Source organism: Monodon monoceros, unplaced genomic scaffold (assembly GCF_005190385.1).
Source record: "Monodon monoceros isolate NGI ecotype Baffin Bay Population unplaced genomic scaffold, NGI_Narwhal_1 Super_Scaffold_4, whole genome shotgun sequence".
Lineage (NCBI taxonomy): Eukaryota > Metazoa > Chordata > Mammalia > Artiodactyla > Monodontidae > Monodon > Monodon monoceros.
In genome coordinates this window covers 63,128,381-63,200,469 of record NW_021703781.1, presented here as the reverse complement: position 1 = coordinate 63,200,469, position 72,089 = coordinate 63,128,381, and the positions used below count along the sequence as shown (strand labels likewise).

General features: G+C 39.5%; 1 protein-coding gene and 1 pseudogene across 1 annotated transcript; both read right to left on the bottom strand.

Annotated features, from left to right (window-relative positions):
- Positions 1-29,188: 29,188 nt before the first annotated feature.
- Positions 29,189-61,423, bottom strand: SMC3 (structural maintenance of chromosomes 3). Its single transcript, XM_029201012.1, has 29 exons — positions 61,304-61,423; positions 60,242-60,317; positions 54,954-54,992; positions 53,387-53,454; positions 51,433-51,504; positions 50,977-51,056; positions 50,627-50,705; positions 49,105-49,222; positions 47,956-48,131; positions 47,302-47,382; positions 46,909-47,073; positions 46,462-46,583; positions 44,770-44,983; positions 42,334-42,437; positions 42,056-42,155; positions 41,277-41,437; positions 40,809-40,950; positions 38,696-38,846; positions 37,079-37,231; positions 35,572-35,723; positions 34,652-34,810; positions 33,902-34,009; positions 33,293-33,401; positions 32,393-32,640; positions 32,094-32,306; positions 31,580-31,771; positions 31,277-31,454; positions 30,120-30,226; positions 29,189-29,563 (listed from the first exon to the last, which is right to left on the bottom strand). The coding sequence occupies exons 1-29, from the start codon at positions 61,316-61,318 to the stop codon at positions 29,492-29,494; spliced, it is 3,654 nt and encodes a 1,217-aa protein (XP_029056845.1). The 5' UTR covers positions 61,319-61,423; the 3' UTR covers positions 29,189-29,491.
- Positions 61,424-66,154: 4,731 nt separating this feature from the next.
- LOC114908570 overlaps positions 66,155-72,089 on the bottom strand; it is a 20,446-nt pseudogene continuing 14,511 nt past the window's right edge.

Here is a 72,089-nt window from a genome sequence, read left to right as displayed (position 1 = left end):
CCCCTGCATTGTGATTCAACTCTGCCACTCATATTTATCCGAATCAGTAAATTAATAGGCAGGATCCAAATTGACGCCTTATAAACAAGAAAATTTAAAGAAATTAAGCAGCCTAGCAGTGGGTAGTAGAAAGGAGCAGGAAATCGAAACCAGGTCTCTGTCACTCTCAAACTTGCCAGGGACTCTGGTTTGTTTTGTAATATTAATAACTGTTTACTGGGTTCCAGACAGTGGTTCTAGGAGCTTTCTTATGCCTTATTTCATTTAATATCACCAGTTTGCAGACATAGAAGCTTGATGAACCTGTCCGAGGTCACAGGGATAATAAATAGTGGAGCTGAAGTTCAGACCCTGGTCTGACTCCCTGCAACTCCCTGCCCTCTGTTCAAGGTGATGTGAGCATTCATCTCTGCAGATGGAATCATTTAATATGTACTGCTATTCCATATATGTATATTACTATTTTTTAATGACAATTTACTTAGTAGATTATAAAGTTTGATAATACTCAGAACTGGTGAAAATGCAGGACACAAACATTCTCGTATACTGTGGGTGAAATTTTCAGTTGCAGCGACCTCTCTGGAAGTGAGTTGGCACTGCCTATTACAGTTACAACAAAGGAAACTCATTCAGTAGTTACCTTTTCAGGAATTTATCCTATAGGTTTATTTGTAGCAACAACCAAAGTTCCATGTTCAAGGAAGTTTATTGTGGCATTGTTCATAATAGCAAAACCCAGAAACAACCAGAATGCTAAGCAAAGGGACTGGTTACATAAAGGATTACCATGTAGCCCTCAAAAAGAAGGGGGCAGGTCTGTATGCACTGCTAAGAAGAAGTTGCCAAGACCTGTTACTAAGGAGAAAATACAAGTTCCTCAGCAGTATTGCAGTATGATTAAATTTGTATAAAACCAAAGAGTATAAAACATTCCAGGAAAATTATACAAGTAATTAATTATTAACAGTAATTACCTCTGGAAATTGGGATGGGGCAGGAACCTTTTTCTTTTATGACCTTTTATATCATTTTTATTTGAAATAAAATTTAATCGAAGTACAATATATATACTGTTGGAAATTTTTTTACTATAAACGTGGTTTTTTAAATTAACTAACAACAAAACCTTTCTTTCTTCAACTAGTAATTCTTAATAGCACTTAGGACATGAATAGGATTTTATTTTTAAGGTAAAACTTCGTCTGGAAGAATGAAGGAGAAACACACTGGACAATGTATTTTCCAGAGTAGCCTTTTGTTATTCTAACAACCCAAGTAGAGACAATTGAATAATTTACTCATTAAGTTGCCATCAGTCATCTTGATACAGTTACAACCTACTAGTTTGATAATTGTGGATAAATATTAAGCAACCTATCAACATTAGCCATAACATATTAACTGTTATCTGGGTATTAATAACAACAGTTATCATTTCTTGAGTATTACTCTACGCCAGACTGTCTTGATCACATAATATTTCTCATTTAATCCTCACAATTACCTTATTAGGTGGCTGTGTTTATGCCCATTTTAAGGATAGGAAAACTAAGGCTCAAAGAAGTTAAGCCACTCAACAGCTACTAAGTGGAGGAAGTGCAAATCTAACCCCAGTCTCTATTCCCCCTAGGATAGAGCTTTTAACTGCTCCGCATAGTGGCATGTTTCTTGGTATAATGGGGCTTCTGAGACCAGACATTTCCTCTGCTAAATGCTGGCTGGTTTGACACGCTCTGCTCTCTCCAGTACCTCATCCTTTATTTTCCTATCTCTCCACAAGACCTGGCTTCTCTTTTCTATCCCCCTGAGGTGAGCTTTACCTGTTTGCTGGCTTCTCTCTCAGAGCTACACCCTAATCTTTTACTTAAACTCCATGGAATCCCCGCAGATGTCTCAAAACAATCATAAAATAAAATCCTGTGCTAGCTTCACAAAGGATTGCCTCTCTGAAAACGCAGGAGAGGCAGTGGCTGAAGGATGCTGTTTAAAAATAATATGGTTACTCATGGATCTGGATGCATGTTTGAATTTGAAGGAGACAGTCAGGGAACTTTAGCTGAGCAAAAGTGAGGACATGACCCAAGAGGTTCTTTTCTGCCTAACAACTCATGGAGAGCATCCCTCATTGGCTGTAGGGACAGGCTTAGCCTCCATCTCTCTGGTGGTGGATTTATTAGCCAGGCCCCTTGCCCTCTGATGAGCCGCACAGGTGTTGTACTATAATCAAAGTAACAGTTGGCTGGGAGTCAGAAAATCTGGGTTCTGGACCACTAGGTGTATCCAGTGTTCCTGAACAGAAAAGCAGTCATCCCAAACCAGGAGTGACATCAACATCTTTGCCTTCCCTAAAAGCATCACTGCCCCCAAGCCTAGGTAGCTTGACCTCTGTCTTTCCACAGCTTGCTCAGTACCTGGCCATGAACCAACAGTGGATTGAGTTAGAATCCTAGGCGCTCAGAGCCGGGTAGGGCAGGGTTACCTGCATCTGGCTTCCAGGAAAAGAAGAATTTTGAGCTGTGCTTTGAAGGATCCAGAGAATGGCTTTATCTCTTTTGCTATTACCAAGAGAAAGCAAAGCAGCAGGGTACAATAAGGGGTGTTATAAAACAAGTTGCAGCTGAATTTTCTTGGAGGGGGGATGGGAAGTGATGGAGGTATGAAATGAATGTGGCAGAAATGTTAGCTGGTGGCTAGTTGCATGATTTAACTTCCATGGGGCCCCGCACCCCCTGTGGAGACCCAGCTTCTACACTGCAAGCTTAATCCCTGGGGAATGTCACTGTCATTCAGAAGCTGGTAGTGTGACTGGGGGCCCAGCCAAGCAAAACAGCACTTCTCAGAGGCAGGGGATTCCTTTATCCAGCCCCTCCCTCCAGGTGCCTCCTCCGTCTTCCCTTATCACCAGGGCTGTCTGTCTGTCAGGCCAGTTGGTCAGCAGGGAATAAACATCTCAGGCTGTTTGCCCGCTGGCTTGGGGATCAGGTGACCATTATGGAAGGCAACACCGGAGGCCTTTGCATGCCAGTGTGATGCCAGGAACAGTGAGAACCTGTGATATGCTGACCTCACTGAGTGGGCACCCATGCAGCTGGCCTGGAGTGGGGAGACTGGTGCTACTCCCTGATGTGGCACCTATGGTCATCCCAGGGTCACCCAAAGCAGGATGCCCTGCCCAGCCACCTCTCAGCATAGACTCTGGAGTCAGAATAGCTGGATTAGAAACCCAGCCCCGTGACCTGTTAGCTGCATGACTTTAGGCTACCTTACCTCTCTGAGCCTCAGTGTTCCCATCTGAAAAGTGGGAATAATAGTGCCCCCATCATAAGTGGGCCCTGATCCAATATGACTGGTGTCTTACAAAAAGAGGGCAATTGAGACATAGATTACACAGGGTGAATGCTGTGTGATGACAGAGGCAGAGACTGGCATGACACAGCTGCAAGGCTGGGAACACCAAAGACTGGCAGCCACCACCAGAAGCTAGGGAGAGGCAAGGAAGGATTCCCCCAGAAGCTCAGATGGCCCTGCTGACACCTGGATTTCTGACTTCTGGCCTCCAGAACTGTGAGAGGATACATTTCTTTTGTGGTAAACCACCTAGTTTGTGGTGCTTTGTTACAGCAGCCTGAGGAAAGTAACACAGGGAGGAAAGGGACTGGTGGAGAGGGAGGGGCTGAGGGATTTTGTTCCCTTGGTCTGACAGCCCAGTAAGCCAGGTGAAGGGACGCACAACCAGAGGGGACTCGGGGGCTCCCCACCTTATCCCCCAGTCCCTGAGGGCTTGAGCTCAACTCCAATCCCAGGGCCACCAGGGAAGGCAAGCTGTTTGCACCCCGTGAGAATAGGAAGTGGGGAGGAGCCAGGAAACAAGGATCCATGGTCTAAGAAGGAAGGACTCTGACATCCAGAAACCTTCACAGCCTCCCCCCTGGTCCAGCCTCCAGGCTCAGCTCCTTTCACACTTGAGTCTGGCCAGGCTGGTCTAATCCTTTCCCTGGAAAACACCTCATGCGTTTTGCCCCCCCTGCACCTCTTCTTCTGTGCCCTTCTCCCTCGGTGCCCTGCCTGACTGAGCCCATTTCCATCCCAGGAGTGCCTTCTAGCCCAGGAATGTCTCCCTTCTTGGAGAGCATATCGCACTGCTGGTCTGCACATCTCACTTGGCAATTAATCACGTACTCCCAGTAAGTGTGTATATTTTTTATTTGATAATGTGATCCTTCTTTACTGTTGTGTGGTTTAAGTTTTCATGTGTCATGCCTTGTTCTCCTGACTTTATCAGCAATGCCTGGGCTGCAGGGACTGGGCATGCCTCTCCGAATAGCCCTTTCATCCTCAAACGTGGAGATTTGCCCACAATAGAATGTATATTTGTTTCTTTGATTCAGCACAAGAATGTTGGCTATGAAGACTTGGAAATCTGGAGTGGTTTTTAGTTCTGCCATTGGTTTGTTTGTAGCAGTATCATTAAGGGCATGGCCTTTAGAATCAGACAGACCTGGGCTTGAATCCTGACTCTGTCACTTTATAGCTGTGTGACCTTCGGTAAGTTACCTAACCTTTGCGTGCTTCAGTTTCCTCACCTCTAAAATGAGGTTCATAGGTTGTGAGTGTCATAGCGCCGTGTGTCTGGCACATAGTGTGCCTTCAGAGTTCATCTGCAGATGAACGATATATGTGAGTGCTTGGCACCACGCCTGCCAAAATTCCCTGGGAAGCAGACTCTGAGACGGAAATGGGCTACGGCAGGTTTGTTAGGGCCTGCTCATGGAATCAATACATGTGGAAGAGAAGAGAAGGAAGTAGGATTGGGCAGAAAGAGAAGTCAGGCTATAAGAAAGTCTCATGGGAGACCTCAGCCAACCCCATGGAAATTCTGAGGCTGGGGTGACCCATCAGAAGAGGCAAATGGCTCTCAGCGTTTCCACATCTATGCTCCCCCTTGGTTCAAGTGGGTGTGCCTCTCCCTGTCATCTAACAAAATCCTTGTTGCACTTCTTTGGCTCTGATTGAGTCCTGTGCCTATTTGTGAACCAATCTACAGCCAAAACATGTGATAATCTCACTGGCTGAGCCAGAGACTCATGCTCACCCCTGGTGCCAGATGCCACATCCACTCCACCTGAAGCAGGCATATTGGAGAGCCTGTGATTCCCCTAGTGGAAAATCTGAGGGTGCCAGGAATAGGTGGATGCTGGACTGTGAAAGCCTGACAAACATCTATTCTTTAACTGAAAAGGATATTAGCATAGGAACAGCCTCTGGTAGGGCAGGTGTGTACTGAGAATGAAGGACATGATGATGTGTGATGCAACATGCATGGCAGGGTGTCTGACTCAGAGCAAGGTATTAAAAAATGTTTGCTGAAAAAAATTAAATAAATATTCCAAGTAAATGGGGAAAAAAAAGCATCCCCTGAGTGATCCTCAAGCTGAGTTTTCAATCTGAGCCCTAGAGAGGCTTCTGAGCTGTTGGATGTTCTGTGTCTGGATCTGGATGGTTTCATAGATGTATTCACTTTGTAGAAATTCAACAAGCTATACATTTACGATTTGTGTCTCTTTCTACACATACGTTATACTTTAGTGAAAATGTTCCTTAAAAAGTAAAAGAAAAAAAAAAGAAATCTCACATAGTCTAAGGCTACATAATAAGACTGCATTCTTTCTTCATATTCTAGTCTTTTCTTTCTGTCCATAATCTTTGAGAGTTACAACCACTCCATTCCTAGGTGTTCATTGCCTGAAGAACTATTTCATCCAGAATGATTTTATGATAATTGAGTGTCTCTACAACCTTCACCCCAGACCTCCAACAACTAGAATTCAGATTTCTAAGGGTGTGTCATGAAGATGAAGATCATTACTAAAGCAACAGGTTTTTTGGTTTTTTTCTTTTCTTGGCTGCACTGCGCAGCTTACAGGATCTCAGTTCCCTGACCAGGGATTGAACCTGGGCCATGGCAGGGAAAGCCCGGAATCCTAACCCCTAGGCCACCGGGGAACACCAAGCAACATTTTTTTAAATGTGTGTTTCATATTAAGCTTCAAGGATTAAGATAATTATCTAATATTTTTGTTGTTCCTGAACTAGTTAAAAATAAGTGGTAGACACGATGACAGTTCATTCCTAAATACCAGGTATTCCCAAAGAATAAGGATGTTCTCCTCTACAACCACAATATCATTAAGACACCCAAGAAATATAACGTTGATACAATAATATATAATTTTCATTTCATATGCAAATTTCCCCAGTCGTCTAACTAATGTCCTTTATATTTGCTTTTTTGTTTCAGTCTAAGATTCAACCAAATTTTTGCATTGTATTTGTTATTCTCTTTAGTCTGCTTTATCCTAGAACAGTTTCCACACCATTTTTTTTCCATCATTCATGACATTGACGTTTTTAAAGAGTCCAGGTGAATTGATTTGTAGAGTTCATATTCTATATTCTGAATTTGTCTTATCATTTTCTCATTACTAGATTCAGGTTAAGATTTTTTAGCAAGGCTACATATGTGATGTTGTATGTTTTCCATTCCTCACATGAGAGGCCCAATTTTTTCAGACTGTACCATTATTAGTGATACTAAGTGGTTTTGCTTGGTTAAAGCAGGTCTCATCTCTTTCCCTTTGTAATTAGAAATCATCTGGGCTTCCCTGGTGGTGCAGTGGTTGAGAGTCCGCCTGCCGACGCAGGGGATATGGGTTCGTGCCCCGGTCTGGGAGGATCCCACATGCCGCGGAGCAGCTGGGCCTGTGAGCCATGGCCGCTGAGCCTGCGCGTCCAGAGCCTGTGCTCCGCAACGGGAGAGGCCACAACAGTGAGAGGCCCGTGTACCGCAAAAAAAAAAAAAAAGAAAAAGAAAAAGAAATCATCTGTGCACTGACACTTTGAGACTATGTAAGTGTCTTGGTCACCAGTAGTCATTCACCCAATGGTTTGAGCATCCACTAATGACCCTTGCCAGAAGCTGTTATAAATGAAGCCTTTTCTAATTGAATCAATCCTTCTGTGCTTGTTAGTTGATTCTGTTTCCTTCTAGTACCTGTATGATTTTATTTTTTATGCTTAGACCTCTGATTCATTTGGAGTTTATTCTGGTGTACAGTGTAAGGCGTGGATCCAACTTTATCTGTCTCCAAATAGCCATCCAGTTGCTCCAACACCACTTATTAAAAGAACCAGCTTTTCCTCAGTGATTAGAGATAATATCTTAATCATATGCTAAATTCCCATGTGCACTAAGGTCTATTCCTGGACTTGCTATTTTATTCTAATAGTCTGTCTATTTATTTACCAGTTTTAATCATAGATCTTTTATAATATCATTTACTATTTGAGAAGCCTAGTCTCTTCTCACAACTCTTCTTTTGACGGTGTTTTTTTGTTGTTGTTTTGTTTTGTTTTTGGCTGCATTGGGTCTTTGTTGCTGCACGTGGGCTTTCTCTAGTTGCAGCAAGCAGGGGCTTCTCTTCTTGTGGCGCATGGGCTCTAGGGCGCACGGGCTTCAGTAGTTGTGGCACACGGGCTCAGTAGTTGTGGCGCACAGGCTTAGTTGCTCCGCGGCATGTGGGATCTTCCCTGACCAGGGCTCGAACCCGTGTCCCCTGCATTGGCAGGCAGATTCTTAACCACTGTGCCACCAGGGAAGTCCCTTTTGAGGGGTTTTATAGCTATTCTTGCATGTTTATTTTTCTACATGATTTCTGGACTTGACTCCTCTAGAAAAGAATATGGTATTTTTATTAGGATCATGTTAAAATTATATATTAACTTCAGGAGAATTAGAGCTTTATGATGTTGAATGGTCCTGTCAGAGAACAAGGGATGTCTCTTGCTTTGTTCAAGTCTCCTATTATGCCTTTTGGGAGCATTTTGACGTTTTCCTCAGAGAGGTTTTGATTATTTTAGTGGTAGCAAATAAAACACTTGACACTCCAGCAGATCAAAGCAAAAGTTTTATTACAGAAAAAGTGATACCAGAAGAGAGGCCAGAGCCAAGAAAATCACCACATTGACACCAGCTGCCAGTCTCATAGCGCAGAGGCACAAGAGACCTGGAGCCAGATGGATATAACCAGCCAAGGCAGAAAGTGCAGCTATAGCACCTCTCCTGAGACTAGACGCCGCCCTCCTGATACCTGCGCTTGTGATAAACAAGGGATTCAAAATTACTTACATAGGTGACTACAAGGAAAATATCTGCCTTTGGTTTCTATAGACGCTACATAGAAAAATATAGCCTGTTCCCTGTTTCCAGGAACAGGGATTTGTGTTCCTGTCATTGCTTTTGTGTATTTTGCCTTGCCCCTTTTTCATATTAGGTTAACTAGAGGTTTAAGTATTTTGTTGATTTTTCAAAGAACAAGCATTTGGGAATGTTTACTATTTCTGCCGTCTTTCTACTTTTCAAACTCATTAATTTTTGCTTTAATAGTTCCGCTTTTGGCCTGGTGGGCTAAGCCCACTGTAGCCTACGTAGACTATTAAAAGTAGTTTTCATTCACATGGGGCAGTCAGCAGTATACATCAATGGTCTCGCTCCAGAACTTTAACTCTCCTGTCGTCTGTCATAAAATAGCCCAAAGGATCTTGGACAAGCTGGAAATTCTGCAGGATTTCACAAGAGTCCTCTATTTTGATAATATCATATTAATAATAGCAGATGAGCAAGAAATATGTTGGAGTCCAAATGGTGAGATAGTGAACCTTAGAAAGATTCCGGGGCCTGCCACGTTAGTGAACTGTTAAGGATCCAGTGGTCTGAGGCCTGCCAGACCCCCTCCCAAGTAACAGACAAATTACTGCATCTCGCACCACCCACCACCAAAAAGGAGACACAACACTTGCTTGACCTCTTTCTGTTCTAGAGGCAGCATATTTATTTCACACTTGGGATACTGCTCTGACCCATCATCTGTCAAGTGATACAGAAGGCTGCCAGCTTTGACCAAGGCACCGACTAAGAATGGATTCTGCAGTTATGTCCAGGCTGCTGCTTGGGTCACATGACACAGAAGACCCTATGGTGCTGGAGGGGTTTCTGTAAGGAGGAGATGCTGTGTAGAATTCATTACAAACCCCAATAGGAGAATCATAATGTATACATCTGAGTTCTGGAATAAGCCATGACATGTGCAGCAGAGAATTATATATGTAAGAAAAGGAGCTGGGCCCTGGTAGAGACAGAATCTCTGACCTTGCTGACCATGGAGTAACAAGCGCCTGTGTGGCCAGAGATGCTGTAATCTATTTTTATTGATGTGTGACAAATCACCACAGATGTAACGGCTTAAAGGAACACACATTTATTTGCTTACAGTTGTATACGTCAGAAGTCCAGAACGGCTCAGATGGGTTCTCTGCTTAGCATATCACAAGGCCAAAATCAAGGTGTTGACCAGGCTAAGTACTTATCTGGAGGCTCTAGGTAAGAATCTGCTTCCAACCAGGTTGTTGGCCAAATTCAGTTCCTTGCGGTTGTAGGACTGTCCTTGTTGGCTGCCAACTGAGGGCTTTTCTTAGCTCCTTAAGGCCCCTACATTCCTTCTAATGTGGCCCCATCATCCTAAAGCCAGCAAGAGTACATCTAATTCTCCTCCCACTTCAAATCTCTCTGACTTCCTCTTTTGCTACCAGCCAAAGAAAGCTCTCCACTTTGAAAGGCTCATGTGATTAGATCAGGCCCACCTGGATAATCTTATCTTAAGGTTAAATGTGCTGGATAGCATAACAGAATTACAGGAGGCATAGCTCATCATATTCACAAATTCTGAGGATTAAGATAGGACATTTGGGGGCCATTTTAAAAATGGTCCTTACCACAGCTGCCTGTCATGAACTGGATTATCTTAAATCAACTAAGTCAAAAGCTCATGTAGGTCCACCAGCAATCCATTGAAAGATGGAAGTAGTATGGCAGGTCTGGGCATGACCAACACCTGAGCACACAAGTAAGCTGCACCAGCAGGTGGCTGAGACCCCTTGTCATCCATCACTGTTGCACCAGTGCCTCTCCTTCAGCTCATATCTATGTTCGCAAGGGAAAGTCCTTTATGACCAGCTGACAGAGAAGGAAAAGTCCTCATAAATGGGTTGTTTGGTACATGGAGCCAAAAATGAACTGCTGCCCATGTAGCTCCGCTCTGGTGTAGCACTGTAAGAGCACTGAGAGGAAGTCATCCCAGTGGGAAGAGCTTCAAATGGTACACTTGGTCATTCACTTTCTGTGGACACAGAAGTAGCCCAAGACAAAAATATGCATAGACTCATGGGCAGTGGTGAGTGACCTGGCTCATTTGACAGGGTCCTGGAAAGAGAAGGACTGGAATATTAGGCCCATGGAAGTCTAGGGTAGAGGCAGATGGGTGGAGCTGTGGAAGTGGGCATAAAGTGTGGAGATCATTGTATCACATGTTAAGTGCTCACCAGAAAGCATTCACCATAGAAAAGGCAGGGAACATCCAAGTATCCAGAAAGACTTGGCCAGTTAATATCAGTCAGCCTCTGTCATCAGCCACCCTGGTACTGTCACAATGAGTACATCAACGAAATATCTAGAGTACCAGGAATGGAGGTCATTTATCAACTCAACAGCACGGGCTCCCAATCATTAAGGATGATCTAGCTAATGCATTGCTGAATATCCAACCTGCCCAAAACTGAGACCAAAGCTGAGTCCCAGATATAGCACCATCCCTGAAAAGAGAACAAAAACTTGCAGGCAAGTCATCTTTTGTGGGGTCGTTATTCTGCGTACCATGGATGAAGTGTGTCAGTTGCAGCTTTAAGACCATTTCTAGCAGTGGGGTCTGTACTTTGTCTCACTAACATTTCCCTTGTAAGTTTTCCCCTCAAAGAAACCACTAGAGTCTTGGAGGAGCTGTTCCATGCTGCGATAAGTTTGTTATACAAAGCAGGTGCAACTGAGAGATACGAGGGGTGGACTGAAATAGTTGCTTCCTATAGGCTCAGAAAGATGACACCTCTGTGGCAATTGCACAGCAGTTTAACTTCCCCTCTGCACGGTCCTGCTTCTCACATCCCTCACAGATTTTGTTACTGAGAGCACTTCTCTTGTACACAGATATCAGTCTTAGAGTCTTTTTTTTGGGAAACCCAACTGAAAATATCTGCCTTTGGTTTCTATAGACGCTACACAGAAGAATATAGCCATGGGGAATCACCTTCTGCTTTTCCAAAAAAATTGTTGAGGATATTATGCTTTGCATAATTTAGTGCCATCATAAAAAATTGCTTTTCTAAGTTAGTGCCAGGAAAAACATGCATTGTATTCTCCATAATAACAGCTTTGCAACTTACAATACCTCCATTTTTACCATGGCTGCCAGGAAGCTCAGAGCCTATCTGAGCAATCACAGCAACAGTTAGCACATTGGCTTTAATTCCCACTCAGTAGTACCTATTTTTAAGCCATATTGTAATGCTTTTATTGTAAGCTACCTCAAGCACTTTATTAAGAGCAGCAGGGTATATATAATTTAAACACAATAACCAACCACTAGCACCCTTAGGGGAAAACCAGCACACTCTCACTACTCTTAACCATCTGAATGGTATAACTCTTGTGGTTCAAGAATTGGTTCCTTCTGTTTATTAGTAAGTTGAGCTCGAGCAAGTTACCTAACCTCTCTGGTTTAGTTTCTGACCTAAAGAAATGAGGGTAACAATACTATCTATAGGACTGCTGTGAAGATCAATGAAATAACATTCACAAAGTGAGCATGTAGCTGCTCAGTTATTGAAAGCTGTCAAAACCAGCACCAGCACCACCATCATTGTCATCACCACAAGGACAATAGAGGCATGCCCATTGCTGTTTTAGGCCCCTTTGGCCTAGGGAATGGCAAACAAGACTCTGATGAAATTACCATGGAATGAAAATAGTTTGGGGCTCCAAATCCTAAAGTACCTGAACCCCCGAGACCCCTAAATTTCCAAGTTCTATCAAAGGGTCATGGATGGCTCATGTCTGGTGGCTGTAATGGTTTTGCATATGGTAACTTTTGACCATTCAACCCATTCCGGTCTTCCTGGAGTGACTTAACCTTAATTGGCAGCTGTTCTTCTGCCCTTGCTGGCATGGGTGAGGCTCCCTGGTCTGTGCTCCCACAGCATCCAGGGCTTCCCCGTCCCACCCCGCCTTGTATTTGCCTCTTGCAGGCTACATCCCCTGGAAGCTGTGGGCTGCTCTGTGAAAGTGAATGTTTTTGTCTTGCTATTGTATCCCCTGGATCTAACACAGCACCTGACAGCATCAGAGGAGCTAACTAAATATTTGTGCAACAAATAAATGAATAATGCTCCCCCCCATCTCTTTTAATCGTCATACCTAACAAGGGAAAAGGAAGTGGGTGAGTTAGGAAACATTACTAGCATGTAGCAATTAACAACCCCAATCATGAACACTAAATGGGAACTTAGGAAAATAATTACGTGAGAATGTTAAGCAATACACAAGTTAAATTTCTTTTGGCCTCACCTGGAAAATGGGGCTATTAACATCTACTATACTGGTTTGTTGTGATGATTAAATGAGACAAAAAAGGTTTATCATAGCGCCTACTTACTATGAACATGTGTTTGATAAATGATATTTATTTTGTTGTTGTCATTTACAGTGATATTCAGTAGTAAATGAAAGAAAAAACAGAACAAAAATAATTCTTTTAGGCTGATTTTGACTAATAAAACAACAAATTTTAAACATTTCTTTTAATGTAGCAAAATAAGGTTATTTTTTCTATAATTTCAAAAATTTTGTGATTAAAGTAAAAGTGACCAGGGTTTATTACCAGCTCCCTGAAACTCATTCAAAAAGTAAAAATAAGTATTATGTCCTCCTTGCCTTATAAGGTTTCAGTGAATTAAATGAATTTCCAAATGTGAAAGTGCCTTAAATGTAGTCACATACCTTTTTCAGTTCTTTCTCTCTTGCCTTAATTTCCCCCTCTGGTGTCCTTGTGAAGGATGTACTGGCCATGAGGCAGACCCTGAAAAAGAAGTGAGAGTCAGTAATTCAAGTGAAAATCCGTGTGGGGCTGGCCATGACTTTAGGAGTCAGGTGCCAGGCTGGAAGGGATCTGGTGGGCACCTCCAAGGGAGAGGAAGCCCACAAAAAGAATCTTGGAATATCTGGGAAGTGGAGACAAATCCCCCATGCTGGGTCCTGGGTTTGGAAGTGCTCCAGAAAAATGCTATCAAGACTCAAGAATTTAATTTTAAAAATGCCAAAGGTGGCTTCCCTGGTGGCGCAGTGGTTGAGAGTCCGCCTGCCGACGCAGGGGACACGGGTTCATGACCCGGTCCAGGAAGATCCCGCATGCCGCGGCCAATGCCAATATTCTGTTGGCAGAATATCAGATTGCTCTGTTTCATTCATGCTGTATGGGAGAGTCAATCACAGTTTCAGCTACAAAGTCAACATTTGGGAAGCCGGGCCAGGCAGTTTTCACTTAATCCTCACCAAAAACTCTGCAAGGCAGGTGTTATTATGCCCATTTGTTGGATGAGAGAACTGGGTCTCAAAATTCAGAAGCATGAACAAGATCATACAGCAGAGCTAGGATTCAAAAGTAGGGCTCTGGCCTGCTGAGAGCCTGGCTCTTTCTACTACACCAGAGTATAGACAGAATGTTGGACTTTAAAGATTTGCTCTATAAGTTCATATTTTAAGGCACTACTGCTGCTTCAAGTACAAAAGAATAATAGATAATATCAAAAAAATTAATCCTTGCTCCAGAGCACAATAAACACCTCTGTGGACTACTGAAGATGAACCTGAAAACCAAAAACCTTGAGCACATCAAGAAATCTAGCCCTAAGAAAGAAAGCTAATAAAATCAAATAATAGAAAGGAAATTTTTAATACAGATTAAATTAAAATAATAGGATTTTCTGAATAACATTTCAAATGATATATTTAGGATGCGTTTTTCTCATTGCATCTTAACAAGGTGCATGGTTTCAATTTGTCCCATTAACAGTGATGTTCATTTTGACCACCTGATTAAGATGACATCTTCCAGGCTTCTATACTGTACAGTCACTCTTTTCCCCTTTGTAACTAATAAGAATTTTGTGGGGAAGCCATTAGGATGCTGCTGCATGTGTGCAAACTAGAGTCAGCGATGTCTTCTACTGAGATAACAGCAAAGGAGGTGGGCATATTTCATAAACCTCAGGAAATAAAAGCCACAAGCCATGGTAGTTATTTGGATATGAGGAATGAAAGAGGGAGAAGCTAAGGACAGTGTAAAAGTATTCTGGCCTAGGCAGGTGGGTGGATGGAGATGAACTATGGCACACAAGAGAGAGAGTAGTCAGGGGAAGATGGAAAGTTCAGTGTGTGGGTAGATTCTCCTAACTTGTGAGTCATTATTCTTATTTTAAAATTATTTCAAATTTAATTTTTGAATAATATATTCATATCATATGAAAATATTAAAGAATACAGAATATTTGGAAATTAAACAGCAAACTACTAAATAATCCATGGGCCAAAGTAGAAATCAAAAGGGAAATTAGAATATATTTGGAAATGAATGAAAATAAAAGTACCACATATCAGGGCTTCCCTGGTGGCACAGTGGTGGTTAAGAATCTGCCTGCCAACACAAGGCACATGAGTTCGAGCCCTGGTCAGGGAAGATCCCACATGCCGTGGAGCAACTAAGCCTGTGCGCCACACTACTGAGCCTGCACTCTAGAGCCTGCGAGCCGCAACTACTGAAGCCCGCGTGCCACAACTACTGAAACCCACATGCCTAGAGCCCGTGCTCTGCAACAAGAGAAGCCACTGCAACGAGAAGCCCACGCACCACAACAAAGAGTAGCCCCCACTCGCCACAACTAGAGAAAGCCCACGCGCAGCAACGAAGACTCAACGCAACCAAAAATAAATGAATAAATAAATTTTTTAAAAAAGAGAAGACAAAAAAGTACCACATATCAAATTTTGTGGGGTGCAGTTAAAGTGGTGCATAGAGGGATATTTATAGCTTTAAATGCTCATATTAGAGAAAAAAAAAAAAAAGGAAAGCTCTAAAATAAATTATCTAAGCTTCCATCTTAAGAACCTACCAAAAGAAGAGCAAATTAAATTCAGGGTAAATAAATAGAAGAAAGAAAATAATAAAGACAAGGGCAGAAACCAAAGAAATAAGAAATGGACAAATGGATAAAAATCAATTAAACCAAAAGCTACTACTTTGAAAAAATCAATAAAATTTATCCCAGGAATGCAAGGATGATTCAGTATCCATAAGTCAAACAATCTGATAAGTCATCTTTAACAAGAATAAAAATTATATAGCCATCTCAGTAGATGCAGAAAAAGCTTCTGACTAAATTCAACATTCATTTATGGTAAAAACTCACCACAAAGTGCGTGTAGAGGGAACATACCTCAACATAATAAAGGCCATATATGAGAAGCCTACAGCTAACGTAATACTCAATGGTGAAAACCTGAAAGCATTTCCTCTAATATCAGGAATAAGGATGCCCAGTCTTGCCACTTTTATCCAACATAGTTTTGGAAGTCCTAGACACAGAAGTCAGGCAAGAAAAAGAAATAAAAGGAATCCAAGTTGGAAAGGAAGAAGTAAAACTATCACTGTTTGCAGATGACACGTTACCATACAAAGAAAATCCTAAAGATGTCACCAAAAAAACTACTAGAACTCATCAATGAATTTGGTAAAGTTGCAGGATACAAAATTAGCGTACAGAAATCTGTTACATTTCTATACACTAACAATGAACTATCAGAAAGAGAAAATAAGAAAACAATCCCATTTACAATCACATCAAAAAGAATAAAAAGGAAAAATAAACAAACGGGACTGTATCAAACTAAAAAGTTTTTTGCACAACGAAGGAAACTATCAACAAAACGAAAGGGCCACCTACTGAATGGGAGAAGATATTTGCTAATGATATATCTGATAAGGGGTTAATATCCAAAATATACAAAGAACTCATACAACTCAACATCAAAAAAACAAACAACCTGATTAAAAATAGGTAGGGGACCTTAAGAGACATTTTTCTATAGAAGACCTACAGATGACCAACAGACACAAAAAAAGATGCTCAAAATCACTAATCAAAGGAAATGCAGGGCTTTGCTGGTGGCGCAGTGGTTGAGAGTCCGCCTGCCGATGCAGGGGACACGGGTTCGTGCCCCGGTCCGGGAAGATCCCACATGCCCTGGAGCGGCTGGGCTCGTGAGCCATGGCCGCTGAGCCTGCGCATCCGGAGCCTGTGCTCCGCAACGGGAGAGGCCACAACATTGAGAGGCCCGCGTACTGCAAAAAAAAAAAAAAGGAAATGCAAATCAAAATCACAATGAGATATCATCTCACACGTGTCAGAATGGCTGCTATCAAAAAGAACAAATATCAAGTGTTGGTAAGGATGTGAAGAAAATGGAACTCTTGTGTAGGGTTGGTGGGAATGTAAATCGGTGCAGCCATTATAGAAGACAATATGAGGATTCCTCAAAAAAATTGAAAATAGAGCTACCATATGATCTAGCACTTCCACTCTTGAGTATTTTTCCAAAGAAAACAAAAACACTAATTAGAAAAGATATATGCACCCTTGTGTTCATTGCAGCATTATTTACAATGGCCAAGATATGGAAGCAACCTAGCTGCCCATCAATAGATGAATGGATATAGCAGCCTTGGACTGAGGCTGGGAAGGGCCTGAGCTGGTGGGGAGGCGACAGGGGCTGAAATCCTTTCTCTGCCACTTAGCTGTGGATTCTTGGGCAAGCTACCTTAGCTCACCTTGGCTCAGCCAGTTCACTTCTCTGCAAAATGGGGATAAATGAGGCCTGGCTTAAAGCGTTTTCAGAGGTAAGTAAGAGAGCGTAGGAAAAGTACCTGGCACCCGCCTAGCGCAGAGGACAAACCCTCTATACAAGGTACTTCTCTCTCTCCAAATGAGTGTGTGTGCCGGTGTGTGTGTGTGTAAAGGTGTAAATACACGTGTGTGTTCGTGAGTGAGAAAAGGCAGGGCCGGCTGTGGGATACAGCACACAGTTGGCTCCATTACTCATGGCCTCAAAATAAAAAAGCTGCTCCAAGCATGTATAGGCCCCAGGATGATTGTAAATCCCACAGCCCTGGGCCCAGGCCAGAACACTTGCCAACCCTACCCCACCTCCTCTGCTGGTGGCCAGAGCCCTGCTGCCCTCCTCTCTCCCCAGATGGCCTGGTCCATGCCTACCCAGGGCCCTGGGAAGCCACAGAGCATCAGGGGCTCCAGAGTGGTCCCGAAGGGTCCAGGGAGGGGGTCCGGGGCAGAGGCTGGGACCCCGGTTGTCTGCAGGGCTTTTTGGAGACTCTGCACTGCTTGCCTGCTCCGGGGACCTCTCCAGGTTAAGGAGATCCATCTGGAACCAGCGAGTGGAGGGATGCACAGCCTGGGCCTCTCGCCTTACATGTGGCTCAGCCAGGGGTGTGGATCCTTAGTCCCTCCCACACAGGAGCTGGCAGAGCAGGTGGAGCTCTTTAGCCTCAGCGTTTCTGAGGGCTCAGGGATCCCCTTCCTGTTCTGGAGCTTTGGGAGAGCTGGCCATCTAAAGGACTCCTGCTGTGACTTTATTTCTAAACAGATAGCCCCCTCCCCGGGGAAGCTCATTTTGGCCCCAAATATTACAAATGTAACTTGGATGCCACCTGGCATAAAAAAGAATTAAACCTAATTCTTATGAGCAACCAAGGCGTGCAAAGCACTCTGTTCTCATTTAATTCTGGAACCACCTTTTAAGATAGTTTCATGTGGTATCTCCATTTTCCTAGAGAGGAAATGGAAACAGAGGTTAACAAGCTGGCCTAAGACCATACAACTAGCAAATGCCAGGGCTGGGATTCAAACCCCTGCTTTTTTCCAGAACCTCCCTCGATGGCGGGTGCTTCCACGTATGAGACAACACACCTGGACAGGCTGTGTTGGTGGCACTAGGAGCTCTGGGCAGACGCTGGAGTGAGGGTCCCGGGGCCCCAGGAGAGCTGCCTCTAGGATAATGAACGAGCACAAACCCCAGGCCCAGCCTTCCTCCACCTGCCCAAGCCCCTTCCTCAGGCCCCTGACACAGCTGTCGCCATCCCAGCCTGTGATCCGATTACAGACCCCAGAGCCGCTGGTCTCTTCCTGCCGCTGCCGCTGCCGCTAGTGAACAGGAAAGCAGAGGCCCATCCTGCCTGCGAACAACGCAGAAGCAAACGGAGGACGAAGCTCTCAGAGGCCCCGCCAGCTGCCGTCATCGCTGGGGCCCCGCCCTCCGAGCTCATTCTCTGGGGTCTTAGGCGGCGGCTGCTGAAGAGGGGCAGGAGCGAGGGCCCCGCGGTGAGGATGTGAGGAATCCCGCAGTTGGCTTTGTTTAGACGGGTGGTAGCGGCGCCTCCTCCCTTGCACCAGAGTGCGGACACGTGCGCACACACAGAGGAAGCCCCCTCCACCTCCCACCCAGTGGCCTCGCACAGGAGGCCCAGGCCTGGATTAACGCTGGGCTTCACCAGTTATGAATTTGGCGACTCTGGGCCTGCTCCTAATCTAAGCTTGCTTCCTCACGTGTAAACTGGGTTCATCATAGCACCTAACTCGTAGGTTTTTACATCCCAGGTCCTCACCAAATGCTTGTTGAGTAAAACCAGTCCCCGCCACATCGACCCATCCATTCCCTGTGGTACAGGCCCCGGACCCCTCTCTCCTCTGCACTTCTTTCCTTCCTAGCATCCCTACACCTACTCAGCTGGGCTTGACCCGAGGTGTTCTTTCCTAAGCCTCCCCCTTCCAACCCTGCAAGTCCGTGAGCTACTTTCCTCGTGGTCACACTTCTGAGGGCTAGAGCGGGGGGTCCAAGAGGCTTCGGATGTTTAGAAAATGTACCCAGTTCTTGGAAATAAGGCGCAAGCCTACTGAATGCTCTTTCAAGGTCACACTAGAGCAGTGTCCAACAGGCCCCCTAGGGGCCTTCTGACTCTCTAAGGGAAGGCCATTTCGTTTGACACACTGTCTTCCACTGATTAGGGTGTAGACTCTGCAAAGTCAGATGTTAACTTAGAAAGAAATAGAGGATTGGGAAGTTGGAAATGATCCTTGTAGGCTAGAAAAATAACCCCAAAGATTATAGTTTTATTGACCTATAGAGCTTCAGTCATGCTGCTAGTTCCCTCATTAATGAGATAAATCGCTTAACACACGCTCACTATATTGTGTATGAGAATTGTATTTTCAACTTTTCCAAAATGATGCTTCAACACGGATATCACATTTCTAGGAAGAGGCCAGGGTTGGGGTGGGAGGACCCCCCAGGGTGGAAATTGGAAAGAATGCAGCCCCTGTGGAGGATGACAGGCTGTGGATGGAGAGGAAGGCTGAGCTTAAGGCCAAGTGCACCTGTGTCCTGAGAGCGGTGATGCCTAGGATGCTGGTGGTGATGTGTGTGTGTGGGGGGGGGTTGCGGAGGAGAGGGGGTGGATGGAACTATAGAGGGGCGACTGCTGAACATAGTGAAGACGCAAAGCGGCAACAGAGAGCCCGGAGCTCACGGGTCCCTCTCCCTAAGCCTGCGAGAAGAGACAGGTGAGAAAATGTGGTCTCCATCAAAAGGGCTTCAACAATGAGAGACCTCAGAGGAAATCATCAGGGAGTAGAAGGATGGTTTCAGGTGTTGAGATTGAGGCTGAAGGTTCCAGAAGTTTTTTGCGATATAAGAGGTTTCGGAGGAGGTGGGGCAGGTATGGAGGATGGCTAGCTGCAAGGACCTCGCCTCAGGCCCAGGGGTGAAGGCAGCCAGGAGGGCGGGAAGCCGTCTGGGAAGAACCGGAGCCCTAGTGAGGCCTGTGACAGCCTGGGCAGGCCTGGGGCTTCTGCCAGAGCAGGGCCTGGTGCACATCAGAGGTCAGAACTGCTCCTAGTGGGGACTCTGGGCAAGAGGCACTGGAGGCTTTCCTGGTGGTCTAGTGGTTAGGATTTGGGGCTTTCACTGCCGTGACCCGGGTTCAGTCCTTGGCTGGGGAACTGAGATCCTGCAAGCCATGCGGTGTGTCCAAAAAAAAAAACGGGATTAAGAAAAGGGGGTTTGCCTCCCTGGCTGGGCAAGAGGACCCTCTGAGTTGGTCACACTCATCTTGGGTCCTGGCTCTTGGCTTTCAACAAAAGCTCCCCAGAAACCTCAGGTGTGCAAGGAAGGTATCAGGGCAGCAGGGAGCAGCTGTCAGGCCCTCTAGCTGCGTCCACTGCAGCACCAGGGTGGTGATTATCCCCCGAGTGTCACCCTTAGAACTGCTGGCAGCACGCACGGACCCTCAGCTGGGAGCCTCCAGGCCCCTTCTATTGAGGAAGACCGTGAGTCAAGCTGGTAAGTTTAAAACTACTCTCCCCTCAGGATGGGAATTCGTTTAAAGCGCCCAGTACAATGGGGGAGATGGAACAGTCCTGAGGCGGGTTGGGACAGCGGCGGCTCTGGTCTGCCAGTCGCAGGGGCCTCCCTCCCACCCGCCCTCCTGCAACCAGCTGCCACCTACTCTTTACCTCGGTTCAGATGAAAGTTTCATTTTCCTCTTTGGATGAAGCATAACCAAAAAAGTCTGCTGCTTTCCTTCACATAGACCTCTTCAAAAGGATTTCTCCCAGGTCACTGGCCATTCTTTGTTCCAGAGGTCAAGGATTTCAACAGGCTGGAGCCCACTCTTTGAGGCCTGTAGATTTCCCCAGTTAACAGGCAGAACCTGAGGCCTTCCTGCGCCCTGCCCCAGACCTGCTGATTTAGAATCTCCAGGGGAAAAGGCGGGAGAAACTGCATCTTCCAAAACCACTCCAGGTGGGGAGTTCCCTGGTGGTCTAGTGGTTAGGATTTGGGGCTTTCACTGCCGTGACCCAGGTTCAATCCTTGGTTGGGGAACTGAGATCTTGCAAGCCGTGTGGCATAGCCAAAAAAGAAAAAGAGAAAAGGGGGGGGGTGGGATTAAAAAAAAACAAACCACTCCAGGTGAATTTGATAATGAGGCAAGGCCTGGGTAACATAGGTTTCTGTTAGAACTCCACCAGGATATGGAGTATTCATACACTTCTCGTCAAACATCTACTAAATTATTCCAGCTTCTTCCCCAGCCACCAGGTTCACCCCTAGAGTGGGGCAGAGTGGACCCCACAGAGCATAGCTTTGCAGAGCATCCACGCCCCCTTCCGCATGGAGAGAACCCTGTCAAAGGGAACCAGGGCGATGATAGAAATAGTCTGAGGGAGAAGTCGGAGGGGAGAAGCAGCCTGGGGTGTCCCAGGACACAGCCCGCAGGTAGGAGGAAGTCTCACTGACGGGGAGGCACCACGTGCCTGTGGACCACAGAGGAGGACAGACCTGGGCTGGGGTCCAGCTGCCCCCACGTAGAGCTGCGTGACTGGGGTTCGGGGTGGGGAAATAGCCTCTTCTTTGGAAAACAAGGACAGCAGTTCCTCTCTCAGGGCTGTTGTGAGGTTCGTCTGTCATAAAGAACATAAGTCACTGAGCACAGAGCCTGGCGCATAGTAAGCGTTGAGTAAGTGCCAGCCAGCTGCTATTAGCAATCGTTCGTTCTACAAACACTCTCTACATAAAAACGGCAAAATCAAACAGCAAAACAAAAACTTAGACATGGCCCCAGTCCTCACAGTGCTTACAGGGTACAGGGTTTTAAAGGGATTTTACTCTAAAGTAAGGCAAATAAAAGGTTTTTGTTTTTAAAGTGACAGAGGAAAAGAACTTTGGGGAAAAGCACAGGTTTGATTCAAATGAGAGTTCTGCCCTCGCTCCTGCTTTCAGATTCAATCTGTTGGAGCAAGAATAGATTGTGGAGGCCCCAGAAAGGGGGCCTGACTTCCTGAGACCGGAGAACCTTTTCAGCCTTGAAGAACAAATAAAATTATTACCCCCCCGTGCCCTGCCCCTGCACTAGTGTGTCTAAAGGCTTGGTCACCTGGAACTATTCTTAGTTCTATCAACTTCCAAGTCTGCCTCTACCTCAAATGTCTCAAGTTACTGCTTTAAAACCTTCCTATACCTGCAAACTACAAAGTGAAGACTAATTAGATGGATTTGAGAACCAAAAGAGAAAAGGGATGGTATGGGAAGGGGCACAGGATCACAGTCCTGCTCTTCAGAACTGGAAGATAAGATGAATGAGGACTGAACCCAGGCTCTCCTCAGGGAAAACTGAGCTCTAAGAGGCTAGGGAAGAGGAGTGGCAGTGGTGGCAGTGCTCAATGTGCAACCTTTGCCTTTTTCAAATTGGGAGCAGAGAATAGGGTTGGGGGACTTAAGAGGAGTTGACGGTTAACTGCTAGAGAATTCCAGAATCAGAAGCACTCAGCCAGCATCCTCCTCTGCAAAGATGCTTGTGTGACACGGGGGGGGGGGGGGGGGCTCCTGGTTTTGGATTTGCAGTTCCTTCTCGGGGACCACTTACAAGTCGACCATCTGAAATTGAAATTTTTGTTTTTTCTTTTGCCGCACTGCGTGTCTTGCAGGATCTTAGCTCCCTGACAAGAGATCGAACCCAGTGCCTGGGCACTGGGAGAGCAGAGTCCTAACCACTGGACTGCCAGGAAAGTCCCCAACGTTTCTTTTTAATACCCAGCCAAGGGCAGAGGTTAGACAGACAGACACCCCAGGAGCGTGTCCACAAGAAAAAGAAAGCAAAGAGTCACTGGAAAGACCTCTTTGGCATGCAGCTTCAGTAATTTCTCTTTCTTGAAGGTTCCAGAGCTTTCATCTCACAACTGAGATGAAAGACAGACACTCTCACCTCAGAAGTGGAACACCATGTTGCTTATTTCTCTACTTGAACCTTAAACTCCAGCACATCATAAGGCCACACTTGGTGCCAGTATTTGCATCAGGGGCATGGATGGATGGAGTGTTAGGGAGGACAAGATTTAGGCCACTGTGTGACACCAGCTGAGGCACAGAGGCAGGGCCGTGCATGTGCACAGGCAGGCACACATGCTCCTTCACACCTGCTCACTGAGAGGATGAACACTTTATTCTCCAGCAGTACAGAAACTGGACTTCTGGGAAAATCCTGAAGAGGATAATAGTGCTTTCTCCAAGGCTACAGGGGTGCTAACTAGGTTTCTAACAAGAAAACAAATCATTAAGTATTGTCATCACTCTGTGAGAGAACGTAAGAGATCCTAATTCTGACTCAATAGTGTTGGGGAGATGATGCTGAAATGGTAAACTGAAAAGCAATGTAATAAGTGAAGGTGTTTCCATTAAGGGATGCAAGGTGTGAGTCAGAAATAGGAAACAGGGAAAACGAAGACAATCTCTTCTGGGTCTACAGAAGGATTCAGAAGGCACCAGCAGAAAAAAAATGCTGCTCTGAGAAACAAGTAGGGCTGTTGGAAGAAAGTGTTGCCATTTTGTTAACAAGATCCTATTAAACAGCTGCTGTGTATCTTTCTAAATAGCAATACAACCTGTTGCGAGCACTAGGTACCTTGGCTGAAAGCATCCACTTTATGAGCACTTAGCTCATAAACTCCAGCAACAGGGCAATCTCAAGAATATCACACCTTGACCTTCTCATTGCTCCTGGAACTCTACTAATGAGGAACTAAAGAGGAAACTAGTTTGAAAACTAGACTGGAAAAATGGAGGGGTTGGCATGCGTCAAGGTCCCCCTCTAGCGGTTCTGGAAATAAACAAAGTAACTTGAGATTTAGAATATCAGGAGAAAAAAATAGCTGCATAGACAAAGCTGAAGCAAACCTTTGCAGTCATCATTTCTAATTCTGAGGGCGTATGATAGATTCCTGTTTGAAAAACCTCTCCTAGCAAAGGCTTCTGCCTTAGACGTGGCATGACCCTTTTACTATGTTACACATTAACTGCTTCTGTGACCTTGGTTCCTAATGATTTGGTCTCACATCCATGTCCGTCAAATTGAACTTTCTACTGTTTGTTTTTCTCTCTCTCTCAACTATATGTACTTCTATGTTACCAGTCTTTATAACTATCATCTTTAATGAAGGAAAAATTTCAGACTTAACTTATGAGGCTAAAGCAGGACTTGGTATCGCTGCACACCTGACTGCTTGTGTATTATATAATCAACATGCCATGCACTGGTCTGAAGCACAGAGAATACATAAAAGTTGACATTCAAATGTTAATGTCCTCTTTGCAATAGACTTATACCAACCAATGTGATGACTTGAGAGAGTAAATATATCCACATTCTCCTTGAAAACCTAATCTCTATGCTGCCTCATATCCCTGTGCAGTTACTGGCTGCCACAAGGGCTCTTACACCCAGGAGACTCTCTGTCTCTAGGAAGGGGAGACTCGGTGCCACATGGTGGCAGATTTATGGAGCAACACTAACATCTTTCATGCAGAAGTCTGGCAACCGGGAGTAACCCAATCCCCCTACGACATTCAGGGACACAAGTGATCAGAGTGTACCTAAATAGGTGAGGGCGAAAGAAAAGGGGAGAAGGGTGGGGAGGGAAAAGGTAAAGAAAACTAAAGATGGTGGTAACTCGCCCTTAAAATGTGTTACTGGGTCTAACGAGGAGGACCAATCAACACTGTACAATTATGGTACAAAATATCTCTTACTTCCAGTTAACCAGGGAGAACAAAGAGCTAACCATTCCATATTTTACATTTTTGAAAAAGGTGCAAAAATTATACAAACAACTTTCTATCTTGGGAAAATAATCCTAAATTTCCACAGTTCTGTGTAAAAATGCTCAGTTTAAGGGGGTTTGTTTTTGGCATTGTAGCCAAAAGGAAACAATCTAAGCACCCAATAGGAGGAGGTATTTTAAGTAAATTAGGCTACTTCTATTTGACAGAATTTTGTGGCCATTAAAATTTTGTTTCTGAAGAGGTAAAACAGAGGAATATTTTATATTGTATTACTAAGTGAAAAATTCAGGATATAAAATTATATACACCCTTAAAATCTACTAATACTTGGTAACAATATTAACAAAATCTCAAAGTGGAAAAATCAGGACAGGACTATCCAGCCACAGAGCAGCACTTTTTAGATTTATGAATCACTGGCTAATTCCTTTGGTGAATTTCTTTCCTTCCTCTAAGTTTCTGGGTTAGCCAAGTATGTCCAGGATTGTCACATTTTTCTATTCATTTTCATTAAGAATTAATAATTTATAGGGAATTTCCTGGCAGTCCAGTGCTTAGGACTCTGCACATCCACTGCCGGGGGCCCAGGTTCAGTCCCTTGTCGGGGAGCTAAGATCCCACAAGCTCTGCAGCGTGGCGCAAAAATAAAAATAAAACAATAAATTTATGACTGAGATATAACAAGGAATATGGGTTTTATATTTATATTCTATGTTTCATTATCTAGGTGCTTACCGTTACAAATCCACTGGAGTCTCATTTATATTGATATTCTTGGGGAGATGCTTAAGATTATTAGGAAGTTCTAGAATGATGGCATGCAGGTAACATTCCTTGCCAAATTCTTTATTATACAGGGTGGGTCATATCAGGGCAAAGTTATAGATCATAAACTATATACCATTTCAATCTCCACAGGTAGTGACTCATAATGATTATTCTGGGGGAGATGCTTAAGAAACATTTTAGGAATATCAGAAAGATACTGTGCTTACGTGACCCTTTGAATGGGGTCTTAGAATATTTCTTATACCAAATTCTCTGTTAGGGAAGATCAGTTATATTATGGCAAAACTATAAACAATATACTGAACGTTTAAACTCTACAGAGATTCAGCTGGTCAAAATGAAAACTCAAAGTGAATGTACATTTTAAAGTCACAATACTTTTTCCTCATTTTAGAAGTGCCTCTTTAGGGATTTCTGGCTCCCACCAATGGAGACTCCTAACAAACCAAACCTCTTGTAGATAACAACTATAAACTCTGAGGGTAAAAAAAAGTCAGCAAGAAATAAATGGTATATATATTAAAAAGGAAGAAATAAAACTGTCTCTATTTGCATACGACATGATTATGTAGAAAATCTCAAAGAATCTACAAAAAAGACCTAGTAGAATAAGGGAGATTTCCAAGGACACAAGAGTATTCAACCCAGTATAGGCTGTACTGGTGACTTGCTTCCAAAGGAGTGTCAAAGGGGGAAAAAAGTAACTATAGTGAAGAAACCTGACAAACAATCTTGGGCAGGTGATCAAGGTAAACATCACCAGTGATAAAGCATGTTAATAACAGGCACTGCTGATGTGATGTGATGAGGACATTTCACCTCTATAGTATTATATATTTAACTCCAGTTTAACCATGAGAAAAATAGCAGACAAGGGCAAATTGAGGGACATTCTACAAAACATCTGAAAAGCAGTCCTCAAAACTGTCAAGGATGAAAAACAGACTAAGAAACTGTCACAGACCAGAGGAGACATGACAAGTAAAAGTAATGTAGTATCCTCTGTGGGATCTGAGAAAAAAAGGCATTAGTGGAAAAACTCGCAAAATCTGTAGTTGAAAAACTAAATGTACCCACATTGGGGGAAAAATGTACCATGGTAACTGTTATGGGCTGAATTGTACCCCCCCTCCAAATGTACATGTTTAAGTCCCAAACCCACTACCTCCAAATATCACTACTGTTTTGGAGATAGGACCTTTTAAAGAGGTGATCAAGTTACAATAAGGCTGGAGAGAGTGGGCCCTAATCCAATCTGACTGGTGTCCTTAGGAGGAAATCTGGACAAACGAGCTTATTTCTTTTAAATGTTATGCTTCAAAAGATACCATTAAGAAAGTAAAAAGACAATCCAAGGGCTGGGGTATTTACAAGTCACACACCTGACAAGGGTCTTTTGCATCCAGAATAAAGAACTCTAACTTCTGTTATTAGTATTCTATAATAATGCAAACAATGATTCTATAATAAAAACACGAGTAACAGAATTTAAATATGGGCAAAAGATATGAATAGACATCTCACTGAAGAAAATATATAAATGACCAGTAAGCACATAAAAAGATGCTTAACATCATTAGTCATTAGGAAAATGCAAATTTAAACCACAATGAGGTACTACTTCACATAAGAATGGCTATACTAAAAAGAGAGAAAAAAAAGTATTGGTGAGGATGTGGATAAAACATAGCCCTCATATATTACTGGTGGAAATGTAAAATGGTGCAGCCTTTGGAAAAGTCTGGCAGTTCCTCAAAATGTTAAACATACCATATGACCCAACAATTCCAATCCAGGGTAAATACCCAAGAAAAATGAAAACATATTCACACAAAAAAAACTTGTTCATAAATAGCATTATTTATAATAGCCAAAAGGTAGAAACAACCCAAATGTCCAACTAATGAATGGATAAACAAACCATGGTATACAGTTGACCCTTGAACAACATATAGGTTAGTGGTGCTGACTCCCCTTTGGGGTTGAAAATTCATGTACTGTTATCTCTGCCTCAAAAACAAAGGAATTGATAAATTACTCACCCAAGGGCAGGAAGCTAAAACAGTTTGGATAGAATAAGGCCTCAAACCCTAGATCTTTTGATTCCTCATATTATGAACACAATCTTTATCCTCATACTTAAAGATCAATAAAATGACAATACAGGTGCTATACTGAAAAAAACCCAAATATAAGTGAACCTGAGCAGTTCAAACCCATGTTGTTCAAGGGTCAAATTGTATATTCATACAATGGGATATAATTCAGCAATAAAAAGGAATCAAGTCCCGGTATGTGTTACAACATACATGAACCCTGAAAACATGCTAAATAAAGGAAGTCAGTCACAAAAGGTCCCATACTGTATGATTCCATTTATATGAAATGTCCAGAATAGGCAAATCCATAGTATGAGACACAAATCAGATTTGTGGTTGCCAGAGAAATGATAAGGGGAGAGGGAGATGTAGAGTGACTGCTAATGGGTACAGTGTTACTTTTGGGGTAACAGAAATGTTCTAAAATTAGATTGTAGAGATAGTTGCACAATTCTGTGAATAAACTAAAAAGCACTGAATTGCACCATTTTGATGGGTGAATGTTACGGTATGAATTACCTCAATAAAGCAATTTTAAAACACAATAAGCAGCAAAGCTCTAATCTGGGAAAAGACCAATGTCTCAATAACAAGGTTTTCCAAACTACTTATCCAGAAAAACAAGGAAATTTTATAGCTCAATTTCTTGGATACTCTCCCCAACTTCTATTAAACACACTGCCGTTTTAAATTAAAAATACTTTTTAAAGGACTGTTACATTGAGTTAAAGCAGGGGTTCTAACCCTCACTGAGGGTCAGAATCACCTTGCAGAACTTTAGAATTAACAATGAACAAGACCCTATGCCTTAAAGATTTCGATTCAAGTGGTCTAGGGAAAGATTTCAGCAATGTTACATTTTTTTTTTAAATTAATTAATTTATTATTGGCTGTGTTGGGTCTTCGTTTCTGTGCGAGGGCTTTCTCTAGTTGCAGCGAGCGGGGGCCCCTTCATCGCAGTGTGCGGGCCTCTCACTGTCGCGACCTCTCTTGTTGTGGAGCACATGCTCCAGATGCGCAGGCTCAGTAGTTGTGGCTCATGGGCCTAGTTGCTCTGTGGCATGTGGGATCTTCCCAGACCAGGGCTCGAACCCATGTCCCCTGCAGTGGCAGGCATTCTCAACCACTGCGCCACCAGGGAAGCCCAGCAATGTTACATTTTTAAAAGCTCCCTTATGGATTTAAAAATGCAGCCAGGATTGGGAATCACTTCTGTAATTCAACAGAATATTAAACTGTGTTTTAAAAGTCGTCTTTTAGGGGCTTCCCTGGTGGCGCAGTGGTTGAGAGTCTGCCTGCCAATGCAGGGGACACGGGTTCGTGCCCCGATCCGGGAAGATCCCACATGCCGCGGAGCAGCTGGGCCCGTGAGCCACGGCCTCTGAGCCTGCGTGTCCGGAGCCTGTGCTCCGCAACGGGAGAGGCCACAACAGTGAGAGGCCTGCGTACCGCAAAAAAAAAAAAAAAAAATTCTTCTTTTAGGTGAAGGCAGACCTTTTCTTAAGCAAAACAAAAGGTAGATATTTAAGAAAAATTTGTTTCTAATCATAGAACCATAAATAAAAAGCCACATAAAACACAAAGTTAGTGATAAAACCATTTATTTAATTGAAGCTATAAAAAAGAGGCAATATAACAGATAAAATAATTAGGAAAGACTATTTAGCACATTTCAAAAGATTTAAAATAGGAGGACACTTTACAAAAGGTTGTGTGGGAAAAATTCTTAAACTATAAGTAGAAATGTAACATTACAGAGCATGTTATAAAATACAATGACAGAAATATAAAAGGGCTATGTATGCTCTAAGTCTGAAAACTATTAATAATGACCAGATATTTAGGTTTAAATTTACAGTTCCTGGGTATGAGGATCATATTACTATACACACCTTCCAAACCAATGGGAAGTATTTTCCAATTAACCATGAGTGGTATCATCTTCTACAAAGTCTTTGGCCATCTCTGCTGTGATCACATCAATATGACTAACCTGAAGAATAAATGTTAAAAACAAAATCTGTTAAATCTTAAAGAAATATATCAGTGTTCCCCTGTATAGGGTAATATTTTAAAAATACACCCAATCACCTAAATATTTTACATAACAAGTCAAATGACTCTAAAACACTGACTGATAAAACCTTTATTTACAATGCTGTTTGTTCAGTGCATGAGTTTAAAAATATTTGAACCATATTTTTGTTCAGTTTTTATTACTTTGCTAATTTAAAGAATCTTAAGGCTGAAAGCACCAGGAAGGGTTGTGTGGTCTAACCAAATATAAATGAACTTATGTAACTGTTTAAGACTGTGAATTAAATAAGCACTAAAGAGATAGATAGGAAGATAGTGTCTCTTAATGCCAATAAAAAGAAAACCAATGCAATGAATGCTACAAAAAAAAACTGATAACCTTCACAGGCATTTTAAGTTTTTTTCAATAACTTTCTAAATTTTCTTTCATGCTTAAGTAACATAAAACAAGAATTCAACGGTATAATGGACTGAATACTACATGAACTTAAACTTAATATAAAAAAAATTACCTTATTTCTGAACTTTACACCATAGAATTTGTCAGCTGACTCAAGCAATTCAGGCCTAAAAGTAGTTGTAATAAATTGAGCATGTACAGCAAGTTCCATAATCATATCTGTAAAAAGAAATAGTAATCTAATAAAACCCTTTTTTCAGTTGAAATGAAAACTTAAAAAGCAACTATCTTTTTACTCTTACCTAAAACTTAAAACTGCCTGCATGCATACATCTACAAAAAATATCAACTTGTTTCTTAAACTAGGGATAAATCTTTAACACAAATAACTTAGTTACAGAATATAAAGAAGCAACACCTTCTAACACAGCATTAGGAATAATGTCAGAGCAAAGTAAATTTTCTCACACAAAAAACCAAAAGCAACCTTTTCCTGCTACCCACACCCCCAACCTGTATACTGGATTTGTTTGCATAAACTTACTAAAGATCACATATAGATTATTTAAACACATCAACATTATTTATGACAGGGACTATTCAAGCATTGAGAAAAAGTGTTTAAAGGAGAGACGTTTGTATAAAGGTTTAACTGGAGGAGGATTTTCAATTATTACATCTATTTCTCACAGAACTAAACTTTGCAGTCTAATACTAGATTTTTGAAAACTTGTTCAAAGAGAAATTATTTTATTTACTAATACCCTGTCCAGGCTCCCTGGATATCTCAGGCAACAAGAAATATACTATAAAAGAGGTAAGCTATTGGGGCTTCCCTGGTGGCACAGTGGTTAAGAATACGCCTGCCAATGCAGGGGACATGGATTTGAGCCCTGGTCTGGGAAGATCCTACATGCCACGGAGCAACTAAGCCCGCGAGCCACAACTACTGTTGCCTGTGAGCCGCAACTACTGCTGCCCACGTGCCACAACTACTGAAGCCTGCGGGCCTAGAGCTCATGCTCTGCAACAAACCCACCTCAATGAGAAGCCCACGTACTGCAACAAAGAGTAGCCCCCACTCGCCACAACTAAAGAAAGCCTGAGCGCAGCAACAAAGACCCAATGCAGCCAAAAATAAATAAATCAATTTTTAAAAAAAGAAAGTGAGGGAATTTAGTGGACGGAAAAAAAAAGTTTAAAAAAAAAAAAAAAGAGGTAAGCTATCATTTCTAGCAAGTTACTCTGAAACTGAAACCAAAACTGTACCTGACACAGCCTTTCTGTGCTGAGCATCCAGAGCCTGGTCAATCTCATCAAACAAGTAAAAAGGAGCTGGGTCACATTTCTGAATGGCAAAAATCAGAGCAAGAGCTACCAAGGATTTCTGTCCACCTGAAAGCTGTTGCATTTCTCTCATTTCACCTTGTTTTCCTGTAAATGACACCTAAGAAAATATTTAATGAGTTATATCTCAAAGGGGTAAAAATGTACCAATTTAGATTCGCAAAATAGTCTACAAATTCTACTATGATAACGCTCTGGGGAAAATTGAATGTAAAGGTATTTTACCCTAATTCCAACTCCAGTGAACTGGTCAACTGATGGAACACTGCTTTGTGACCCAGAGCCCCTCTCACTTTCACCACTCCCTTCTCCTTCATCCTGAGACTGACTGCCTTCCACATCTCCTTTCTTCATCACCAAAGTAGCTTTGCCACCAGGTACCAACTTTTGGAATACTTCACTGAAGTTTTTGGATACCTTAAAATAAACAGATAGACAGATAGATAGATAGGGTGTCAACTGGAATATGTATTTTTTTTAAAAAAGATAAAATTTAAAAGCAGTCAAAAATAGTTTTATTTTTTTAATCTTAAGAACAAGAATAACAGATTGGATCCCCTTTAAGAGCTGTATAAAACATTCCAGTTACTATATTTGCAACCTATATACTGGATTTGTTTGCATGTTTCAGATCCAATTATCAGTGGAAAAAAAGTTTAAAAATCTTTACAAATTGAATAATAGACTGAATAATACCTGAAGACTTTAGCTTGTGTATTTACTACAAATAGAAACATACCTGTTTGAAAGTCAACTGAATAGCTTCATATTTTCGAAGTTCAAGTACATTCATCAGTTCCATGATTGATTTGTACCCCCTATCCAACTCTTCTTGCCGCTTTATTAACTTTTCTTTCTGCTCAGAGAAATTTACAAACTGATCTAAAGCTTTTTTGTTAACATGGCTGTACTTCTTCAATTCTGTGTTGCATTGTTCAAGTTTTCGAAACAACTATAAAGAGGAAAAAAATGTATAAATAAATCCACATACAGGGAAATTTGCAATGAGATTTCAAATTTAAAACCAATTAGATTTACCTGTTTGAGGCTCAGTGTTTGGTATTTTTCAAATGCTTCCTGGGGAAGTGATCCAAGTTCTCGAATTTTCTTCATACACTCTTCTTTCTTCTTCAGTAGCATGCCTTGTCGATTTGTCATCTTTTCTAGTTCTTTAGTGTCATGATTTATAGCATCCATGTGTTCTTTTTCCATATTTTTCCAGCGCTCCATACTTTTCTGCAACTCCTTAATTCCAGCTTCTGTTTTATCAATGGAATTGTCCAAATCTAAAATGGGGGGAAAACCAAATTAGGCCATAACACCTATTTTATTATTTTTTTGACCAAGCTGCGTGGCTTGAGGAATCTTAGTTCCATGACCAGGGACTGAACCCAGGCCCTCAGCAGTGAAAGCATAGAGTCCTAACCACTGGACCGCCAGGGATTTCCCCAAAACACCTGTTTTAAAGCCAGAGTGTTAGCTGACCAAAGATTTTCAAGGTCAAATCTATCAAAATAAATAGGTTTAAATTTTACTGTGAAAACTTATGAAAAACTTCAGAACAAAATTGGGAGTGTACATGAGTCAAGGTATACAGTTTACATTTAATGTTTATAAAAACCTAAAATAGTTTTCTTCTCAGCAACTAGTGATAAGAAACTTGATTCAGCTATTCCGTACTTTTGTCAATTAAACTAGTAATGTTATGGTCTCTCATAAAATTGTCACAAACATTTCAACAAAACAAAGGTTATTATTTATAATCAACACCCTAAACTCTGTTCACTATAAACTGTTTATGATGATGGAAAACACATAAAAATATTGGTACATGCTTTTGCCTATTTGGATATTTCATTTTGTAGTAAACAATCCTATAAAACCAATAAGCTAAATTTAACTAAATACCAAAAATATTTTTACTAAATAAAAATTCACCTTCTGATCGTGCCATGGTATCTTTTACTCTTTTATTGATGGCTTCAAGTTCTGAGGTTGTAGCAGTGAGAACAGTACCCCCTTCTGTCTCTCTCAGTTCATTGAGTTCCTATAACACAAAAGGAACTTAAGAGCATTAAACCACAAAAATATGAATTTTGTTAGTTTCAAAATGTTATAACTGCTGTTTATATAGCTGTTCATATGTCTGAATAAACACTTAAGAAAACCAAAAAACATATTTAAAATAATTGTAAATACTTAATGTATCCATTAAAGGGGAAAAAATTACTAGAAAACTTCTCAGCATCTGACTACTGATGAGAAAATATTCACAACTAATATTTACTACCTAGAATGTGCCAGATAATCATACAAAACGGGTACTACTGCTATGCTTATTTTACACAAGAGGAAACTGGAGCTTAGAAATATTAAATGACTTGCCCAGTACTGTACACTAGGTGGCAGTGCTAGAACTCCAAGCCAGGGCAGGTGGTCAGACTGCTAGGCTTTCTGTCCCCAGAGCCCATACTCTAAATCAGAGTCTCTCATATAAGCATTATCAAAAGGTTATGCTTGTCAAGGAACCCTAGAAAAAGAACATACCTGTTCTACTTGGTCCAAGCGCTTTCTTAAATTCTCGTTGAGGTAAGTCTCTACTCGAGTAATAATACCTTCTAACTTAATTCTTTCATTTAGCAACTGTCTGTTTTCCTAGAAGAAAAAACAAAATTCTTTGTCTACACAGCCATGCACATTTCACATACAGGAATGCTATCAATCTGTTGCTTTCTCCATTATTTTTGTTCAAATGAGCCGAAATAATTTTACACCTTTCCAAAAAGCCCTATATTAAAAAAAAAAAAAAAAAAGCCCTATATTTTCTTCATTTCCCCTCTTATCTATTCAGAATGCTGTTTCTGTGCCTGGTTCTTTTTATAAGGCATGCTACCAAAAATATTTTTCTTTTCCTGCTTTTCGTTTTTTGAACTTAGTATTAATTGCTTACATCTCTGTATTTAAAAATCAAACGTTGTTAAAATGTTTAATCAAGACAATATTATTAAATATGTAAAGGTGGTCAGGTCAATAAATACTGCAAAGCTAACAAGCTCCATCTTACCAATGACAAATGGGCATTAAGTAAGATGAAAGAAAATAAAGATTTCTTACACAATCCTAACATATGGTTTGGAAAAACTTATTAAAACCTCATTTACTTTAATGGATATTAGAAGTCTAATAAGTCTTATATTTTCTCAATAATCTCTTTCACATTCCTTTATTAGCCAGAAAGACACTTTTCACAACAGCCAATTGTCAACAAAAAATTTTTTTCCTGTCAACTCTACTTGCCTGCTGAAGTTGACGAATTTCATCATTCAGTGCATCTACTCTCTTCTGATCTTCCAGACTAAGTTGAGAAAGCAAATCAGTTCCAAGTTCTGCTTTCAGCGATTCTCTGGTGGACTCCATAGCATGCAAACTGGCCTCCAAACTTTGTAAGCTACGTTGCTATATGACAGATTATCCATTTATTAATAAACGTACTAGTCAGTGTATCACTTATAATAGTGAAAAATTGGCAACTATCTAAATTTGATATTAAAGTGAGCTAAGTAATCATATTAACTCAATTAAATATTAGATATCTATTATATTTGATAATTAGAACTATGCAGCAACAAGAAAAATATTTATGATGCAGTATTTGCAGGATGTGTGTAACACATATTCCATGGTCAAACTATAAAAAGAAGTTGCTAGAATGTTAGGGTGGTATAATTGTGCGTGTATATATATATATATTCTAAACTTTGTTGTTTTAGTACTATTGATGTACAAAATGAATAGTTTTTTGTCAAAACTGCTTCATGTTTATGACACCAATGTGTATTATCATTTGTAATAGCAGTAATAGTTTACTTTCTACTCATTTTAGCACAATCTGGACAGAATGCAATCAAATAAATCCATAAATAGTACTTTATAGACAAAAATGGATACTGGCTGACTACTATCAGGCAGTGCTATTATGCCTCAGCTCAAAATGCCTATTTGTTTAATGAAGTTGGAAAGTCTGAATGAGGCCTACAAAAGGAGACTCTGGGTACTCATGGGTAAAAGTGTGATAAAGATACATGTAGATTCCCAAAAGTATGGGCCTAAATGAAAATGAAACAGAATGTATATGTTATATAACTTATATAATATATGGTCCACCCCAAATCTTTATAATTAAAACAAATCTATTAAAAAAAGCATACTTAACGAACCTTGGGCATAAAGGTTTTCTCTGACTGCTGCCTCTTCTCTTTTAACATCTTCATTTCTGATAATATGCTATCTCGAGATGCTTTAAATTTCCTTTGCTGAGTCTCTATCTGCTGCATTTGGTTCATCAGCTGATCAATTTCATTATTAATCCATATACAAGGCTAAGGAAAATTCTCTTTGGTGCCTGTTAACAAAACATTGTGTATCCCCCTTCCTTTTCTTTATCCGTAAATAAAGCTATTTCCACAAATTTATGGACCATAACAACGCTGAATTAAATACTACACTGTGTTCAGTCATAAAAGAAGCTTGAAACATTTCACCCCACTTCTCTCTCAAAATAACACACATACTGTTTTACTAATTGCTATACAAAAAAATAAATAATAAATACAATCCTGGGAAGCCCTAAAGGAAGCTAAATGAAATATAATACATATATATTTTTTCATTCAACAAATATTTACTATATAATCTATTATGCTTACAGCACTATATAAGGGAGTCAGATATGAAGAGGAGGCCTTGCCCGATGTAAAAGAATAACTCCATCTAGCTGGATTATCAAATACAGGAAAGTAGTTGGTGCCTACTGTAAACCTTTTTTATTAGTATTTCCCCATGCTTCGTGCTCACGTCTTGCCAAATTTGGGCAGTTCTCAAAAGTACGCTATGCAGACCCCTGCAAAGTTAAAACTAAGATGTTTGTTTACCTTTTTCTTTGTGCTTTTGCTTGCAACTGATGACAGAAAAGCTATAAACTCACATTTTAAAAAATGCCAGTTCCAATAAAGAATATCCTAATGAAGCAGTAAAAATAATTATTTTTGCTGCTTGAGTACCTGTATTTAATATTGTGTGACACAGTGCAAAGTACACATAAAGCACTTCTACCTTATACCATGGTTGCTTTAAGAAGATGCACGTGCACAAGTGTCTCACAGTTGTGAATCAAACTAGTCACCCTTCACAGAACACCATTTTTATTTGAAAGAACTAAGAGAACTTTGGTTACTAAGACTTGCATTTTGATGGCCATTTCCTCCACTAATACTAAATCTGAGCCTCAAGATAATAACATCTAATGGACATTTTTCAACCTTTATATATTTAACTTCTATGTAGTATGTGGCATTCCTGATACTGTCCACCCTTCTTCCACTGAAATACTATCCTGGTTTTCCTCCTATAAAACTGTCTGACAAATACTCCTCAGTTCCCTCCATAACCTTAAATTTTTGTATTCCTCAGGTTCTTTTCTCTCAGAAGTAGATTTATTGCTACTAGCTATTTAACAGCTAAGCAAAGGATGTTAAAATAGTTTTTAGTTTTCCCTGTCTTCAGAATTTAAAGACATACTACATAAGCTCCTGTGCTTAAATAAAAGTCAAACACATGGGATACTTTTCCCAATGGCATATGAGAAAATACATCTAACATGCAAAAGATTCTATATTCCCAACCAAAACTGTTATTTCTCTATAGCAACACAAGACAAAAAGATATTTTCAATATTTCTGCGCAGATTTTCATTGAGCTTTGCTTCAAGCTCACCTAGTTCTTCTTCTGCTTTTCTAACATCTTTTTGTAATTCAAGTCTAGACTTCCTTGTATCATAATAGCCTCCAGTTAAAGCACCCCGATGACTAACTTGGTCACCTATAAACAAAATATAAGAAAATTAGTAATTCTGTATAACAACTTCTTTATTCAATAATAAATTGATTAATAATCAAATGACTAATCTAAAGGCTTTACCTATTTAATAAGAATGTAAAAGTTAAGAGTTTAAGTCACTCTGGAAAAAATTTTGCTTTACAATATTAACATTTGCATTTTAAAAAATATACCTTCTAGGTGAGCCTGAACATCCGCCAGAAAGGAAAGAAGTGTTAAAGACTAATAGGAACATATCAACAGGACACAGAACCTAGCTTGAAATTCCCACTAGCCACAACTGGGAAAATGTGAAAATCAAAAATGATGATGGCAATGTGATAATACACTGAATTAAAAAAAGAAGTCCATGAATCATAGCAATACATAAAAAAAAAAGGATGGGGCTCTTTACAGAAGAGTGACAGCTAATAAATATAGAAGCAATCACAGAATTTTAGAACCACCATTTAGAAACCCCCAATGTATTAACTTGAGTCAAGCAAGGGTCACCAAAGGATGCTAAACCACTGGTGAAGAAGTCTGGGGGAACCTGATATTCATGTATTCTTAAAGGATAATCCCATATATCACTTATTAATTACAAAGGGGATAAGGCATCTTTACAACCAAGATTTGTTAGTGGTCAAACCTGGCATCAGTAACAGTGGGACACATTGTGTAGTGCAATAAGAAGTACACATCACTCATGCCAAGAATGCTTAACCTAAACCTAATGAAGAGAAAGCAGTAAGATAATCCAGAACACAAGACTTTGAGAACGTGAATTTCTTGGGGTGGGAGGAAAACGGGAGACCTGTCCTATACTGAAACTGAAAGAATCTAAAGAAAAGGCATTGAATGCATCCTTGATTGGATCCTGGATAGAAAAATATTTTTGGACAACTAAGAAAATTTGAGGACTCCCTTGAGGTGCAGTTGTTAAGAATCTGCCTGCCAATGCAGGGGACACGGCTTTGAGCCCTGGTCCAGGAAGATCCCACATGCCACGGAGCAACTAAGCCCGCGAGCCACAACTACTGAAGCCTGTGGGCCTAGAGCCCGTGCTCCACAACACGAGAAGCCACCGCAATGAGAAGCACGTGCACTGCAACGCAGAGTAGCCCCCGCTCACAGCAACTACAGAAAGCCCGTGCGCAGCAACGAAGACCCAAATGAGGCCAAAAATAAATGAATAAAATATAACATTTTGAGAACAGGTCCGGAGGCTTCACCAAAGAACCAAAGGAAGTCCATGGTGCAAAAAAGGTTAAGAAACTCTACTATACATCAAATGATTATACTTAAGAGACATCAACTAAATATAAAGAGGTTGACCCTTTTTACATTCTGACTTGAATAAACCAACTATTTTAAAAATGAGAAATAACTGGACATGAATTTTCAAACACTCTTAAAACTAAAATGGAATTTATTTGTTCAAAGCTAAGAATTATTATTACAAACCTTCCAGGGTAATGCAGTCCATAGTGAAAGCACGGGCCAACTGGGTTGAAACTTCCATACTACGACAAATAAGTGTTTTTCCAAACACATGTTTGAAAGCTTTGTCGAATCTGGGATTGTACCTCAATTTACTTATCATAGGAATAGCATCCTAAAAATGAATATTTTGCAAGCAAGCAAAGAGATCAAAACACAGTTAATTAAAATGTGTTAGCAGAATCATGAATTACATCTTCCTGAAATACAAACAAAATACCTTTATATTTCAAAACTGTTGGTTTTTATACTGAAAAAGGTAGAAAAATCATTCTACTGAAATATACTGGAAATTGTGCTCATGTAAATCATCCAGGTTTTCAGTACTAGAGCAGTGATAAAGAGCTTAGTGGCTCTGGAGCCAGACTGCTCAAGTTCAAATCCCAGTTCTGCTGTTCAGATGTGTGCTCTGGACAAGTTGCTTAACTTCTCTATGTAACAGTCACTTCATCTATAAAACTGCAATAACAACAGTACCTTCCTGACAAAGTTGTTAAGTCTAGGCAAGTTATATATGTGAAACACTTAGGATAGCCTCTGTCACATAGAAGGGCCAAATGTAAACTAGTAGTATTTCCTCAAAATATTTTCATTTTATCTCTCTCTATCTACAGATATATAAGTTAGATATTCAGAAAAAACATTTTTCAGATAAAATTTATTCTCCCTTTTTTCTCTCGACTGGCAACAGAATTTTTAGAATTTTTAAATTAAGAAATACGGGCTTCCCTGGTGGCGCAGTGGTTGAGAGTCCGCCTGCTGATGCAGGGGACACGGGTTCGTGCCCTGGTCTGGGAAGATCCCACATGCCACGGAGCGGCTAGGCCCGTGAGCCATGGCCGCTGAGCCTGCGCGTCCGGAGCCTATGCTCCGCAACGGGAGAGGCCACAGCAGTGGAGGCCCGCGTACCGCAAAAAAAAAAAAAAAGAAATACATCCTACATACAGAAAAATGCAATAATATGTTAAGCTTAAATTAAAAATTATGAAGCAAACACCAATATAACCACCATGCAGGACATGAAACAAAACACTACTGACACCCAGAAGCCATGAGTGTAACCCTTTCCTAATCATAGTGGTTACCTTCAATGGTTACCTGCTGGGGATGACACTATTAAAAGTTCATTCGGGTTTCTCCATAACCTGTTAGGGTTTTTCCATAACCCAATATAACTTTTGTGGTCACTACTTCCTTGCACTTCTAGTTATATCATCTAAGCTTATTTTGTTCAGGTAGTGTAAAGGGAACCATACTTACATGCATTCCTTTGTGTCTTGCTTCATTCACACATCACATTTATGACTCAATTTCTCCTCCCCAAAACTTCACAGATAATTCGTGGATTTAAAAGAAGAAAAAGCTAACCACTAAAATGGCTTATAAGATTCTCACTGTTCCTCTAAAATTGTAGATCATTTTCATAGGGTTTTAGCTTTAACCTTAAAAAACAGTGAAATAGTTGCTACTACCATCAATATTCTGAAGCCAAACACCTCAAAGCAATTAAATTTTTTTCAAGAATGATGTCTAGGGAACGTTTTTAATCTGTTTAAAAATATACCAGCTAATAACAAAAGCAACAGTATGCTTTCAGAGCCTGTCATCTTGCTAGGTATTTTTACTCTAATTTATAAGCCATTTAAAAAAAGTACATTCAGAAAACTTTAAAATATTTACTTTAAATGATAGTTCCTCAGGGAATTCTTCTCCAGCTACTTAATCTTAATTTTGTCTCCCTGAGATACACTCTCAAAGTATCCTATGCTTATGTATGGTTTGGCCAAAAAGTTCATTGGGGTTCTTCCGTAATATCTTAAGGAAAAACCCAAATGAACTTTTTGGCCAACCCAATATTTTAACACTTTGCACATTTTGCAATGGTTTGTTTTATGTCTTGGCTGTGACCTCTGTCTCCCTTCCTTTCCTCATCCAGCACTATGCTCTTCGGTAAGACAGGAATGTTTATCTCACAGACCACGTGAATCCCAATGTACAGTGCCTGTGCACTAGGATGTGCTAAACACAAGAAAAAGCGTATTGAAAGGAAGACAGACCTTAACACACATCAACTCACATTGGTTTCAGGATAGGCAGTATCCCTTACATCTAATTTGTTAAGAGGCAGAAAAGTAACCTCTCCAGGTAGGTTCATTTTATTAAACTCCATCAAAATCTTCGTGCTGACTTCATCTGAATCAACAATGTGATAAAACAACCTACATGTAAAGAGAACAGATACATCTGAAGTGCTATAAACATTTAAGCAAACAATTCACTTTTTTTCTATGCAATCCAATTTGTATGGGGAGGGCTACTTAGAAAATTTCAACGAAGGGAGAGGAAGTACAAAAAAGGGAAATTTCTAGCTTCTACAATTAGGAACAAACACTTAGCATCTACATCTTTAATTAGAAAATTAAGTAACTGAGGATAGACGATAATGGGAGACATATTGTATTAAAACTACAAAAAGTTGTTTCTTAGGTTACTCTTATTCCCTCTTTCCTTTAAAAACTCAAAATATCAAGCAAAAACATCTCACCTATTTCCAGCAGTGACTTCCACGCACGTGTAAAAAGCAGGCTCACATTCAAAGTTATTCATCACAATACCATGATAGCCATTTTGAACGTGCTGGTTTATTCCCTTTCGACGAAAGTGGTCTAGCACTTTGTTTATACTATCTATTCCATTTAAAATGGCCTGTTTAGAAGTGAAAAATATTAAAATAGTGCCAATGGCACTCCTGCTGGTAAGAAATGAACCCATTACTCTAAACATTAAAAAGAATACCAAATTGGGAGAATGGGATTGACATATACACACTATTATATATAAAATAGGTAACTAATAAGGACATACTGTATAGCACAGGGAACTCTACTCAATACTCTGTAATGGCCTATATGTGAAAAGAATCTAAAAAAAGACTGGATATATGTATATATATAACTGACTCACTGTGCTGTACACCTGAAACTAACACAACATTGTAAATCAACTATACTCCAATAAAAATTTAAAAAAATAAAAAATATACCAGAGATTAAACACTCTCTCCAAAAACAGGTCGCTCCCTTGAAATATGCCAACTACGTGCAATACTTTATATCATGGATTCTGTTCTATGACAGCAACATTAAAAATGGACTCGCCATCTAAAAATCAAAAGTGCTATCTTTAATAGCATGGGTGCTTAAATGATACCCATTCTTTCGTATTTATAAGACAAGTAATTTGCCCTCTACTCTTGAAAGCTAATAAATTCTTGTGCAATAATAACTGACAATGCAAACTGAGGTAATGAAAGAACCTGCCCACCTTTCCTGTTGCAGCTCTAAGAAGTTGCTGTTTCTTTTCAAGATCTTCTCTTTTAGCAGCAAGTGCTTGCTGTTCTGCATTCTCCTCTCTCCACAAGTAACTAATCAATAAAAATTAGACTGTCTTTAATTCTAAAAATATTAATATTCTAATAGCATACAAATTTGAATAAATACTGAAATTAAACTTCAACAGTTAATTTATAACTTAAAAGACTGTTTAACAGCCAGTAATTACATTACTCAAAAATATTAAGACGTATTTTAGGCTATACTAACTTTCTTTCACTTTGTAATTCATCTTTCTTATTTTTTACTTCATAGTATTTTCTGTCCAGTTCTTCAACTCGAGCTTTGACTTCATTAAGATCCTGATCCAGTTTCTATGGAAATAAAAATAATTCAAATTTAAAATCCAATTCCATACAAATGAATCCATAGGGACAGAAAGCAGATCAGTTGTTACCAGGGGATGGAGGGGGAGGACAGGAAAGGAGGGAGGGAGGAATTACCAAGGGGTATGGGAAACATTTTGGGGTGATGAACAGGCTTGTTATATTAATTGTGGTGATGGTTTAACAGGCATACACATATATCAAAACAATTAATTTGTTCATTAATGTCCTTACTACTTCTATAATACACACCCTAGAATTTTAAAAGAAAGAATACATTAATAAATTCTCAAAACACTGCAGTGCATACTTTTCATACTTCCCCCTCTAAACATACACTAGAACATAAGAGATGTAGGAACAGACTAAGAAGCAAAAAGGCTGTTTTGTACAATTAATTAGCACTGTAAAATCATCTCTACCCATTATAAAGCACAGAGTTCACCCTCACAAGTGGTCATTTTGATACACTTAAGTGTGGCTGAAATACTGAAAAATAACTTCAAGCTTGAGAAAGAATGAATAAAACCTCTCACTGGAAAATCTTGGTTTATCACTAAACTTTTTCAAAAGGGCATCTGTTGAGGTCGATATTTCCATGAACTCAAGACAAAATGCCTTTTCTTTATTTCAAGACAGGACTGTAGCTATCGTAGCTGAAACTATACTAACAAATTCCCAAATAACTGACTACCTCAATCAACCTGTGTTTTCCATTCCCTCCGTAAAATATCCTGAACAAAGCCCAAAGTACGCTGGACTCTCAAGGCCAGTAGGCTGTCTATTACTCCTGGTCACTTTTCCTACCAGTTGAGTTGTTTATGGTTACAGAGTCAGTTCTGTTTGCTTTCTACTATGTTTTTGTTTTGGGGTAACCGATTACATTAAATATTAGATAAACTGATGATATGAGTAAAAGGAAGAGTTGTTTCTTTAAAAAAACTGATTTAGTTTTGGACAAACTCAAAGGTGAGTCACTAAAAATTGGATTAAATGGGCAAATCAACTCTAAAAGACTAGGGAAAATAATTATTTAATATATAATACATAAGTTAATAGATTCTGTGCACTTTATATCAGTAATTCAAAATGTCAAGTCGCAAAGTCAAAAAGACTGAGGAACTGATCCAGATTAAAGGAGATAACAGAAACATGACAACTAAATGCGATATATGATCTTATACTGAAACCCGAATTCTGTTCTCATCCAACTTCAAGGAGAACTGTATTTACATGTGTGGTTCATAACATGAAAGTCCCCTAGGAACTCCAATCACTACTCATATTCATAAGAAATACCTTGGGCTCTACATCAAAAGACTGGTACACACTCTGCTGGAGGAGGTTGATAAGGAGGCTATACATGTGTGGGGGCGGGGGCATATAAGAAATCTCTATACCTTCCTCTCAATTTTGCTGTGAACCCAAAGCTACTCTTAAAAAAAAAGTCTGAAAAATAAAGATTGGTACATACGCATATATTTATCTATTTAAAATTAAATACTTATAAATATGTACATTTATATATGTGTAAAAAATACATATAAATATCATACATAAAATATACATAAGTATATACATTTAAGATTTTATGCTTTTAGTGGCTTTTTTTGATAAACCAACCATACCAACTGGTACAGATCTCATGGGGTAAGAAGGTTCCTTCTGGGCATGTATATATATATTCTCCTCACCCTACACCTGTCCTACACACTCCCTTCTCATCACTTCCAATCATCTATATATATCCACACATATCACTTAAAGAATTTTTCTCCCTTTCTAATTTTAAATAATGTAAGATCTTTCTTGTTCTGAAAGTAATGATTTTATCTTCTACTTCACTTTTTAAGAAAATGCTAACTAAACATGCATAGTAAATGAAAATGTTATAAAATAGAAACAAATAGAAAATGTTATAAAATCACCAATGCTTTAACAAAATATATATACATTCTGCAGTAAGTTATTACATTGACAGAAAATTACATTAGAATATAAAAATGGAAAAATTTTAAGTTACTATAAAGTGATGTTTTAGTTAAGGGTAGAGTTCAGGTACATTATTACCAAGTCATAAAAATATATTTTAAAATACCTTCAATCTATACGGACACTCACTGACATGTAAAAACTCTTCTTCGAAAAAGAGAACTACCATATGTATCATATTAAATTGTGCTGGTCTTGCCTAATTAAGTATCTGGTCTTGTATATTTTAAGATAAACCATTTACAAATAAAACTTAAAGAAATAGATGAAACTGCACATGTTCACACTCTTCTGAAAGATTTCACAAAGCAGCTATGAAAATTCTTACATTATACTGCTCCAGATTTTTCTCTTTATTTGCCTCAGTGTCCTCCAAATCCTTATGTATAGCAGCAATCTGTCTTTTCTTGTCATTAATAGCCTGATCTAAAGACTTGAGTTCCTTTTTAATCCACTTATCCCTTTCTTCTTTTGATGTAAACTGGCTTCCTCGACCCTGCTTTGCATAAAGATCCGTTCTTTCCTGCGTAGCTTGGGCCAATCTACACAAGATAGAAGAGAATGGTTTGAAAAGGACAACAGGAAATAACCAAGTTTAATTGCAATAGATACCTCAAGAGTACACAGAGACAATAACCATTTCTATAATTCCATAAAAGAAGGAATTAAAGGGAATTCCCTGGCAATCCAGTGGTTAGGACTTTGCTCTCTCACTGCTGAGGGCCTGGGTTTGATACCTGGTCTGGGAATTAAGATCCCACAAGCCGCATGGTGTGGTAAAAAAAGAAAAAAAAAAAAAAAGAAGGAATTAAGTATAAAAAGCAACTGTTATCTAATGGAGCTCCTGGGACTAGTTCTATATAACATTAATTTAACTGCAAAATCACAGTTACAGTCAGGTAAAACAGCCCATCCCCTAAGGATTTAAGGTCATTCCAGGTCTGGGTTAATCAGTAAACCTACACAAATCTAGTACCTCATATCTCAGGAATTTTCAAAAATGCTCCAACTATACTTAACTATTTGAACATTTTCAACTCCTTACAATAAAAGACACTATGAAGATTAAAAGGCAAGAGAAAACACTTACAACATACAGAACAAATATTAATGCCCAGATAACATAAAACAACCCTATAAAACGTAAGAAAAAAAATCAGAAAAAAGGGGCTTCCCTGGTGGCACAGTGGTTAAGAATCCGCCTGCCAATGCAGGGGACACGGGTTCGAGCTCTGGTCTGGGAAGATCCCACATGCCACGGAGCAACTAAGCCCATGCACCAGAACTAGTGAGCCTGTGCTCTAGAGCCCATGAGCCACAACTACTGAGCCCGCGCGCCTAGAGCCCGTGCTCCACAACAAGAGAAGCCACCGCAATGAGAAGCCCGCGCACTGCAACGAAGAGTAGCCCCCGCTCGCCACAACTAGAGAAAGCCCGTGCAGAGCAACAAAGACACAACATAGCCAAAAATAAGTAGGATAAAATAAATTATTTTTAAAAGCCGACAAAAAAAATCAGAAAAAAATGGACACAAGATATCAAAAGGCAATTCATTAAAATGAGCATAAGTGGCATAAAAACATGGTAATGTACTAAATTGTGAAATCAGCAAACGTTGGCAAGTCCAAATCTACGGATAGATATTAAAATGTCTAGATGTTAAAACGACATAAAGTGGGAGAATGAACACACAGCGGGATACAATTTGGGTAAAAAAAGAACAATCATCATGCATGTTTTTAAATGCCCAACATTTAGCTATGTTATCTTGGGCAAGTTATTGAACACCCCCAGAGCCTCAAGTTTGTCAAATTTACAGTGGTGATACTGTGGCTCTCCTAGGGCTTTTGAATAGGCAATAAGCATACAATAATGCTTGGCCGACACTGCCTATTACTTTGAAATGGACATTTAACTTTTGCCCTTATTTACTGTACCTTCTTAACCCATAACTATTTAATAAGGTTCTAGAGAGGAACAATGTAGAGAATTAGAATTGTTGGTGAAAAAAATCCCAGACCTAGCAATTCCTCGCTCTTCTTTTTCTTTTACACTGTTGAATTTAGGTTCTGTTTCTGCCAGTTCTTTCTGCTTTTCTTCTATTTTTTCAAGCAGCTTCTGCCTTTCTTTTAATAAGCGTTTCTGTAAACGAAGATAAGTAAAAATGCAATCTGTTTAAAAACTGTTGTTTAATTTATAAGTCTAGCATAAAATATTTTCTCATGAAAAAAATGCATGAGACTGATCACGCAACACAAAACTAATTTTTAAACTGATCCTGCAACACAAAACTAACTTTTAAATGTAAGTAACAAAGATAGTACTCAGTTGCAACTTGAATGCAAATTATTTTAATGTGCCAAATCTTTTACAAAAATTCAAGCACCTGTGCCACAGAAAGGACTGTCCTCTGCAGTTCCCACTCACCTGAACATTTATATCTTTCATTTTTAGCACTTTAACTCACCCTCTGTTCACTATTGCCTGCCAATTCATCTTGTAAATCCTTGGCTTTAAGCTCCAACTTAGTCCTCTGCTTAATTTGTTCTTGTCTTTCAGCACTGAGCTGCTCCTTTTCTTCTTTCATAGCTGAAATTTTTGTTTTCAGTTCTCTAACTTGGCGCTCAATATCCTACTCAAAAAGTATCAAATAGAAACAAGTTAGACAACTAGAAATGCAACAGCAAAATCAGGACACCACTGATTTGTCTCTTCTTTTTCTTTCATTTAAACTTTCAGTACTACTGTCTTTCCAATACTCAATCTCGGTGACACCCCACCTGAAGTTACCATTCTATAATTTTGGTACAAAAAGTTTACTGTGGTCAAAAATATGACTAAACCTGGTTTATAACCTTACCTCCATTTTATCTCTTGCATCCTGCTGGGCGTCTCTTAATTGCCTGGATTTTTCTCCACTAGTCTCTCGCTTAGCAGAAAGCTGGAAAAAAAACCAAGCTATGATTTCTAACTCGTTTCGAATTTGTTCAGTATTTAAAATTTTAAAATATCTGCTAAATTTTAAAATATCTGCTGAATTTTTTAATATCTGCTAAGTATTTTTAGCAAAATTTTTAAATATCTGTTAAAATAAACATTCACTTAAAAATTTTTTTCCAAAAATAACTGTAGTGGTTTTAAAAAGAAAATGCCTGTAGTTTTCAGCATTACCTAAAACAAATTTTTGTACAAAATGTCAGCAATATTAATTACAAATTACACCTTAAAAAGCCAGGAAAAAAATTCATGAAACTTTAAAGGTGGCTTCCTCTCATCCTGGTCTGCCTGACATCGCCACCTAATTATATTTCAGATACAACTACAGCAAGGACTATGTGAGTCTAGGCATTTTCCTTGGAGTAAACTGATAGTGTAAATTTGCTGAGTAATGAATTCGCTAAGAGGTTTTAAAATTTTGAAGTTTGTGTTTAAAAATCATTGAAAAGTATAAATATAGAATGAGTTTAATATATTCGTAAAAATAAAATTAAACTGAAGTGGCAAAGTATTTTACCTCATCAAGTTTAGCACGAGTCTCGTTAAGTTCCTGATTGTAAATGGTGTATTCCAGGGCTCGTCTCATCTTATCCCACTTCTGATACTGAGCTAGTTCTTCCTTTTCTTCCTCTAAGGTATGTAATCTCTCTTCAATGTATTTTAACAACTCATTGATTTTTTCCCGTTTGCCCTCTTAAAAATAAATGGGAGAGGGGTGAAGGAGTTCAATAAAATTTTTATGTAACATCAATTCTCAAATATACCATGAGTTAAACTTAATCTTAAGAACGTTAGCATTATTTCTTCGATATTATGTGGTAACCAAATCCAAGATGCTAAAATTGCCATTAAAATGCTTTATTATGAAAAGCATCAGAGAATAAACACATGGTGACACTGATTCTTATATTACATGTGGTAAAGGCCTCTGTTTAAACTTCCTTTAAAAGCCAGTGTGCCTTCCCATGACATTAAAAAAAAAAACGTACTTAACATCACTGGTGTCACTGATTCTCAATTCTTACAACAGCATTATCTATAGCTACCATATATTGAATACCAACTATATTCCAATCATGGTGATACTTTGCTCCTCTACTCACCACTACAAACTATAAAAAAGGATTTCACAAGATGGGAAAGTTATGGACCAGGGAGGTCAAGTCTAAAGTCACAATATCAGGTAATTATTAGTAAGATTTTGAACCCAAAACTGTCTGACTCTAAGCCATGAGAGGGCACAGCACTTGAAAAGCAAAGTAGGGTTTCCATAATAAATGTACTAAGGAAGACTGAAGTTCAAAATTTCATATTTACTTGCTCCTGAACAACTTAAAGCCTAATGCCAACTGATATTCCAGCAATTTTTTTTTTGAGGAATACATACATTATTATCCTCACTAATAATAAAAAGGACATTAGAGGCACAAAGTAGGTGACCTAGAAAAGCACTATTATCTCACAGTAACAACTCTTTATTCAAAGAGACAAATTATTGGAACTCTCAAACCTTAAACTTCCTGAAACTAATTTTTTCTCCATTCAGTATATAGGCAAATTATCACACAATACACTTCTGAGAATAGATAACTCCTCTCAAGTATTATAACACAATGAAAAAGTAATTCACAACAAAAAGAATAATGTAGAATCATATTTATTTTACCTGTTTCCTTCATTAAAGAGATGCTTTCTTCTTTTCGTTCATCATACACTCTAGTACCAGCTACTTCTCTTAATAGTTTTAGTCTCTGAGAATCTGGTGCTGTTGCCATCTGGTTGATCTAAAAGTTTTAGAAAAATAATTATTTACAGAGCTACAGAATGCTCTTTAAGAGCTCTACCTTGAAAGTTATTCACATGCTAAGCTTTAAGTATGGGTTCGCACTGGGAAAATAGCAATGAACAGAAAAGGTCTTGCCCTCGAGGAACCTACTTTCTAGTGGAAAAAAACCAGGAAGTATGCATACCATTACATTATAATTGCTATGCAGAAAAACAAAACAAAATAAGAAAATACAGCATAAAGAGTTGGAGTGACAGTAATGCTCTTGTAAAAGAGGCAGACATAGATGGCTTATATGAAATGACATATGAGCAAAAATTGAAATGATGTAAAGGGACCTACTATGTTGCATGTGTGCAGGGAAGACTCAGATAACGGCTTTCAAATCAGCCTCCTTTTATTTTATTTTTTAAAGTTTTTTTTGATGTGGACAATTTTTAAAGTCTTTATTGAATTTGTTACAATATTGCTTCTGTTTTCTGTTTTGCTTTTTGGCCCCAAGGCATGTGGGATCTTAGCTCCCCAACCAGGGACTGAACCTGCACCTCCTGAGTTGGAAGGCGAAGTCTTAACCATTGGACCGCCAGGGAAGTCCCCAGCCTCCTTTTAAAGAAATTTCTCTTATAAAGACAGTCTTTTCAAACTCTTGCTCTTAAAGTGAAACTCCATATTCTTTCTAATCACTTCTTCTGAATGCTAACTTTCCAACACATACCTAAAAAAGCCTCCAACATGAAATAAGAAGTGGACATTTTAAAAGGATTTTCCCCTAGTTCAATATAGCACAACAGAAAGCTATTAGGACACTGCAGGTATGTTCTAAGAAAAAGAAATTATTTTAGATATATATAGTCAAAACATACGAGGAAACAGTAGAACAATCAGATAAAGTATGTAACTCCTAAAAACTATAAAGAATATAAATTGTATTAAGGGAAAATAATATGTAGCACTATGGTAGATTTCTGGTAATTTAAGCATTCTAGCATTTTAACTCTGATATACTAACAGAGACAGTATTAATTTCAGAGAGTAACTTTTTTCAAATGTGATTTTTATAAAGTTTCTACAACATTCTTAAATATGATTGTAACTTCTACAAACCAAAAATGTCTTCCAGTACAGTGCACCTTGGTAAATGATACAGATCACCAAGAAAATAAGATCCACTTAAATAATTCTACTGAAATGCTTTTATCCCACTATGCAATGGATCTATTTTGTACATAAATTTATGGCCACAGAAAAGGTAATACAAACTTCAGTGCAAAATAAATCAATGAAAACAGAAGACAATAAGGTCTATTTTCACTCCAACTTAACCACTAGAATGAAATCAAATTCATCATTCAATGAATATACTCAGAAAACAAATTCCACTTAAAAAGATACTATTTCTTACCTTTCCTTGTTTAACAATATAATAAGGATTGCTTCGAGAAAAACCAGCACTTTCAAGGAGATTCATCACATCATTTTTCCTGTTGATAAACAATTAAAAATTTCAAATACATAACAATCCAACTATAAGCACAAAGAGTACACTAACTCCTGAGTTAAGGTGCATGAAGGAGTACAGAACAGTCATTTAACCCTTCTGTTCTATCAGCCTCAGAGAATCTTCTGATACTTATGTTTATGCTCTAAATTGTGATTTGTTGAACATGAGGCAAAAGTACCATATATGAGGCAAGTAAAAGAATACTTTTAGTCTTTTGTATAGAAATTACAAACGTAAAGAAAAATGCTTACGTGACCATTTTCTTGTCTAAGAAATACTGATCCTTTTTGGCACCAATAACTCTTCTAAGTGAAACTTCCTCTTTGTCGATCTAAGAAAAAAAGGAAAAGCCCAAAGTTAAATCTAATAGTAAAAGTGGAAACTTTATAGTTAATAAGGTCATTTCAGAGTCCCTCACCATAGCAATTATTTTGAAACTTCAATCATCTCACTAAAGATATGCCACGAATACTCAATACGATGACAAAGACATTTTTTCACAATGGCCTGCACATTCCCATTTGTTTACCAGAATATTCATTACAACTTTAAGACAAAATTAGTATGTAAGCTGTAGTTTTTTTAGTATGAACTAAATTATAAAAGCCTAAGTACAACTATAAATAAGTGTTTCAAAGCATGAAAAAAGTTAGTTGCATCAATAAAATTCTCAACGTTACTAATGAAAAGAAAAAGCAGTTACTCACTGGCAACCGGTTGTCTGAATTGTCAAAAATAATCTCCACAAAAGCAGAAATAACACGAGGTCCCGTACCCTCCTAAAACATGAGAAAAATTAGTATGTTGCATAAGTGGGATTTTCATATTCTTTAAATACATTTAAAGTTTAGTGCATGGTAACAAGCCTGATTCAATGGAGAAATATTTCTATCAGACTAATATACACCCCTCTTGCCCAAGCAGCAAACACTGGATTAGGATAATAAAACTCAACCGAACAGCTTCTGATTCTGAATTTTAAAAATGAGAACTATGCAAGAGATGTCAAAGTTAGATTTACATAGGTCTTGTTCTGCATATCACCTCATTAGAGCATAAGACCCCAAAGCCACCCAATTTTACCTATTTGCTAAAATATAAAACACTTTGAGGCTTCTCTCTTATAGATTCACCTTAATGCTAGAAAGGAGCCCTAACAAGTCACATGATAAAAACTGTCTTTTTAAACATTTGAGATATTCTATATAGTTTTAAATCTGCTATGAAAACATATGCATTTAACATATGGGTCACATTCAGACCGATTTGTGACCCAACTACTTACATACCAAGCCCAGATAATGTCTAGATTGTGAAAACTGCTATTATGTAGTAGTTCAATACAATGAAGAATGATACCTAAAGAAATTATTCTTTTAATGCTAATCTGAGAAACCTAAAGAGAGATTTTTCTATAGGGAATCAATCCTGATTACTAGACTAAAAATTCAAATGTAAGAGGTGGGGGAGGGAATTTCCTGGCAGTCCAGTGGTTAGCACTTGGTGCTTTCACTACATGGCCCTGGTTCAATCCTTGGTTGGGGAACTAAGATCCTGCAAGCCACACGGCGCAGCCAAAAAAAAACAAACAAACAAACAAAAGAGTGAGGCGGAGAAAACTATAATGGTTAGAAAAAGAACTTTAAGTCTGAGAGATACTGTGGAGATATATTGAAGAATCTCGCTTTCTGGTCTTAAAATTAATTATAAGCCATATTTAAACAAGACAGGGACTTCCCTGGTGGTCCAGTAGCTAAGGCTCTGCGCTCCCAGTGCAGGGGGCCCAGGTTCGATACATGGTCAGGGAACTAGATCCCGCGTGCTGCAATGAAGATCCTGCATGCCGCAACAAAGACCCAGTGTAAGTAAGTACATAAGTACGTAAGTAAATAAATAAAGTTACATCATTTTATCATAGCCTTTTATACTTTCTTATCCTAAAATTAGTTTATTATTCATAATTATCTAAAGAAAAATTCTAACAATTTTCATTACTATATACTGTCTTTCATATTGGATGTTACCGTTGTTACCAAATGATGTTACCAGTTAAGTATAAATATGGCTAAAAGTAACTTTATGTTGTTTAGTTTGTAATGGTTGCTTTTCTATGCTCCCAATTAACTTATTTATTTACTATTTATGTAGGCTACACTGGGTCTTGGTTGTGGCGCATGGGCTCTAGAGTGCGCGGGCTCAGTTGCTGCAGCATGTGGGATCTTAGTTCCCTGAGCAGGGATCAAACCTGGGCCCCCTTCACTGGGAGTGCGGAGTCTTAACCACTGGACCACCAGGGAAGTCCCCACAATTAACTTCTGATTCTGAGTCTCAAAGTTTCTAATCCCCAACCTAACTTTCTTCTTTCTCAGCAAACCTGCTTCCAGACCGTTACCAGGCCATACTCCTAATAAAGAATTTATATTTATATGGAAGGCATATCCATCCATAGGGAACTCACACAATTTTCTTACCATTCTATAAAATTTATGCCTTTATCCTGCATTAATATAGTAAGCTAAATTTCACAGCAGAACAACATACGTAAGAGACACACTGTGCCATGTTCACAAAGGATCTGAAACTTGAAAAAATAATTTTGTTTACCAGAATTGACAATGTATTTTTAGAAGTATTTAATATCCATAAAGCAGTCTCACTCACATGTAACAAAGCCAATCTCTGTTCCGGACGAAGATGGCTAAACTCATCACTGAGAACAAACTGAATTGCTAGAAATACAAAAACAACTATTAATAGGATCTAAAAAAGGATTTATGCCTTAGTCATAATTTCCCATACCTTCACAGAATACAGTATATCAGGTAATGAACAATGCAGATAAAGTAGATTACCTGTTTCATATAGACAAAAGGAATGCAGAAAATTTGCCTGTACTTCAGACTAATCAGCTAGGAAATGATGATATTAGAAAAACATTAAGTTTTCACTGAAATATTTAAGGTAAGAAAATAAAAACACTGATACACGGACAAGTAGAACTAAGGTGTACTTCTTGATCAAAGTATACATGGTTAGGTTTCAAGCTATAGTTGCTTTTATCCACTACATATAAATAATATAAATTAAAATATTTAACAAAATAGGATATATTCCTATAATATCCTTAATTGCATACTTTTTCAAAATAAATAGCACTAAGTAGGAAGTGTTTCAGATTTCCACTTTCTACTGCAGTACTTACTTACCCTTTGTCTTCTGTAAGGAGCCATTCCTGCTTCCATAGGATGCCTAACTGGACCACCCTCTCCTAGAAATGGAACTCTTTACTCAACTGTTCTATTCCCAGTCCACCCAAGAGAGCTTTGACACTCTAAAAGAGGGAGTATGTATATATTAATGTGTATGCTGGGGGTGGAGGTGGGGATTGGTTTTCTTTTATAATCACCTTGGAGGGGACAGGTTCAAACTGCCCTCATCCCCCCTGGAGATCAGGAAATATTAATACTTCCACTCCAATCCTACTCTTCTCACCATCCCCAAATTACAACCACTGATGGGGTAAAGAGTACCCTTTAGCTTTATAAGTAAACAAGGGATAGAACCTTTGCTATTACCACACCCTCCTTTTCCTCAAGCACTACTAAGAGGTTCAAAATTTTTTCAATCTACTCCTTGTACAGTCCAAATCTGTTAAAATATTTTTTCTCCCCAAAGAATTTAACAGAGGCATTACTATGCTTAAACGCATTTTATATTTAGAGATAGTTTTTAAAGCTCTACTTACTATCTTCTGACAACAACTGTCTTTGTTGAGTCTAGTTTTTTACACCCCTCCATCTTTTATTAAAATAATTGATTTAGATGAAACAGATAAGCCATTTTCCATAACAATATTAACTATTCTACTGCACTTACATTCTTTGAATCTCTCTCTCTGCATTTACAACATTTATATACAGCACTCAAGTTCAGAAAGCACTTCCATACATAATATCTCATTTGATTCTCACGACCCATCTAAGGTAGGCAGGGCAAATATCTCTGTTTTTAAACTGAAAGAGTACTTTGAGAAGTTAACTGTTTTGCTCAGTCTCACATGGCTAATCACTAGAGTAGAGCTCAGATTCTTATACTCTAAACCCTCTACATTAAATTGCAACCTCATTTGAAGAAGTATTTCTTGTGTTTCATGCAGACATAACCTCAGATAAACTACCATAAGATACCGAGGTCTTACTATGTTTAGAATTCAAAAAACAATACCTACCATAAAAAAAGTTACTTTTTCCAGATCCATTTCTGCCCACTACAAAATCAAAAAGTCCATGTTATTTTGTATAAAAAACAATAAAACTTTATAGAAAGTATTCAAAAAATATAAAATCCAATTTTCTAACATAACATCTTAAAAACTGAAATTAAGTACAACAGAACAGTGAACAACAAATCAATAAACAAAACAGCTTTAATTACCAGATGAGTGCAATTTTTGCATAGTCTTCAGATAATTTTTTTCTTAAAGGAATTTATTTCATTGTTTATTTTTTTGCTCTTTCCCAATACTTTAAAATTAACAGGAATAACTAAATATACTACCTGGTTTTCATGATTTATAATCATTACAATGGACATGTAATTCTATTTAATTGTATATAATAAAATATTTTTAACAATTTAAAGATTCACATAATGCTAAAAATTTAAAATACTTAAACAATCATTTAAAATTTTCAAACCATTTCCATGTTGAACAGTTTCTGATCAGCCCTATACATCATGTATAGTTCTTAGAATCACAAAAATATAGACAACTATGAGGCACTTTATTTTTTTTACTACCTGAGTTCAGAAATAAGCAATTCTATACATAAAAGGATATCAAATGTTTTAGATTTAATGAATTCATTTGAACTTCTTTTGTTTAACAAAATTTTCATTGTTAAGAGTCATGAATAACTATGCCACTCTCTCTCTCAATCTTGACCAATATCCTGAACAAATTAGCCCCAAAGTCATCACCTTTAATCCAAGATAAATTCTAAAGAAATCAGAAAGTAATGAAGTGCTTTAAAAAAAAAAAAAAAAAGGCATATAACAGACACAGAGGCCAGCCTGAAGGGGGCTTCTATTAGCTAAATCTAGGACAATCTGAGCACCAAAATAATTAGATGAATTATAAATTAGTGCTGGGGCAGCGGTGGGCGGGAATAATCCATGAGTCCATACTGATAATAAAAAGATAAATATATAGCTAAGGAGTGAAGATGTTTGATTACAGTAGAATACCAAGTGGTAAATGTGAAAGGAGTGCTGGAAATGGAACATCATCATTCTGTAACCATCAGAATAAAGGCAAGAATTATCAATGAATGCTAAATCTAAGGGGGAATTTTGATAAGGAGCACAATATGTGCATAGTCCAAAAGTCTCTCCCCATCTCCATATTAGTTGCAAGGGAGAAAACACTAACTATACAGTGGAAAAATTGGACAGAATCTCTACTCAGTGATCAAAATTATCATCATCAATAAGAAGTAGATGGATATCATGTGCCTCCAGGTGGAATACCCTGAAAAGGACACATCATTTATGTAATATTTTTCAAAAATAACATTATAAAAGACAAAGGAGGGCTGTGGAAATTATCCAGATTAAATGAGACTAAAGAGGCATGACAACTAAATGCAACGCCTGATCCTAAATTAAATCCTGTACTAGAGGGGGAAAAATGCTACAAAGAAAATTTCTGGGTCAGTCAACATAGCTAGAAAATAAAATAACATTATTGTACTGATGTTAAATTTACTGACATTGATAGTTACACTGTGATTATATAAGTAATATCCCTATTCTTAGAAAGTACACATTGAAGTCACAGGTAAAGAACCATGATGTACATAACTTACTCTAAGGAAAAATAAGTGTGAGAGCGAGTGCAAATGATAAAGCAAGTGGGGAGATGTTAACAGTAGATTTGGGGGACTTCCCTGGTGGTGCAGTGGTTAAGAATTTGCCTTCCAATGCAGGAGACATGGGTTTGAGCCCTGGTCTGGGAAGATCCCACATACCGCGGAGCAACTAAGCCTGTGCGCCACAAGTACTGAAGCCCGCGCACCTAGAGCCCGTGCCCCACAACAAGAGAAGCCACTGCAGTGAGAAGCCAGTGCACCACAACGAAGAGTAGCCCCCGCTCACAGCAACTAGAGAAAAAGCCCATGCGCAGCAACGAAGACCCAATGCAGCCGAAAATAAATACATTAAAAAAAAACCCAAAACAGTAGATTTGGGTAAAGGATACACAAGTAGTGTCTCTGTACTGTTTTTATTTATGCAACTTTTCTGTAAATTTGAAATTATCACTAAATAAAAGTTTTAAAAGGTAATTTATCATTAAAAAATTACAGAAATAGTTCAAACCATAATCCATTCATAAATAACTGAAAAATTTATAATTTCCCTAAGAATTGCTCCTACCCACACAGTGGAATGCTACATAGCAATTTTAAGGATGTTGAATACTTAATGATAGGGAAAGATATTTCAGTTTATTCTGAAGGAGAAAAAAAAGATTACCAAAAGATTACTACAAACCAATTTTTATTTAAAAAGGCGTACTTATATATATGTACACAAAAACTGAAGGGGTATTGAGATAGACCCAGTTTATGTGTGTCCCCAGATTCACCTGCCCTAACCCAGGCCTTGGCTGCCTGTCAATAGAAAGGCTAGTCTCCCAACACCTCAGGTTGTTTCTGCCTACCCTGGGGATGCATTCAGATCTGTGAAAACCCAAAGGAGGTTGCAGTTCCCCAACCACTCCAGGGGGGTTAGTCCCCAGAGTAACACAATCCAAAAGCACAGTGTGTGTGTGGGGGGGGGGGGGGAATCAATGCCCTATGTGGTAAACTTTGACCAAAGAGAGACAGAAGCCAGCACATAAAACCTTCTCCATACCTCTCCCACCTGAGCTTTCCAAGGTGTGGTGGGTTTACAAAGTCTGTCTGTAAGTTATCCAATGTGACCGCAAACCAGGTGTATCTTCTTTATAAAGCTATGACCACTACCCCCCACAACCCCTTGCCCTCAGACTGCTCCCTCCCATTAAAGTCTTAGCAGCTAAGCAGGCCTCGGGCTCCGTTTTCCAGGAAACCACAAGCTAGCTCTGGGGAGAAGGATTACAGTTTAAATTTTTTCCTTTTAGCTTTTATGCTCTTTATGTTCTATAACTTCACGTATATTTCTTTTGTTAGAAGGCCAGGAAAAAGGTAAACTTAAAAAGGTTTATGGTTCTTGCACTTAAACATCAAACATTCAAGTATCAGCACATGAGGTATCTGCCTTCAAATCTTGTGTTTTTTTAAGGGTCAAAATCATTAAACAATCAAAGTGGTAAGCTTTCAAAAGATATTTTTAGGAACAATCTCACTGTATACTATTTTTGGTCTTTCTTATATGATTAAGGGACCTATTTTTAAAATATGTTAAACAAAGGCATATTATGTTTTTTCAGTTAAAACGAAAGAACTTTTAGATAATGTCCTTTCTAACTGTGACTATTAACAATCTTAATGTTGCAACCAAAGCAGTAAAACAGCTGTCTGATAATAGCTAAAACAAAAATACTTGATAGGCCCTAAAGATATAATTTAATCATTCTAAGTAATAATGGCCATTATTTTACAGTTCATTTATAAAATTACAGTCAGTCCTCCAAATCCCAAATCCCTGTGCTTCACACCTGGGGATTTAACCAACTGCGGAATGAAAATATTCCAGGTGGGGGCGGTAGGGGAGCTTTCCAGAAAGTTCCAAAAAGCAAAACTGGAATTTGCCACAAGCTGGCAACTATTTACACAGCAGGTATATTGTATTTACAACTATTTACATAGCATTTACATTGTATTATAAGTAATCTAGAGATATGCTTAGGTTATATGCAAAAACACTAAGATTTTATAACAAGTTTTATACAAGCATTCAGGATACCAAGGGACAACTGTATACAACTGACATATTAAGATATTTATCCACTTTTAATTTGTAAGTTAAGGAAATAATATAAATCTAGTGATTATTCATTTTTCTCCGTTTCTAAAGATTTTTTTATTGACGAAAATCAGAAGGCACTTATAATCAAAATGTAAGTAAAACTCTAGTACAATCAAGCTACCCTTATGGCACACCAATTCAATTAATGATTCTCCAGTAGGCAAGGCAGAGGGAAAAGTATGTTTTCTTTATTCCCAACTACAAAGTTGCAATTGATGTACCAAGAGCAGGTGTTTTCCTTGCCCTCAATTTTTAAATTGTATTATATATTCATTTATTTCAAAATAAAGTACGATTCTCCAAGTTTCTCTGGGAACATCAGTATTCATTGTTCACTCTTTGCTGATTTCTCTATGAATCTCACCTCACCCATGCTATGGACTGAATTGTGTCCCTGCCCCACCCAATTCATATGCTGAAGCCCTAACCCCCCTATGTGAAGCTTTTTGGAGAAGGGGGTCTTTGGAAGGTAATTAATGTGAGGTTAGGAGTGTGGGGCCTTTATGGTGGGATCAGTGCTCTTGTAAGAGGGTGAGGGAGAGGCTCTAACAAAGAAGGTCCTGTGAGCATGACTGAGAGGGAGGCCTACAGAGCAGTGAAAAAATAAATCCCTGTCGTTTGAGCCACCTAGTCTACGATATTTTGTTATGGTAGACCAAGCCGACTAGCATGCCAATAAACTCTGTGAGGACACTGTAGCAGAAATCTATGTCAATAGCAATCTTTGCTTTTTTGGTGTCTAGAAGCACTCATTTCACCTATCCTTTAAAAACTCAGCAGTGTCAGAAAACACTTTTGCTGTCTGTACGAGCAAAATGGAACCTTATCATCTGAAGAACCTATAGATTAACTATTATATTGAAAGGCAATCACCATTAGCCCCTTGTCCTCACACAACTGCCTTCTCATTTAATCTTCCCAACAGCCCCATGAGATGTATATCATTATTTCCACTTTGCAAATGAGAAAACTAAGCAGCTCAGGAAGTCAAGTTTGAAGAATACATGGCAGAATTGGGATTTGAACCCCATTCTGTTACAATTCAAAGTTTATGCTCTTCCCACCAACCTGTGTAGTCTGTCCTTAGACATTAGAATAGGAAATTAAAAAAAATCTGAGAACAATCTAATTTGTGAAAAAAGAATGGCCACTTTTGAAATAAGGCAATAGTGTCCACTTTAACTAGAAAATGACATACCAAGAAGAGCTGAAACGCTAAATTTAGTGTCATTCACTATAAACTTAAATCTGTCAAAACATACACATACGAGGCTACCAAATAAAAATGAGTAATTTATGATTGTCTTATTCAAGTATCTTAGCCGTATAAAGGAAGCAATTTCATTAGTGCAGATAAAAAACAGAAAAGTAATTGCATACAGAAAAGAATACACATATATTTATGTAATATTCAGAGACAATTCCTGTCTCCTTAAGCCTAAACACAGGTAGGATTTAAACGGCTGTAGAGACATAAATCTGATCTAGTAAACCATGAACACTTACCAATAACATTATGTTTTGAACTGAAGGGATCTACAATTGTTTGATCTCTATAACTTCGAAAACCCTGGATAATAACCTAATGAATAAAAGAGAGATTTTTTTTCAGAACACACCCCAAAAGAAATAACTTCTAAGCTAACATTTTCCTTCTGCACTCCTTCCCGTTCTGGTTTCTCATTTAACGCAAGACAGAAAAGCTTCCATGTCCTAGAAGAAAAACTCATTTTGGAAAGTGATTTAAAAAAACTTCTAAACAGCCCGTTTATCAGTAACCATTGCCACTGTTGCTTTTTTAAGAGTTATAATTAGTAACCTGTTAGGGAGCTCTCAAAATCAAGCACCCTGTATACGGTTCGTTGGAACGCTAACCCTCAGAGGGCCGTCTAAAAGTCTATCAAGTATGCAGACCGGCCCAGCTTTCCTGGGCGCCCCTGTCAGTCACACACTCGGGCCAAAAAGGGCCGCCGTTCCAGGACAGGACTGCCTGGAGTCCAACACCTCCAGCAGAGACACTTCTCGTAAAGACTGTGAAGGGGCTCATCTTTGGGGTGGACTCCAGCGCGGGAAGACCATTCTGACAGAAGTAACAACGGAATGAGGCGGCGCTACACATTCAGCAGGAACGAGGAGCCCTTTCACTTCTCCGGTTAATTCTGGAGACACCCCAGCTTGGGCCTCAGGGGCGTCCCCGGAGCCGGAGAGACTCTCTCTCCACACATCCCACGCAAAAGGCCCACGGGGGGCTAGCCGGTCCCGCAGCACACGGCCGCTTCTCACCCTCCCGGGAAGGCCCGGCTCCCTCCAAAGGGCCCCGCCCCGCCGACCCCTCCACCCCTCTCCCCAAGAACCCGCCTCCCTCAGGCGAGCGCCCTGTGGAGAGGCCTGGGCTGCAAAGCGTCGCCCCAATTCTCCGCGGCCCCCGCGCTTGCAGGCCAGGGCCGCACCCCTCCCACCCAGTCCCAGTCCAGCCCCGCGCCCACCCTGCGGGGAGAAGCGACACCCCCGCCTCAAGGAGCGGTCCTCACGGGCCCGTGAAGGGTGGGAGGGACGCACAGGCCTCACCTGCTTTATGTACATGGTTCCTCGCCCCGAGCCGGGGAGAAGGCCTCCCGCGAGAGAACCAACGACTCGGCAGCAGGATCAGGTGAGGCGCCTAGGACACCCCTCCCCCCAAAGCGCCGCTCTCTTCCCTCTAGCCAAACAAAATGGCGGCGCCCAAGGAGGCGGAGTCCCCGCCTCGGACGGAACCACCCTCGCAGCCCCCAAGGAGCGTAGGGGGAATCAAAGTCAGATCTGCTCTTTCTTTTTGGAAGAAGGAGCCCTTCTTCAATGTCTTTAGGTGAATTTCACTTGATTCCTCAATTTTTAAATGAGTTTTTCCTGAGAATTAGTCGGAAGCTTCACTCGGACAAGAGCCTTGATCGTGAGCTTGGTCCGTATTCCCTCCGAGCGTGGAGCCAATGGTTTCGACCACAAGAGGGGAAAGCTTCGGCGCCAAAGCTAAGACTGGGAGTCTAAGGGCCAGTAGCGGTGCGGGCAGGTCCCCGCGTGGTCTCGGGCTGTTTGGAAATACGGTGCTGACGCAGGTCCCCGAACACGGAACGTACTGGACGCGGGTGGGATTCGGTGTGCAGAATCCCTGCTCCTCCACTATTCTCTCTCTCGCTCTGGGAACTTTTATAAATTTAGAATTTCTCCCACTGGGTCTGGACCGCCCAGCCGCAGGACACCCCAAATGGACTTGACGCTCGAAAATTAGTTTTAATAATGTCATAATTATTAATATCCCGGGCGATTTTTACTGCTCTGCCAACTGCTATAAATCTAGGCAGATTGGACAACTGCAACAAAAAGAGATTTAGGTAAGATGAAAAGCTACCCTCCCCTCCCTTTTTATAGCAGCCTAAAACATACGAAGTGCTAGTGGCAACCCTGGGTGTATCTGATATGTTATCAATCGTAGGGGAAAAACATATTGTTAGAAATTGGATCTCCGGGTCCCTGTAAAATTACCTGCCACTCAGCAGCCACTCAGGTTGGTTGGTCCTCGCCATCCCTCCCGCTGTGGCTGGCAGTTCTAGACCTTATTCTTTCTAGATTGAACTGTTTCTAGTAGCCTCTTAACTTCATCCCTGTCAGCGCCTCTTAGTGCTGGCAGAATTCTTTATATACCGTTTTAATAGATGAAGGGAGAAGGACACTTCAGGGAAAACAAATGACTTATTTGAAGGTGAAAAGGGGGAGAGAAAGAGCACATAAGGGAAAACAAATGACTTTTAGGAAAGTCAAATGGGCCCTTAGGAGATCAGGTGGGAGACCTGCTAGTTTTTGTGACTTTGTTTGGGTGTTACTCAGTGATAAGAGTCAGACTTCTCTGTGAGTTCCCGGAGAGAGGATTTATGACAGTTGAGTTACTTTGAGCTCTTTTGGGAGGCAGATAAGAGATTTCAGGAACTCAAGTACTTTAAGCTCAAAATAATTTTTATGCCACAGTAGTGGATTCTGGAGCCCTTCAAGAGGGTATTCAGAGTATACTTGCCACTTCCTCCCTCCCAGGTGTGAGGAACATGGTGTCAGTATAGTGGACCAGCATGATAATCTGCTCAATGATGAGAGAATTAAGCACTCTAGGCTATATTATGACGGAGAGCAAAGAAGTAATGTGCCCTTGAATGTGAATTGCTGCAGGCACCGTGGGAGTGCTCCACTCCTTCCAGATGAAGATGAAAAAGAATACATTTTGCCGGTTAATAACTGCCAGTCTGTGTTGATCTCTTCTAGTAAGGATTCTACCTCCAGCCCTGCAGCTGAGTTACTTCTCGCTTAAGTTCTGTTAGTCCACTGTCTGTCAGGATCAATCTGGTTTTTGCAAGGACCTAACGGGTGAATTAAATGGAGATTTAATGGGGACCCCCCCCATCCTTTAAACCTTTGAGAGCGGCACTCATTTCCACCATTCTGTCCAAGATGTGGTACTGCTTCTAATTTATTATCTTGGCTGGCCTTAAGGCAGTTTTAGGGAGTCTGACTTTTAGATGAAAACATGGGAGTAAATCTTTGTGACTATGGATTAGGCAATGGTTTCTTAAATATGATACTAAAAGTACAGTGATGAAAGAAAAAATATATACTTTATCAAAACTTTTGTGCCTCAAAAGAAGTAAAACGACAAGAAAATGTTTGTGAGTTATATATTTGACAAGGGACTTGGATCCGAAATATATAAAGAACTCTTACAATAACTTAGCAACTTAATAACTTAACAATAAAAAGACAAATAACTCTGTTTAAAAATGGGCAAAGGGGGCTTCCCTGGTGGCACAGTGGTTGAGAGTCCGCCTGCTGATGCAGGGGACACGGGTTCGTGCGCCGGTCCGGGAAGATCCCACATGCCGCGGAGTGGCTGGGCCCGTGAGCCATGGCCGCTGGACCTGCGTGTCCGGAGCCTGTGCTCCGCAACAGGAGAGGCCACAACAGTGAGAGGCCTGCGTACCGCAAAAAAAAAAAAAAATGGGCAAAGGATTTGAATGCACATTTTCCCAAATGGTCAGTAAACTTATGAAAAGATGCTCACCATCATTAGCCAGTCAGATACCACTTCACACCCACTAGGATAGCTAAAATAAAAAAGACAGACAATAACAGGTGTCAGCTTGGATATGGAGAAATTGGAACCGTCTTATATTATTGCTGCTGGGAACGTAAAATGGTGCAGCCGCTTTAGCCATTCCTCAAAAAGTTAGGCATAGGATTACTATATGACCCAGCAATGTCATTCCTAGGTATATGCCCAAGAGAAATGAAAACTTCCACACAAAAATTTGTGTATGAATGTCCATAGCAGCATTATTCATAGTAGCTAAAAAGTAGAAATAACCTAGATGTCCATCAACTGATGGATGAGTAAAATGTGCTCTATCCATACAATGAAATATGAGTCAGCAATAAAAAATAATACCAATACATGCTGAGGACTGTACTGCCACATACACTTACTGCTATGGCCCGGGTTCAATCCCTGGTCCAGGAACTCGCGTGGCACAGCCAAAAAACCCCCACAAATAAACATGGATGAATCTTGCAAATGTTAAGCTAAGTGGAAGAATCCAGTCACAAAAGAGCACATATTGTATGATTCCATTTATATGAAAAGTCCAAAATAGACAAATTCATGGACACATAAAATAGATTAGTAGTTGCCTGGGGACAGATTGGGTGGGAAGGTTGGGAAATGGGTTTTGGGGAAGGATTTTGGGAAGCGTTTTCAGAATATTCTAAAATTAGATTGTAATGATGGTTGTACAACTTTTTAAACATAGTAAAAACCACTGACAACTTTGCAATTCAACTATACTTCAATTAAAAAAATTTAAAAACTGTACACTTTAAAAGGGTAAATTTTATTATATGTGAAATATATCCCAATAAAGCTGAAAAAAAAAACTAGAAAAATTTTCATTATGGATCTTTAAACCATACCCAGGTCTTCCCTCGTGGCACAGTGGTTAAGAATCCGCCTGCCAATGCAGGGGAGATGGGTTTGAGCCCTGGTCTGGGAAGATCCCACATACCACAGAGCAACTAAGCCTGTGTGCCACAACTATTAGGCCTGCGCTCTAGAGCCCGCGAGCCACAACTACTGAACCCACGTGCCACAACTACTGAGGCCTGCACACCTAGAGCCCGTGCTCAGCAACAAGAGAAGCCACCGCAATGAGAAGCCTGCGCACCTCAATGAAGAGTAGCCCCCGCTCTCTGCAACTAGAGAAAGCCCATGCGCAACGAAGACCCAACGCAGCCAAAAATAAATTAATTAATTAAAAAAAACCACACACAACCATACCCAGATTTAGGTCATGTGCAGATTTATATAATGTACAAATTATCTGGGTCATTCTAGAACCATTCCATAAAAGTCACCAGTGATATGTATATATAAAATTATATATGTATATATAATTAAAATACATTATAATTTCAAATATGCTATTGAAATCTCATGTTTATATCATCTTTACTCAAAACTTTAGCTATTTAGGTTAGCGCAGAAATTCAAATTCTGGCTTGGAATCAAATATGCCATCTTCCAAATTCTCGATTTTGCATTCTGTAATAACTATCACTGCAGAGTTAAGCACAAAATTACATTCTTTAACAAATAAGATGATAAAATTTCCAATTTAATTGGTATTTTAAAATGTTCTACAATTTAAAAGTTATTTAATGCAAAATCGCCAAACAGTATAAGGGTTTTTGGTGGGGGGAAAGAAGCAACACAATGCAAAAATGAGTTATTTACTAAGAAGAGGGAGGTTTACCTCCTCCCTGCACCTTTTCTAGAACCAGAGTTTTTGCTATAGGCAAGATTTAAAGACCCTAACCTCAGGACCAAGATTTTTTTCCCAAATTTTTGGCCTGTAGCCCAAAGTTAAATTTCTTTTTCCAGGTTGAAAGTCAGATGGAAAAAAAGAATTATTGATTTAAAAATCATTTAATGCAGACATTGTATCATCTGTTTTTCTGGCTAAAGAACAAACAAAACCTCATTCAATCAACTTTCTCAAAAGCAGCTTCTTATTTTATACTTTTCAACATACAGACTTCAGCTGTTTGTTTGGCACCTTCCCAAAGAGACAATTCTCAAGACCCTGAAATTTCTGATCATTTAAAAACTCAGCACACTTAAGATCTGTTTTTATACCATTATACACGCATCAGAATGACTAAAATTAAAAATACTGATAACACTAAAGGTATTAGAGTGAGGTCTTAGAGGAACTGAAACTCATACATTCATGATAGAAATGTAAAGTAAGTGGTAGAACCAGTTTGCAAAAAGTTTCTCTTTTTTTTTTTTCTTTTTGAGGCCAGTCAGCTGACAGCTTTATTGCATTGGGGAAGGGGATAGATCTGTCAGGAGCTCTTCGTGGGGCGGGTCCGCTTTCTCTTCACCATCACAGGCTTCGGGCTGCGCAGGATAGCGCTGGCTCTGCGGGTGACGGCCATACGCAAATCCGTATGTTCTTTCGGATCACGTGCGGGATGCTGCTGAGGGTGGCCCGCGCGTTCTTGTTGATGGTGGTCCGCACGAAGGAAGTGGCTGCCTTTCGCTGGCCGGATCCTCGCTTCATGACCACCACGACCCCTTTGCCGTCCGCCGCCGGCTCCACGCCCACAGTCTTGCGGTGAATGAGTCCGTTGTAGCGAAAGGAGTTGCGGGCCTTCAGGTTATTGGGTTCAGTGCTGTACGTCTGCTGTTCCTCTCTATCAAGAAGCTGGAGCAGTTCCGCACGATCATCAGTTGCAGATGCGCGGACTTGACGGCAGCTTCTCTCGTGGCAGCGGCCGGACACGGAGTTTCTTTCTTATAAGACTAGATATACATCTACCCTAGGACCTAGCAAGTCCATCCATAGGTATTTGCCTAAGATGAAAACGTTAAGTCCAACATGATTTGTATATCAACAGATGATTCAATCAATAAACTGAGGTATATATATTGACAACAAAAAGAAATGAATTACTGATACATGCAATGACCATTGATGAATCCCAACAATATTAAACTGAGTGAAAGAAGTTTTATCTACATGAATACATACTGCATACCTCTATGTATAGGAGGTTCTAGAACAGGTGAAGCAAATTCATGGTGGGAAAAAAAATCAAAAAAGTAATGATTACTTAGGGGAGGTTCCAGGGGAAATGAGAAGGAACGTAAGGGAATTTGGGGGAAGGTTATGGTAATTATATCTTTATAGGAATTTTGGTTCCAAGGTTTCTGCGTGTATCAAAACTCCATGACTATTCACTTAAGAATTTTGCATTTAATTGTATCTTCATTTTACATCAGAAGAAAGAACATACTAAATATAGAATTCTAGGTAATGATAATGAATGCTGAAGTATTTAGGGGGAGGTGTATTGTTGTCTGCAACTTACTTGGAAATTTATCCCCCCAAAATTAGCTGTGTAGACAGATGGACAGATGTGATGAAATAAGTGTAGTTAAAACATTAATGGGAAAGTTGAGTGGAAGGTATATGGATTTCATTGTAAAAATTTTTAAACTTTTTTGTATTTGAAAATTTTCATAAAAACATTCTGGGGGGATAAAAGTCCTAGAAGTTTCCAAAAAAAAAAAACTAGCCCATTTTTGCCTCTCTGATCTCATCTCCTGCTACCGCCGCTCTCTGTTCTAGCCACATTTAAGTGTACCAGGTATCCCCTACCTCAGGACTTTTGCACTTGCCTTTCCTGATGCCTGCATTTCTCTTCCCTAACATATCTATCTGACTTTCTCCCTCACCTTCAGGCAGATTTATAAGATTTCTGTCCCCTGGTGTACATGCCCTGTATAATCTCCTCCCCTTGGGTGTAGATGGGACTTGTGGATACGACGGGACATCACTCCAGGGATTAGGTTACCATATATGGCAAAGGGACTTGAGGGGATTTTGCAGATGTAATTCAGATCCCTAATCAGGCAATTTTGAGTTAATTTTTTGAAAAAGATGATCTTGGATGGGCCTGTCCTAATCAGGCGAGCCCTTCAAAAGAGGGCATCAGAAAGGAAGTCAAGTCAGAGAGATTCCAAGCCAGAGATGCTCCCCTGCTGGTCTTTTAAGCTGTGGAGAAGGCCATATGGCAGAGAATAACAGGTAGCCTCTGGGAACCGAGGGCCTCAGTCTTACAACTGCAAGTAACTGAATTATGCCCCAAACCAGTGAGCTTGGAAGAGGCCCCTGAGGTTGAGATGAAATTGCAACCTGGCTGACACCTTGATTTCAGCATGTTGAGACCCAAAGAGAGGACCCAGTTGCATTGTAAGAGTTCTTTATAAATCCTGGATACTAGACCCTTATCAAATACATGATTAACAAATACTTTCTCCCTTTTCTGTGCATCGTCTTTTTACTTTCTTGATAATGTCCTTTGAAGTACGGAAGTTTTAAACGTTAATGTCACCTGATATATCTATTTTTTCTTTGGTTGCTTGTGGTTTTGTTGCCGTATCTAAGAAACTATTGCCTAACTTTTAGTCCAGTTTTTTTTGTTTGTTTGTTTTTGGTTTTGGCCATGCTGCATGGCTTGTGGAATCTTAATTCCCCAACCAGGGATCAAACCTAAGCCCTCAGCAGTGAATGCACAGAGTCCTAACTGCTGGATGGCCAGGGAATTCCCTAGTCCAATTTTTATAATTGATATCTGTGAAAGGAGTCACCTGACCTGGAAAACACTTCTACCAGACATCCCCAAGACTTACCCCCCACTTCATTTAGGCCTTTACACAATTGTCACCTTATCAGCAAAGTCTTCTTTGATCACGTTATCTAAAGTAACAGTACCCTTTGGTCACTTACCATACTTTACACTGCTTTATTTTTCTTTAGAGGACTCCTTATATGACACACTCTCTCTCTGTCCCTCTCTGTCTCTCTTTTCTTCTCTTTTCCATTTTCATTTACTGCATACCCCTGTGCCCATATTGGAATGTATGCTCCTGGAAAGAAGGAATTTTTGTTTACTTTGTTAACTGCCAATTACTCAGTGTCCAGCATAGACTCATAATAGGTGATCAATAATAATTTGATAAGTCAATGATTCCCCCAATCCAAGTGTTATCAAACGTTTTCATCTTTGCCAATCTGAAATATGTAGAATGATATTTTAATGTCTTTTTGTTTGCATTTTCATTTCTGTGAGTAAGGTTTAGCACCTTCTCATACATTAAAAAAAATATTTCTTTCTCTGTTAGCATCATTGTTTTCAATAGATGCTATTGTAATAAATGAAATATACACATCCCTTCAAAAGGATTATAAATGTTATAGTAGTGTTTGGTCGTTCTATTCTCTATCAGGGTTTGAAATAATGCCTTTTGTTGAATGCATGAAGAATGAACAGCTAGAAGGTGAAGACAGGCCCCATGAAACGTTTTGAAGTTTAAAAGGAGTCCTCATAATTGAAGGGTATTCTGTAGCTTAAAATATGGAGAAGACACATTTAGCTGTGGCAAAATACACATAACATAAATTTTACATATCTTGACCATTTTTAAGTGTACAGTTCAATGATACTAAGCACATTCACATTGCTGTGCAACCATCACCACCATCCATCTCCAGAACTCTTTCCTCTTGCAAAACTGAAACTTTACCCATTAAACAATAACTCTCCATTTCCCTCTCCCCCAGCAACCACTCTACCTTCTTTCTCTATGAATTTCACCACTCTAGACAACTCATACAAGTGGAATCATACAGTGTTTGTCTTTTTGTGACTGGCTTATTTCACTTAGAATAAAGACTTCAAGGTTCATCCATGTTGGAGCATGTTGCAGAATTTTCTTCTCCATTGTGTGTGTGTGTGTTTCTCTGCAACCGGCCTTTTTTTTTTTTTCAGTTGAAGTATAATTGACCTACAACACTATTTCGTTCCAGCTGTACAACATAGTGATCCGATATTTCTATGCGTTTCAAAATGATCACCACTCTTCTGTTGCCTTTGAATGTTTCCCCATGCTTTTGGCCCGCCTGCATTTCACACTCCTTAAAGGTCAGACTATTGGCTGCTTCAAGGTGTATCATGCAGTCCCTTGGAATTACATTGTGACTTATACATTCAGGTGTTGATTGTTTTTCACTCATTCATTCATTCACTACAAAATGTGACAATCATGGTTCTGCAAAAAAGGAAGGAAGATATGCTTAAGCACTTTGAAGTTTATACCTAGCTGACCTTGCCTCTTGTTGCCCAGGGCACTGGGTTTGCCTTCATCCCGTATTTTTATGCATCCCAGAGAAGGAAACTAATCAAGTGCCACCAGTCCTGGACCAGATATCCAAGTAAACATCAACTACAGGTACCTATTGGGCTAAAGAATCGGAAGTCACAAAATAAAATCTCTGCTCTTTGCAGATCATGTCTGAAGTCACAGTTACCTTCTGTTGATTTGTGAAAGGAGTAGAGGACTGTCATTGGGATCTTGATTATGTTATCTAAGCTGGTTTTATAGTCACCACAATGACTTCCCTGGGAGGAAAGCCGGTGAATCTATTACCTGGAAGGAGACTGTGTCCCAGTGCCAAGGGTTGGTCTTGGCTGTTCTAGACAATGCCGCCAAGTACGACCAAGTAGACTGCACTGCACAGCTCCTGAGGACACCATTCCTAGGCTTGTGTCATATGGAGAACTGAAGATAAAGATCTCAAATGGAAGCTCCTTCTCAAACAGGAAAGGACTGGGAAAGAGAGCATTGGTGGGTATCTGTGCTGATTGAATGGTGCCAATGAACTGACCCCTCCCCGCATGACTTTGTCCTGAGGAAGAGAGTGAGGGTTAGGAATCTGGTTGGTGAGATACCAGTCTCCCTCACACAGTGAGTTGATAGTCATAGTCATAGCATCTACTCTCCTGCAGACTCTGTGCAGACACTTCATGGATAAATCTCATCCAATCCTCTCAAAAACCATTTAATGGGTGAAGAAATTGTTCATTTCCTTAGAGAGGGAAATGAAGAGGGCATTAGACTAGGAGAAAGGTGGTTCACTACTTACTCACCAGTGGACTTTGGGCAACTCACTTAGGTCTTCTGGTCAAAACTCAGTTCCCTGCAGCCCACGAACTGCTTGTTGCAGCACATGAGGAGAGCAGTACAGGATGAAGAGCAGGTGTTTAGAAACTCTCATGCAATTTGACGTCCAGTGCATGATCAGGGAACTTGTTTCATTGAACAAGGGATAGAAAACGTGCTGTCCATGAGTTAGGTGTATTGAGAGCTGTATGTATAGTAGGAAAATGTTACCATGTGTGATATTTTAAGGGTTAGTTGGTCAACTGTAAACCAAATGCATACAAAAATCTGAGAAAATAAAAGCATTTAGGTCTTTGTATAATTTGTTATTTTTTACTTATTAAATATAACTTTTTTGTAAAAGTATGTTTAAAATTTGTAGATATTAGCTAAATTAGGAAGGCAAATTTTCATAATAATATTTAACTGTAACTTACAGTTGTCAAAACACTCTTCACTTGACTTCTTTTAATCAAGAAAAGACATACTTTTCCTAACACGCAACAGCAGCAGTAATAAAACAAATGATGACTGTGAAAGTGATTCTGAAGAAATTAAAACCAAAAGAATTTGTATTAGTTTTACTTGAAAGTATAAGTCTTCATGTGTTAAGCTCACTTTTGTGGACATAACTGATACTAAACCACTAAAACTGTGGTAGGTTATCTGCAGAGATGTACTAGCAAATGAAGCTAATAAAGAAAGTCATCTATATAGATCAGTGGAACAGGATAGAGAGCCCAGAAATAAACTCACGCACTTAGGGTCAACTAATCTACAACAAAGGAGGCAATAATTTTCAATGGAGAAAAGACAGTCTCTTCAATAAGTAGTGCTGGGAAAACTGGACAGCTACATGTAAAAGAATGAAATTAGAAATTCTCCAACACTGTATACAATAATAAACTCAAAATGGATTAAAGACCTAAATGTAAGACCAGGTACTATAAAACTCCTAGAGGAAAACATAAGCAGGACACTCTTTGACATAAATCACAACAATATTCTTTTTTTGATCCATCTCCTAAAGTAAGGGAAATAAAAGCAGAAATAAGTAGGACCTAATTTAACTTAAAAGCTTTGCACAGCAAAGGAAACCATTGACAAAATGAAAAGACAACCTACTGAATGGGAGAAAATATTTGCAAATTGTATGACCAATAAGGGATTAATATCCAACATATATAAACAGCTCATACAACACAATATCAAAATACAAATAACCTGATTAAAAACTGGGCAGAAGAACTGAATAGACATTTTTCCAAAGAG

Bases quoted from the DNA above. Each gene is read 5' to 3' on its own strand.
- SMC3 (XM_029201012.1), bottom strand. The intron at 49,223-50,626 runs GTAAGAAATAGT...TAAAACTTTTAG, and splicing joins ATATTGTTAAACAAGGAAAG to ATCAACCAGATGGCAACAGC. The intron at 34,811-35,571 runs GTTCGTTAAGTA...TCTGTCATATAG, and splicing joins AGAAAACCTTTATGCCCAAG to CAACGTAGCTTACAAAGTTT.